Genomic DNA, 71,124 nt, shown 5'->3' with positions numbered 1-71,124 from the left:
AAGCTGGAACTGGGTGCCATCATCATCTGACCCTGAGGTCTATACCGACTGACCCTCTATGGCAGGAAGTGTCGCTGAAGCGATCTGGGTCTGAGCTGGGGCTGGTGCTACCTATGAAGCTGCTAGTACGTCTGTCGTAGGATCTGAAGAGGCGACAGACGAGGGGAGCCTCTGAGTAGTCACTGCGACTAGAGCTACTATGGAAGGACCGGCGGTATGCATATCAGGCGGTGTAGGCATGCCGGTCAGCTCACTGAAAGATGCTCCAAGACTCCTAGAGATTGACGTGTCAGGCACAAAAAGCGAGGGTGACTGCTCCGGTGAGAAGCCCATGTGATATGGAGTGAACTGCGGGGCAACCACCGGTGAGGACAACCACTGGGACACCTGAACTATAGGTGAGGCAAACTGTGCTGGAGGCTGTCCCTAACTCTCAAGCCCACTGGGCTATATAGCTAGAGTCGTCGAAGTGGTGGCAGGCTGAGCAAGCTGGGGCGAAGGCTGTGGCAGTGGGGCCCCAAGTGCTGTCACTACATGCTGCATAAAGCCCATAAGCTGCTGCTACATGAGTATCTGCTGCTGATGCATCTGCTGCTGGAGAAGCTGCTGCTGCCTCTAGAACTTGTCCTAACGAGCCTAGAACTATGCAAAGTTGGCAGCGGTCTCCTGTGCCTGTCGTGCCTGATCCTGCTGCATCCGCTCAAGAATGGCAATCAATGCGGGGTCCATCTACGGTGCTGGTGGAGCTAAGCTGGAACTGCCGGCCTCTGCATCATGTCTGCGTGGAGGCATCTGAGGAATTGGCAGATAGTCATCATCCGAACTATCACTAGACACGGTCCTCCCCTGCTAGGCCTCAAGCTGCTCCTCCTCTGTAGTGGCTATGCCTCTAATGATCTCATCCTGCTGAGCTGCTGACTCTGGAATATCTGGACGACGACTGGGATGAGCTGGTGCCTGTGGAGTGCTGTGCCTGATCCTCTATGCCATGTTATATGCGGGAAACTCTGTGGTGGCACCCTTGTACTCAGCAACCAACTCAGGGGTCCTGACGTGCACACACTGGAGCATCAAGAATGTGACCCAATGTGCATAAGGAAGCTATCTACGACCCTTGAAGCCCTCAGCAATAGTATCCTCTATCTCTAATAGAAGGAGGTCCCAAATGTCGAACACGGTCTGCTGCATCAGGGCATTAAGGAGCCAGAGCTGTAGGCGAGTCAGACCCTCTCTGTATCCCAACCTAGGAAGTAGTGTCCTCCTGATGATGGCCTCTAGCACACGAGCTGTAGGAGTTAGGTCACTGGGGTTCCTGCTCGACCCCTCACCAAAGGGCTCCTTGAAGCAATGTCGCACCAAATCTATAGGGGGCACCAACCCTCCATGAGGACGCCTAGGAGGCTCTTGCTGTCCATAACATACCTCATGCAATTTGACAGGCTGATCCTGTAGTCTCAGTATCTCTTGGGCCCTGAAACTCATCACCCTATAGTCTCTGCCATTGAATGCAAAGTGAATGAAGTTGTGATGCGGATCAACGTAGAGTGAAGCATAAAACTGTCGGACCCAAGATGGTACATATACTCCTGTCCGGCCAATCAGATCTACGAGCCCCAGCAAATATGACAAGTAGGGATGGATGTGCTCTCCAGCTGCTGCCACAATAGACTCTAAACTGCAGACTCTCTGAGATCTAAACATTGCCCCACTGTTGAGATAGGCATTATAGAAATCCTCCTGGAGCGGCGTGTAGAACCCCTCTGCTGCTCTCTCATCCCTCCTTGGAGGAAACCACACATCGAACTCAACAAACCTCAACTGGCGAACCTGTTTGGCTGTGGCAGCCCTCAAGTCTAGGTGTACCACTAGAGGCGGACCATATGGTCTGGGCGGTGGGCGTGAACCCCTATGTTGTGTAGCTGGCCTCGCTAGAACTGCAGCACTGGTACGACCAGAGCGGCGTAGCTGGGGTGCCGGTGTGGTCTCCTCGGCCAGCTAGCCCTCCTGAGTCTCCTGAGCTGGCTGAGGCTCTGCTGGTGGGGGCTGCTGTTGTGCCTCCTGCTGGGACTCCCCCTGAGGTCGAGCCTCCTCAATAGCCAGTCGACGTCCTGCCATCATGACAGTCCTAGGTGGACCACCATGATGACGTTCAGCCTCCTCAACTGCTACCCTCTGTGCTGGTGTGAGCTGTGGATCTGCTATGACAACACCACTGCGAGCGCCTCCTCTCTCGGCACACTCTGCGGCCTCTGTAACAGCTGCTGCTCTTGCTGTCTCTGCATCGGGGTACTTGCGCTTCTTGGATGTCACCTGCTTCGTTGCCTTACCTTTCGATCCTGCAGGCTGGCAAGGCGGGGGCCTCCGATCGTCATCTCCCAAACCACCACCAACGTTCTTGGTGCGAGCCATCTGATCTGATAAGAGGATGAACTGTCACTGATGAAGATCAACTATCAAACTGACACAAGAACCTCAACGACATCGACTCGCTGCATGATAGAATAGATGGATATACGAATAAATACAATATGTCTAATAGATGCGAAAGACCTAGGAAGCAAGTAATGTAGGTGCGAAATTGAGACGATGGGCAAGCTACTTGACAATCAATGATCCAGAGAAAGGGAAAGATGTCGTGCGGGGAACCTCGGAATTGACTAGGGTTAGGGATCGTGAACCACTTCGAAGAATTTGGCGGCCCTGGATGATTTAGGTCAATGCATTGAGATTTGAACTAGGTCATATGCGAAGCAATTTGAGAAAACGGATTTGCCCTTACCAGCAAGGAGGGAGAGCTAGGGCAAGGCAGCTTCTCTCGGTGGCAGAGAAGCCGATGGCGGCGCTGAGTCGCTGGAGGCACTTGGGTTAGGCGAGCGCGCGAGGAGGCTCGCTTGGCAGACTGGATGCGCGGAGAGGCTCGGCTGCGGGCTCCTCTGTGGTGGCGTGGTGGCGAGCGAGGCAGGGGTGAGCATAGGCAGGGGAGGCATGGTGGCGTGCGTGGCTGGCGCAAGGTGCTCGGCTGTGGCAGCGCGGTGGCTTGGGTGCGGGAGAGCAGCGGCGGCGGCGATGGCTCGAGTAGGGGCTAGGTCATGGCGGAATAGGTATGGCCGATTGAAATAAATAGGTCCCCCAACGCAACAGGAAAGGAAACAAAAAAGAGTCCTGATACCGCGCGAAATCCACTGTCTGGACGCTCCGGTGGTAGCGATCGGACGCTACCACCCAGCGTCTGGTCGATTCTAGAGAGGTCCAATTCCTCTGGAATCGGGACCAAACGTGTCTGGTGGTCCATGACCGGATGTAGGCTGGGTCCGGTCAGTATAGCATGTTCCTTCTCCAAACGACCGGACGCTGGATCCCTTCCTGACCGGATGCACAAACACAGCGTCCGGTCACTCCTTCACCAGCAGTTCACCTCCTGTGAACTGACCAGACGCTGGACAACAACGTCCGGTGCAGTGTCCGGTGCACCTTTTCCAGCAAATCTTCAAAGTCCCTTCGCGCTGCCTGTTCCCAATCAAGTCCCAACTTGAATAAGATCCAAATAAACACCTATTGGGACTGATGTGAGTGACCTCTCTCAAACCCTCATATTTTTCAAAATATTTTGCCTTAGGCTATAATTCTTTTTAAGAAAATAGGCAATAAGAGGGCAAATGGAACAAAATGACAAAACAACATTCATGCATATGCAATACTTGTAAGTAAATCTAGTTGCTTGTCAAGTTTGATCCAAAGTTAAGCTTCTTCACATGCTTTTCGGCGATTATCTTAACCAGGTTAGACAAGCCCTATATGCATTACCAAACATTAAACATGTTGTATATTACAATGAATGCAAGGGATAACACAAGCTCAATTTTTAGTGAAGTTACTAAAATCAAGCACATTGAGCTCATTTCGCAATCTACAAAATGTAGCCTCATCTAGCGGTTTAGTGAAGATATCCGCTAATTGATCTTTGGTTCTTACACCTTCTAGTGATATATCATTTTTAGCAATATGATCTCTTAGAAAGTGATGGCGGATATCTATGTGCTTGGTGCGAGAGTGTTGAACCGGATTATTTGCAAGTTTTACCGCACTTTCATTGTCGCACAAAAGAGGTACTTTTTCTAGAACTACACCATAGTCTAGCAAAGTTTGTTTCATGTATAAAATTTGTGCACAACAAGCACCCGCGGCAATGTATTCCGCTTCGGTGGTGGACAAAATCACACTATTTTGTTTCTTGGAGGACCAAGACACAAGTGATCTACCAAGCAAATGGCACCCTCCGGATGTGCTTTTTCTATCAACTTTGCATCCGGCGTAATCAAAATCGAAATAGCCAATTAATTCAAATATAGCTCCTTTGGGATACCAAAGACCAATGCTTGGTGTGTGCTTAAGATACCTAAGGATTCTTTTTACGGCAATTAAATGTGTTTCCTTAGGACTAGCTTGAAATCTAGCACACATACACATACTAAACATGATATCGGGCCTAGATGCGGTTAAATACAACAAGCTACCAATCATAGAACGGTAGAGAGTTTGATCAACCGGGTTACCTCCCTCATCTAGGTCGAGATGTCCATTGGTAGGCATTGGTGTCTTGATTGGCTTACATTCATCCATCTTGAATCTCTTGAGAAGATCTTTTGTGTATTTTTCTTGAGAGATGAAGATGCCTTCTTTCATTTGCTTGACTTGAAAACCAAGAAAGAATGTAAGCTCACCAATCATGGACATCTCGAACTCCTTCAACATCAATTCACCAAATTCTTTGCATGAGTCTTCATTTGATGATCCAAAGATGATATCATCAACATATACTTGACAAATGAAGATATGCCCATCAAGCTTCTTGGTGAATAATGTGGTGTTGACCTTCCCAATGGTGAAGCCCTTCTCAATGAGGAAGTCCCGAAGGCGCTCATACCAAGCTCTTGGGGCTTGCTTAAGCCCATATAGTGCCTTGGACAACCTATAAACATGATTAGGATATCTAGGGTCTTCAAACCTAGGAGGTTGATCAACATAGACTAGTTCATTAATAAAGCCATTTAAAAATGCACTTTTCACATCCATTTGATATAGTTTCATTTCATGATGTGATGCATATGCAAGAAGGATACGGATGGCTTCTAATCTTGCAACCGGTGCAAAGGTCTCTCTAAAATCCAAACCTTCAACTTGAGAGAATCCCTTTGCAACTAGTCTTGCCTTGTTCCTCACAACAATACCTTAATCATCTTGCTTGTTGCGGAACACCCACTTTGTTCCAATGACTCTTGCACCTTTTGGTCGCTCTTCAAGAGTCCAAACTTCATTGCGAGTGAAGTTGTTCAACTCTTCATGCATGGCATTGATCCAATCTAGATCTTTAAGAGCTTCTTCTAGCTTGGTAGGCTCATAGCAAGAGATAAAAGAGTGATGAGCAATAAATAAAGTAAGTTTTTGAGATCGAGTCATTACTCCCTTTGATGGACTCCCTATGATGAGATCTTGTGGATGATCTTGTAGGAGAGGTGTATTTCTTCTATTGACCACTTGGGGAGGAGGTTGTGGAGCATCAACATCTTGTGCTTGTACCACCATTTGGTCATGGGAGATATGAGTATCTTCATTTTCTACTCTCCCATCTTTTTCACCGTCTTGTGGCACACTTGATGAAGAGGGTTGATCAATGACTTGTACATCATCTTCATCATCTTTTGGCTTAATGTCTCCCACTGGAATATTCTTCATAGCCTCCCTCAATGGTTCATCACCTACATCATCAAGATTCTCATGTGCTCCTTGGGAGCCGTTAGATTCATCAAATTCCACATCATATGTTTCTTCAACCAAGCCAGTTGCATGATTAAATACTCTATATACTTTGGACTTCGATAAGTAACCAATAAGAAAACTAATATCACAACGTCTTTGGAACTTTTCTAGGTGTTGCCGCTTCTTGTAGATGTAGCATTTGCAACCAAACATACTAAAGAAGGAGACATCCGGCTTCTTTCCATTGAGCAACTCATAAGGTGTCTTGCCAAGGAACTTTTGAAAGAATAGGCGGTTTGATGCATAGCATGCGGTGTTGATTGCTTCCGCCCATAAAGCTTCAGGGGTGTTGTACTCATCTAGCATTGTCCTTGCAAGAGTGATCAAAGTCCGGTTCTTCCTCTCAACTACACTATTTTGTTGAGGAGTATAGGTTGCAGATACTTCATGCTTGATCCCAACTTCATCACAATAGGCTTCAATGTTTGTGTTGTCAAATTCTTTCCCATTATCACTTCTAATCTTCTTGAGCTTCACTTCAAATTCATTTTGAGCTCTCTTGGCAAACTTCTTGAAGCAAGATGCAACTTTGGATTTGTCATGAAGGAAGAACACCTATGTATACCTTGAATAGTCATCCACAATCACAAGACAATAAAGATTCCCTCCTAAACTCTTGTATGTTATTGGTCCAAATACATCCATGTGTAGAAGCTCTAGCACTCTTGTGGTTGACATGAAAGCATTGGTTGGATGAGTGTTTGCAACTTGCTTGCTGGCTTGACATGCACTACAAAGCTTGTCCTTCTCAAACTTCACATCCTTCAACCCTCTCACCAAATCATTCTTCATAAGCTTCTTGAGTGAGCTCATCCCAACATGAGCAAGTCTTCTATGCCATAGCCACCCAAGTGTTGTTTTGATAAATAGGCAAGTCTTCAAATTAGCATCTTCGGAGGTGAAGTCAACTAGATATAAGTTGTTGTATCTAAATCCATTGAATATCACTTGATTGTCACTCTTGTTTAGCTTCTTTAGTATCTTGGCGGTCTTCTTCACCATGAGAGCAAGAGTTTCTTCATCATCTTCATCACTTGAGCTCTCATACTCAAGTCTTGCTTTGCCCTTATCTTGGCTAGCTTTGAATGCTAAGTCCTTCTCTTTCTTCTTTGTAGAGGATGAGCCATCTTGTGGCGTGATGTGCATGTACATCTCATGAGCATTGACCTTTCCTAAGATTTGTGTCGGTGTAGCGGCGGAAAGATCACTTTGATGTAGCACGGTCACAATGTGCCCATATTTGTCAATGGGGAGGACACTCAAGATCTTTCTCATAACGTCGGATGGTGACATTTGAGTAAGTCCAAGCCCATTGACTTCCTCTACAAGAACGTTTAAACGAGAATACATCTCATTAGCACTTTCTTTGGGAAGCATCTCAAAAGAATTTAGCTTTTTAATCATAAGATAATAGCGTTCCTCACGCTCACTCTTGGTTCCCTCATGGAGCGCACAAACGTCCGACCATAGTGCATGGGCGTCTTTGTGGTTCCTTACACGGTTAAACACATCTTTGCAAATGCCTCTAAAGATGGTGTTTCGAGCCTTTGCATTCCATTTTTCATAGTTAACCTCATCGCCTTGTAGGTTAGTAGCATCCCGAGGTTTTGGGAAGCCTTGAGAGGCGGCTCTAAGAATACCAACATCTAGAGCTTCTAAGTACGTCTCCATGCGGATTTTCCAATATGGAAAGTCATCTCCCTCAAAGATAGGAGGAGGTCCATCCCCGTGAGACATCTTGCTCTAAGCGGTTAAGCTTAAAAACGTGAGCACGAGGCTCCGATACCAATTGAAAGGATCAAGATGCCCAAGAGGGGGGTGAATTGGGCTAATTCTAAATTTTCTTGCAATAATCAAATCCTACGGATAGCCCAATTAACCCCTTGTGCCTAGAAAAGTGTTTCTATCAAACTAACGCACAAAGGACTTGCAACCTATGTTCTAAACTTACTCTAGCATGGCAATTCTATGAATGTAAAGACAAGTATTGAATTGCTCAAAGTAAATACTCAAAGTAAATGCTTAAAGTAAATGCTCAAAGTAAGGAGAGAGAGGAACGCGGCGATGTTTTGCTGAGGTATCAGAGAGTCGCCACTCCCCACTAGTCCTCGTTAGAGCACCCACGCAAGGGTGTAGCTCCCCCTTGATCCGCGCAAGGATCAAGTGCTCTCTATGGGTTGATTCTTCGACACTCCGTTACAGCTAATCACCCAAAGCCGCTCACAACTTGAGTTGGGTCACCCACAAGCTCCGCTGGGTGATCACCAAGCTCCCAACCACCACCAAGCCATCTAGATGATGGCGATCACCAAGAGTAACAAGCATGAACTCTCACTTGACCACGCGAAGCCTAATGAGAAGATGGATGCACACTTGACTACTCTTGATTCACTAATGAGGCTACTCTCTTGGATTCTCAAATCTCAATTACCTCACTAGGACCTTGCTCTTCTTAGCACTCACAAACATGTTTCTAAGCTGTTGGAATGAGCAAAAGTAACTCCACACACAAGTGGAGCTTCTATTTATAAGGCAGCCTGAAAAACGAACCATTATGAGCTTCTGTGGGGTGACCGAACGCTCCGGTCGTGTTGACCGGATGCTCCGGTCAGTTCAACCCACGAACCAGTAAAAATGTGTTGACCGGACGCTGGCAGGGTCCGGTCACCACTGACCGGACATGTCCGATCGCATTAAACCCTTACTGGAACCTTACTGGACTTGACCGGACGCTGAACCCTCAGGGTCCGGTCAGTACTGACTAGATGCGTCTGGTCGTAGATTCCCTTCTCTAGAACCTTACTGGAGTCGATCGGATGCTGCCTTTCAGCGTCCGGTCACTTGACCTCTCCAGCGTCCGGTCGCACCGAACGCAGACTGCTGATCAAATGAACTGACCGGACCCTGCGGCCAGCGTTCGGTCGCACCGGGGCCAGCGTCCGATCAGCATTTGACCCTCCATTCACTCCCAACTCTCGAACATATGTGAATGAAGTTTGCTCCAAAGGATCTTAGGCATTTATAGGAGCTACCTAGAGCTAGTTTTAACAAGTGTGCACCACAACTCACTAGACTCAACTAGGTCAAGCTACCTGTCCATACCCCCCTTAATAGTACGGCTAAAGGAAAAACAAAGTCCTAAACTACTCTAAGTATCACTCCAACTCCAATCGACACTTAGAACTAGTCATCCTTAACCTTGTCGTCCATCCTTTGAAAACCGAAATGATTTCCATCGTAGGAGCATGACAACTTTGATTACCCAATCGATCTCCATTACCATGACCTAACTTAATTGCCTCTGCAAAACACACGTTAGTCATAGTAATCTTGTATTGTCATTAATCACCGAAACCCAACTAGGGGCCTAGATGCTTTCAGCCCTGAGGTCCGAGCTTCACCCATGGCGGACGGGGCGGACGGCAGGCGATGCGCCGATTGCATCGGACGGTATCGCGGGCATGGGTAGTTGGCGCAGGGGTTGCGTGGGCACAGCGCCAAGGGAATAGGGCCAGGTGATTCGCGTGACCCCGGGCCTGTGCCTGTCGCTTTGGTCGGAACTCGGTCGGGAGGAGATGTCGGCGTGGGGAGGAAGAAGGCACTGTGCCGGGAGTGGCTGACGCGTGGGGTCCAGGTGGCAGCGGCAGCAGGTGGGGCAGATAGGCGCGTGGGCATGAGCGCGTGCTGGGCCGGCTTGCTGGGCCGATCGTTTGGTCGTGCGAGTTGGGTCGGCCTGCGCGCGATGCAGGGCTAGTTTGCGGGCCGAGCCGGCTGCGAGGCCTTCTTCTTTTTTTCTGTTTTATTTTTCTTCTTCTTTGTTTGAATTCAATTTTGATTTGAGGTTTGAATTCAAATCTGGTGTACCTTATTCATTGGATTTTTAGATATGAGGCCCACAACACTCTTTTATATATATTAGGAACTTTATTTAGCTATTTTGTCTAACAAAAATAGTGGTAGTTTTATTATACAACAATAGAAATGGTTTTCATTTTAAGCATTTATTCTTTGGTTTGATTAATAATTACTTTGTGGTTTATTACTTTAAAGAAGTTGTAAAGCAATTGGAAATCCAAATCACTATTTGAGTTGACAATGTATGCATTACTTTATTTGTTAGAATTTAAATAAACATGATTAACAAATGATATGCTATGCTCATGAAATTGTCTAGTTGGGTTGCAACTAATGAAAAACCTAGGGTTGGCTCCTTCAGTTGTCACTCAACATTGCATGGGGAAGAAACAAAAAATTTTGTAGTTGTGATTTTTGGTGTGTGGATTTTTGGGTTGTTACAGGACTCACCCATAAACTTAACTTTTACATTTTCTACTACTGCAAATACTACTGCGACCGCCAGGGATCCGCGTTCAGCTCCCTCTGCTTCGGCAAGCGCAACGGGTACCTCAAGGACGTCGCACCCATAGATGCTTAGTAGAAGAACATAGAGCTCCTTACCTTCTCATACAGTCGAGGCAGCTACCAAGGTAGGAAGCGAAGGGACGCCCCATGTAGGCCATGCCGACTTCGTCACGAACAACGAGCATGGGTCCCGGTCGGACATTTTTCGACTGAAGCTCTCCGAGCCCCGTCACTCCAGTCGTCAAGGGAAACACTATCAAACCCCCTCTATTTCATTATAAATCATTTCATACATTCATACACGCATTCATTCCATACGCTCGCGCCTCCTGAACGATTCAGGCCTTAAACCGCCCGGGGGCTCGGGAACTAAGCATCGCACGTGCAGCGAAATGCATCAGAACGCTCCGTGTTGCATCATGAAGCGACGGTTGCCTCATTCGACATGAGCAACCAATAGAGCCAGGGGAGAAAACTGCAGATGAGCACCATGCGGCCCTTGCCCAGTCCAATAGACCGAGTCATCTCAACCTTCTCGTTTGATCCTGAACCTCTCGCTAGGCCCACAGAATCTCCATCGAGGGGAGGCCGTTAGGCCACCTGGGTCGGTCTCTGGAACAACCTAGGCATTTGCCGAGTTGTAGGTAAAGGAGTAGTGGAATGTCACAAGAGGGCTATGCCGACCCCGTCATGAACGACGGACCCAGATTCCGCTCGATCACACCCGTTAGCGAACTCATCGAGCTAGTCTTCGAGCCCGAGCGATCGGGAGAAGCGACGAAACTTAGCCCCTCCGATTGTGAGGAATCAAGGATGGGGTAACACACACAACTCATATCGACCCCCATGAAGGCCCGACATGGCTCGAGGGCTCAAGACAAACGCCAAGGACAGCGACCTCAAACTCTCCAGATCCACGACTCCGACTAGCCCGGTCCCGTGGCACGCACCGACGCCAGGATTCACGAGCACCGCCTCGTCCGATCTTTAACTAACTAACTACGCTTCGGCTCCATATGGCTTCACTTCCGACTGCGTTCCAAAAATCCAAGGACCGCGACTCCAAACTCGCGTAACGGCTTCACTTCCGACTGCGCTCCAAAAATCCAGGGACCGTGACTCCGAACTCACGTGAAAACTAACTGAACTAACTACCTCGGCTGTCCAGGCTGCGCCGAGGCCAAGGATCCACGACTCTGACCCACCCGGTCCCACAGTGCGCACCGACACCAAGACCCACGGGCTCGGTCTCGTTCGTCCCCTGAACTAACCATTACAAAACCACGGCGCGCACCGACACCAGGGTCTGTCCGAACTAACTCCCTCACCTGATCCCACGGCGCGCATCGACGCCAGGATCAGTGAGCTCTCTCACGACCGAACTAACTTCCTCACCCGATCCCACGACGCGCATTGATGCCAGGATCAGTGAGCTCTCTCGCGTCCGAACTAACTTCCTCGCCCGATCCACGGCGCGCATCGACGCCGAGATCAGTAAGTTCTGTCTCAATCCAATCTTCGCGCCTAAAAACGCCTCGGCTGCACAACGACGCCTTGGTTGACAAAATTCCGTCTCAGACAAAAAACACGCACACATGCCCGCTAAAACAACACCCCCCAGACGGTTCTGCCCGAACCGCCCGGGGGCTACACCCGCGGGTGCGCTCGCGCGCACCCACCGACAAAATAGAAAATTTCCCCAGATGACACAAAAAAAACCACCAGCCGGTTCTGCCCGAACCACCCGGGGGCTCGAGGGCTACACCAGCGGGTGTGCTCGCACGCATCCACCGGCAAGACAAAAATCCCCTGGACGATTCTACCCGAATCGCCCAGGGGCTCGGGGGTTCCTGTCGGGTTCATAAACCCGGGGTCCCTCGGGGACCGACTTCCATGCCAAGGCTCGACCCGAGAGTCTAAAAAACAACAGTGCAAAGGGCGCGGTCCAGCAACCGACCGGAAGGCCTGGCCCAAGAAGAGCAACGCCTGCTCGTCAGCTACTTCGGCCCACCTCTCCGATCGGAGCGCTCGATTTGGGCTCCAGCCACCTCTGAACGGCCTCTCCGATCGGAAGGCCTGCCCCGAGCCCTACTTCCGACTCTGACCCGCGTCTCTCCGACCAGGGTACGTAAGAACCCTGCTCGTCGCTCTTCTCCGACCGGCGCAACCAAAGCCGACTGAGGCCATCCGACCAGGGACGCCCGCTCAGAAAGGACCAGGGACGAACGGAGAAAGCAGCACGTGAGTCAAACCACGGTACAGGGACCATACCCTGTACACCTGCGGGAACAGTGTTTCACAACCACCCTGACACAAACAGTATTGTAGACGCCGACATTTATCCCTACAGTATTGTAAGCGCCGCTGGACTCCCGTACGGCAAAAAGCCCATCACATGCCTCTGGGCATCAATAGTGTTGTAGGCGTCGGGATTCACCATACCCGGTAAACATGGTGAGACTCCTCACATGCCTCTAGGCATCCAGCAGTATTTTACAGGTACCGACGTCAACCCTTCCTGAAGAAGACAACGCAACCTCCCACGTACACCTGACATTCTACAGTGACATCAACAGTGTTGTGGGTGCCTACCATTATCCAATCCTCATCGGTGTGGGCAACAAGGCTTAAAAACATTCGTACCCTCTCCCTCACCTGTAAAGCCATCCCCTTCATCTATAAAAGGGGATGCACTCCCTCCAACAGGGAGGACCGATTCATTCAAGCTAAGTTCCTTTAGATTCATTAGTCCAATAGCTCACAACCACAGAACCACCAGGTTCGGACCTCAAGCACACGCTTAGCTCATAGCGAAGTTCCCGTCGCTCTCGGCCCTTCCGATCGGAGCTGACCGGGCCTCTGGTACCCCCATCTTTCTCCTTCTCGTTTGTAACCCCACTGTAGACTTCAAGCACTTGGGCTCAGAAATAAAGTCACCAACCGATCCAAACTGAACGTAGAGCACGTTGCCTGAACCAGTATAAATCATATGTCATTGAGCACTAGGCCACTTCGGATCACAACGTACAACAAAAATACAAATATTCTCTAGTTGATCACTTTCAGTCAGTTTCTAAAACAATAATTTTTTAGGATAATTGTATTGTCGTGGGTACTACTGAATATCACAAAAGCTAAGTACAAAGCACCGTGATTGTACTTGTTCGCTTGTCTTGTCATCTGTACTTTTCAACTTGTTTTTTCAGCCAAAACAGTATTTCTCTCTCGTAACAAATCAGCCGAAATCAGCCGAACCGAACAGGGCCTCTTCAGATATACACATGGCACAGATGGGGTAAGCAGAACATCGTGCTGGATCTCCGGTACAAACCAAACTGGTTATGAACTTCCAGCTTTGCTAAAAACGCAATTTCACCTAATCTAGCTTGTTTGCTAATACTTTACATATTAACTTTCTCTAGTTACTTTGATATCCATAACTTTACAGATTAAGGTCACACAGTGATGCCAGAAGGACCAAATCCTGTTGATGTTTCTGGGATCCTGTTGATATTTCTGGGATCCTCTTGGCGTCATACATCATGGCCATTTTGCCAGTGTTTTCATCACACCTTTTAAGATCTTCATGAACCACATTGTGTTCATTACAAAGAGCACTGATGGCACAACAAATGTCAAGTAGTACCCAAAGGCATGCATCTGCATTATCTGTAGTTAAGTGTCAGATCACAAAGAGAGAAAGATGTTTATACTTGAGTATAATTGTATAAAACAGATGGTATACATTTGGAATGAAGATCTTAGTACCTGACTGTAGTGCAAATAGATGTGGTAAAATATATACATGAACAAAAATATCCTTGCCACCTGAAGGAAATATGAACAAATGCTATGATCAGCCAGCAGCACCAACATCAGGGAAAATGAATATGTCTACGAAATGGTTAGCCAGGTAAATGATGTTAAAAAAAACATCCTAGTACAACAATTGCTGAGACAATTCAAAATTCATGTCTCATATAAAAAGAAGGCATTTTCAAATAAAAATGTGATTATATGGCTGCAGTGACTCACAAGCTCATATATTCCCCTTTCCCCCGTACTTTATTTAATAGATATGACTACATTTCATGTGTTTTTTTCTTATATCTCCGGCAATTTTTGGTTTTGCATATCGAAGCTTCACACAGACAATAGCATTATGTTTCCAACAAACAATCGTTAACTGTGAAAAAAAGGAAAGAAAAGCTCTTTTCAATTCAAGAAATACTATACTAAATGGTGCATACCAGCCATGCAACAAACATCAGAATTCCATTAAACAAATAAGCATTTGATTTCTTCAGTCCAGCAGTGTCAAGAAACCTTAAAAGAAAAGAACAACATTATAATCAAATAATGTTGATGATTAAGAATTAACTTTAAGAAAAAAAACTATTCAATTTCTTACCATCTCAAGTTGATCTCAGGGGTGGTTGTCTCTGAAATGAGAACCATGTATGTGTAAAACTGTCCTTCCCCAGACAACATCGTGTAAGCTATCGCAACCAGGGAAAGAGTATGGTGGAGGACCTGAAATGGCAAACACATAACCATAAGATAATGCTAGCCCACCTCAGAATATTCTAACATATTGGGAAACTGGTGGCATGTGAACTTATTCTGAAGAAAATGTTATGTTAAATCAGGCTAATTTATGAATATTGGTTGTTGTGCACATAGTTTAATGCTTAAGTTGGCACCTACATATTCCATTCCACCAAGGGAAGGATACAGCCAGAAGATCATTGCAAGATCAGTGATGAAGTAGCCAACAGAAACCTGTCAAGCAATACATCCAGGACACAACTACGTTAACTCAAACATGAAATGTAAGTACATCATATAAAGAATAAAAGAAATGCGGATGTATCATAATTAATGATATTCAATACCCCTAATGCAGAAGTGGATATTATTGAATTACGGAATGTAATAGGTCCCTTGACGCGGTCGGAGAAAAGATCAGTCGACATGACAAGATATAATGATACAGCCGTGATAAAAATTGCATGTGCGCTGGACATACCCCTAAAACAAGTATAATTGGTCATCAGCATGAAGTTTCTGAAATGAAAGATGGGATATGAGTAATAGGTGTACTAGCTCTGACACGATACTGACCTATTGTTCCATTCGATGCGCTGTATTTTTGTCAATGAAGTATAGCCCTTGAAATAAAAGGAGCTCAGTATTCGAGTGAAATCATAAGCCTGAAGGAGAAAGCATGTCATTTGTCAAAACAACAAACTAGAAGCATGGCTATAAATAATTAAGAACTTATTATGTGGCACACAAGGTCCAGAAGTCCGCAGCCATATATTCTGTCACATACTGAAATTACTCTAGAAGGTTGTTTTGTTGTTACCAAAGGATGGCGGGAGTTGGATAATGGTTATAACTGACGCCACATGTTTTCTTTGTCCTCTATAACATGAAATGGATGATATAGTGGACTCAGCATTGCTCAACTTTGGGCAAACTGATTTAAACCACTTGTTTAAAACTTGTTCGAGTATATCTTTATGTCAAAAATCAAAGTGCTCAGTCAACATTGCTGGTTAGGAAATTACAGTTAGCATTAATTCATCAACAGTACAACAACTTAAGTGAGAGTGCGAGGTCTGAAGGTTGTCAACAACGTTGGCGATGAAGTTACATTAGAATCAATGGTCAATGGTTTAAAAGAAGGAACCATTAATTGTGGTTGAAAGAAGGAACCATTAATTGTGGTTGCATTTCATTTCCTCTCTATTGATAAGCCTTGCAAGGGAGAAAGTCAACATGTTCAGTCAACATTGCTGGTTAGGGAATTACAGTTAGCAGCAAAACTATTGATAGTACAATAACTGAACCGAGAATATGGGAGACAAAAACTACATTTAGAATGTTGTAAGCTCAGTTCGTCTCCTTTCAATTAATAAGCCAGCAACTAGTCACTCGTATCCATGGTAGTTAGCCTTTCACACCATTGGGTACAAGCTGATGTTACTCATTTGGGTTAGTAGAAAAAGTCTTCCATTTGGTGTAAATAATCTCTAAGAAGGTATCATCCTGGGCAAACGAGTAAGCTACAAGCATGGATCAGCATTCACATCAAGTTCGATTACCCAATGCAATCGTGAACCATAAGTCAATCACTTGGGCATCGGAACAGTAAATCAACCTACCATCTTGCAGAGGACAATGCCAATGAGCACAGAGGTGTACGGAACGAGTGGATCAGCTAGCAAGTAGTCCCTCATCAACGCCTGAGCTTGATACATGTAAGCAGTCACCGCCGCCATCTTCACGGCTCAAACAGCACCTGCACCACCACAAGACATGTACTAAGATCAACCGACATCGAAAGAACAATTGCTAAAACTGGATCTTGCGGAGCTCTCAAACACCTACCAAAATCGCCCTAGGAACACAGTTTTTAATGCTGATTGATCAGCAGCATTTCGTAACAGGTATTAGCAACTTGGTCCAACATTTACATCCCCCATAAAACTCGATGGATATCAAAAGGACAAAGCACATGCCATTGCCCAAGCAAACCGTGTCAATGATCACACCAGCAAACTCTAAAGCAAGTCGTCATGGCACAAATACTACAAGAAATCTCAGGTCGGCTCGGTGTCGGTGACACAAGTAGATCTCCATGCACAGGCACAGCAACACCAAACCGAAGCGCCACATGGTACGCAAAGGCAATGTACCTAACCTGTAACCTGCCACCAAATGGTGACAGCACAGAGACTCGATACATCAAGAAACGCCCACCGACGACAAGAACCCGAGAACAAGAAATCCCCCAAATCGCAGGAAAGCGGTAAAGCCTAAAGCCTAAGATCCGTCAGAGAGGGTCAACTCAAGTACTCAACCCAACCCCACCAGGAAAGAATGGAGGGAAAACAGAACAAACCAGACGGCTCAAGAAACAAACGCCAACAAACGATCCGCGCCGGGGGCCAGCAGAGCAGGGGCTATTACCTCGCGCGGGGAGTGGAGTCCGCGGGCGTGTTTAGGACTGGGAGGTGCGGTGCGGCTACGCGCGCGGAGCAGGAGCTTGGGAGGCGGCGAGGAGGAGGGGGAAGCTCAGCTCCATTTCTTGGGTGGTGCGCGCTCGTTGGGCTGTTGGCCTTGGTGGCGAGGGGGAGGGGAGAGGTAGCTGCGGCGTGCCACTGCCACCATCCGTCCGAGCCTTTTGCTGTCCGGTTGCCTCATTTGCAATTGCAACCACCCTCTGGATTTTTATTAACGTTTGCGCCTTGGTTAACACACCAGCATTAAGTGCTTAATCTGCTGGTTGAGAAATCATTTTGTGCGAAGACACACAGCTTGTTGTTTTTTTCCATCCTCAGACCAAGAAGACAGAGCTATTATTCGGCGAGAGGAAGCTAATCGTTGAGCAAACCGAAAAGGCTGGTGAGGGAGGGAGGGACAGAGATGTCATTTGACATGGCAATTTCAGCTTCAATTTTTTGGGCATCCAGTTCAACCGGATTGTCAACGTTGCTGTCAGCTGGTAGTAGAGCTTAGTCACTATGATAGGCTGGATCCGGATAAGCTGCATTCGGTGAGCAGCTGCACATAGATGACATGTTACCATTCAACAACCAAGATTCTATATTGACAAAACCGACAAGGTAGGTATTAATTTCCCCTATCACATCTTCAAGTAATAATCCTCTAGTGCATGCATTTGAGTTTTATAGCAATTTAGTGACTCTGGTCATCTACCAAAAAATCTATATTTGAAATCGCTAGAGCTCCTATAAGACAAATGGGTTGTCTCACGTAGCAACAAGTCTATATTTGAAATCGTTACTGTGAAACACAAAGATCTGTCACTGTTTCTATAATTCTATGTGCCCTTTAAACTCATGTCTTTATCAGGAAAGAAAAACCCGTATGCAATTTCTTTGTTTCAAATCCCTATTTTCATTTACTCGTTGATCAAATTTTAACAGTAGAGCTGCTAAAGTGTCTAATTACGTGCCTTGAAAGAGGCGTAGATTTATAACTGAAAATAATTTGCTACAAAAAACAATATAGCTCGTGGATTCTACGGCACTTAAAACTCAACAGTTACACTTTAAACATACACGTCTAAGTCAACTAGGTCAAGCAAATGGAGATAGAGACTCATTTTGTGTGAAGGGTAGACTATTCTATGCATCTTGAAGGGCTAACCTAAACATATATAGGTAAATCACTAACACCCCTACACTACTACTAATATAGTACAACCTCTGCCTCGAAAAGATGTAATTTTGGATTTAGACTGAGTCAAGCTTTCTTAATTATAATTATAATTATATAAAATATTATCAATATTTATAGCTCAAAATAGATATACTACAAAAATATATTTCATAATTAATTTAATGATATTTATTTGATATTATATATGTTATTATTTTTATAGATGTAAATTTAAAACTATTTAACTCTTTGAAAATGATAATTGTATTTTTTTTAACCGAGAAGTACATCTTCCAAAATGAGAATGACATTTTCTTTCTTGAACAGAGTACATTCTTAGGCTCCGTTGGCGCTCCTAAAATTCCTGTCATATCGAATATTTAGACACATGCATGGAGTATTAAATATAGACTAATTACGAAACTAATTACACAACTTATGACTAATTTGCGAGACGGATCTTTTAAGCCTAATTAGTCCATAATTTGACAACTTGGTGCTACAGTAAACGTATGCTAATGTCAGATTAATTATGCTTAAAAAATCGTCTCGCAAATCAACCTCTATCTATGTAATAGATTTTGTAATTAATCTATATTTAATGCTCTTTATTAGTATCTAAACATTCGATGTGACATGAATTTTAGAAACGACTAAAGAATCAAACACCCCCTTACATAGTCACATGGCTAGCTCATCACTTGACGAGACAGGCTCATCAGGGTTGTAACTTGTAAGGGCAACCTCATTGAGCTTATTTACAAATATTTTTTAGTTATAAAATAATATTTTTCTCACGTAATATTTTAGCATAAGCTAAATTCCAACATCAACCAACAGGGTAATGTGTACAGTCGAGTGAGTACAATCCAGGACGACTGTTTTGACTTCACGGGTGAGCGTGAGCGGCCACTTTTGCCACGAAAAGTGCTATTCTGCGGTTATACCTACTCGGTCGGAGGCGACGATATAATTGATTGAACACGGTCGGGTGGGCATCACATGCACCCTACTGGTCTGGTGCACGCGTTACAAAGCTTGTTCCTGTCGCAGATTTTGCTCGTACGTCTGCGACGCGCTACCACTACCAGCCGCCTCTCGTTTTCGTTCTCCCCGGCTTGCGGCCTGCGGCTTGCATGCACTTCCGTTGGTTGTGCGGTGCAGGTCGCACGGGTCACTGGTCACACAAGCCAAATCCTCCGAGGTCCGGTGGATCGGGATCAGGGGGTTGGTTACGTTGCGTGGACTCGACGGCAGCACGTCACGTTGCTTCCTCCCCTTCTTTCGCCCAGCGATGCTGACCTGCTTTATTTTATTTATTTTTTCCTTGATCAGAATAATAATAATAATAATAATAATAATCGTGGACCGAATCAGCTGCAAAAGCTGGAGAGCATACACACAGGTCTCAGCAGAAAACTCAAACATCCCGTCTCCCGTGCCACGTGACGTCGGTGTCGGTGGAGGAGCTTTCCTTTCTCTGCTGTTTGACTATGGAGTAGTTATTATTATTTCATTTCCCATCTCAGTTCCTTTTTTGTGTTGTTTTCTTTAAAAACGTAGGTTGTTTTAGTTTCACTTTAACTGGAATTTGCATTACTTTGATCAAATTTATGAAAACGTCATTGAACATCTACAATAACGAATCAGTTTCACTAAATTCAGGATGAAATGTCATGATTTGTACGCATGTGCATACGAATCTCTGTTTCTATACTGTGTTTAAAAAAAACAAATACTACACTTATTTATTTATTTGTCATCGTCGAGTAATATTTTTCTATAAAGTTATTAAAGTTAGATAAATTTGTGTTAGAACAACCTGAAACGACTTATATTTTAGAACAGAAGGAGTATTCCGCTATCAGAATGTCAGAATAGAGTGTAGCGTTTGGTGCAACAGGCACGGGTGCTCTGTCATTGTATTTTTCTAGATTTAATTCAACAAAAAACAAAGCTATTCATTTTGTGGTGGGCACCATGACTGCTGACACTGCGGTGCTTGTGGTAATTTTATCAATCTCAAGGTCTACCAATTTACTCAGTATATTGAATGTGATTATCTGGATAGTATGTGTATAGTATAGGTGCATTTACAGTGACATATGTGTATGTATACGCAAGTGTTGTTCGGTGAAGCAGAAAAGAGTGCCCAAGTCTTACTTGAAGCTCTGCTTACGCAGCGAAAGCAAAGCCTTAACGCTTACTCGCGCTAAATAAAAGGACCTGAGGCCTACTAATAGGTGCGCCGTGTTCCTTCATTTATGACTTCATCTTTTTGAGCGAACAAATAAAGTTCCTTCTCTGCATCAAACGCATATTATTTCGTCGAAATGTGGCATACATACTTGCATTATACTCCACTTTGCTGAAAATTTGATACAAACGAAGGTTCACACGTTCTATACCACAAAGTTGTAATTCTTGACAAGATTTAAAACTTTAAAGTTGAAAGTTTTTTTAGAAATCATCTAGTGCATGAAATATTCAATATAAGATTATGAAATATTAATACAAAAAATAGCTATCTATATATACTCATAAAAGAATGTGTGGTGTATAGGTAGGGATATGTTATTGCTTAGGGTTTGTTTGGATGCATCAGCTAAACTTTAGCTGGCTAAATTTAGCTGGGTTTAACTATTTTAATCCAGCTAAAGTCAGCTAAAAATTAGCTAAGTCTATTAGCTGGAGCATCAAACACCCCAGCTAAAGTTTAGCTGGGGAACTTTTAGCTAGCTAAAGTACTTTAAAATTTTAGTTAGTTAAACTTTAGTTGGGTGCATCAAACAAACCCTTAATAGTAGGTCATAGGCTCAAGTGTCTCCGAAAATGCTTTTGTGTGTAGTGAGTAATCGATTTATAGTACGCAATAACTCGTACCTAGAATTTTGGATCTTAGTGGTCCAACTTAGGCCATGTTTGACAGTTTTTTATTTATTTTGCAAATGGCTTTACTTAACAAGCCAAAGAAATGTCATGTTTAGATGACTTGCCCTTCTAGTAAGAAAACAGCTTCACCCCTCTACACTTTTTTTTATAGTAGAGTCATTTTATAAACTAGTGTTTAGTAGAATTTTAACAAAGAGTAAGAACATTCAGAGTTGAAGACTTACCAAAGAGAGCCTTATTATAAATTTCTTAATAGCCAGATATAGTATTACCAGTATTCAATGTTTGTATATGTAATCTAATATGGTCATACAAATATCTTAAGATTAACAGTTAAGTCTAAACTTTGCCTTAAAAAGCTTGCCTAGCCCTTGGACTTAGCCCGTGTTTAGTTGCCAGGTCAAATTCCAAAAAAGTGCTACAGTACCCATCACATCGAATCTTGCGATACGTGCATGGAGCATTAAATGTAGGCGAAAAAAAAACTAATTGCACAGTTTGGTTGAAAATCGCGAGACGAACGTTTTGAGCCTAATTAGACCATGATTGAACACTAATTACTAAATAAAAACGAAAGTGCTACGGTAGCTAGGCTTTTTGGTGGGCCGTGGACCCGGTTCACCCTTCTGATCCGCCGGTAGGAAGTTGACCCTACAAACATATAAAGAAACTGAGCTACAAAGGCTATGACATTGCCACACTTGTGGACGTTAATCATAATCTACATACTTGCTTAAACTTGTGGCCAGTTTTTTTTTAAAAAAATATTTTATCTAGAGTCCGGTGAGAATTGAGCTCGTTTCTGTGGATCTTCAATAGGTTCCGTATAAAATTCTTGCAAAGGGTAAAGCTATTTGCTCCTATGTATAATTTAGCCGATATAATCTAATTTAGCCGGTTGTTTGAGAAGGGTGATCGCTAATTATCTTAGCCCGGTAGTTAGAATACTGTGTCAAACAGTCCACAACCATTCCTTCCCCACCACACCATCCCTATTCTGAACTCATGTGTGCTGAACATGATGCATGGTTTCATACATACCTCCTCCGGCCGAAAAAAATGTAATTATTAGAACTGTGCCGGTCAAACTATCTCAAGTTTAACTAAGTTTATAATAAATAGTATTAGTATTTATATGTTTTAAATAAATTTATAATGAAAATTCATTCTATAACTAATCTAATGATACTTATTTTGTCTCATGAATGCTAGTCTTTTTTTCATATAATTTTAATGAAAGTTTAAACCGTTTAACTCCTCGAAACGTGAGAATTATACTCTTTTGTGAATGGAGGTAGTATATTGGAGAAGAGTGAAAATAAAGTCATATATTTTCAGATGATAAAAACGTCACGTCTATTCTATCACAGATTACGTATACTCTCTTCGTCCCTGAATAACTATTGGCCGGCTGTTGATGCAAAAGTGGATCTGCAAACACAAAGGGCTAATACCCGAATCGATATCCAAGGCGTGCCAGTCGATTTGACCTGTTAATCGACAAGGATAAAGATACGAGCACTTTGGTCCTGACAACAGCGATACGCCCGGAAGTCACGGCCAAGAGGTACTCACGCGGAACTCGAGGATCGCCGAAGGTCGCACTGAAGCGATGCAGCTCGCCGAATCAATGAGAACTCGTGAAAAAAAAATGCAAATTGACGAAGTCGTCGAAAAGTAAGTAGATGCAAATAGGAGTAAAAATTGGTTTTGATATTGATTGATATATTAATTACATTGCCCCTCACTCCATATTTATACCCTGATCTAAAGAGACACAACCAAACACAACTAGGACACCAAGCCCATATCTAAGGAAACACGTGACTCTTACATGAATCATACTCTAACAAATATAGAAAAGGAAATCAACTCCTATCTATTTCCCTGTCCGCCTCAATTACGATGGAAATCTCACCGTCCTCCTTCCCATCGGCATACTCCCTGTTTCATCGGCAGTAGTCTTCAAGTCTTCCTTCATCGGCATACTCCCTGTTTCATCGGCAGTAGTCTTCAATTCTTCCTTCATCGGCATACTCCCGAGTCCAAATCAACCTTTCCATCGACCACCACCAGCTATCGGCAACTATCTTTACAAGCTGGCTTTCATCGGCTATCAGAGTATACAGTAACTTTCCCCTTGCCGATTAGCCCACTCCGATCATTTTGACACGTGCAAAAAACGGTGTCAACACATGCCCCCCAATTTCGGAGTATAAAACCATTAATGCTCCGAAATTTACTCCAGATAACGTTTGCCTTCGCCTGATTACCGTAACTCATTCTCCAAGCCAAAACTTGATCTGTTATCAAATCCAATCAAATCTAATCCTGATTCACGCACTTCAGTAAATATCGTACAATCGCCAACCACTCTTGCCTTGATTATGGTTAAGATACCGAAACAATAACTCATCGGTAAGATCTTAACATGATAATGCTGTCATTTTCAGAATTAAAATATCCTGTACCGATATCTCTTCCAAGTCATGATTACTTGCCATCAACTCATCTGTACAATCCCCTGATTATCGTGCGAACAGTTACCATATCCACCTGAACCACCTCGACCTACATGCGCGCGGTATAGAGATAAGTCCAAAATACCCCTACTCCAAGCGGCTTATAAATAGATTCCTCCAGAACACTCGTCTTCTACCCTCAGACTCCAATCTTTGACATTTTCTCTTTTCGGCGGCGACTCCGACGAACAACTGCGCGACTTCAACCAACAAGAACTCTTCTCCAGCGCTAACCTCAAGTCTCCGGCTCGTGCCCCCATCTTCCTCAAGATAATGGCAATCAACTTCGACGTCCCTGCGGTTCGCTCCACTTCCATTACCTTTTACTTTGATTCCCCTAGTTTTTTGCAAATCCATACAGTTGGTGATTTTTCCTTTCTTTTGTTCTCCGGATCCTTTAAACTTAGGAACTGCGCAACAAATTAGTTATTTCAACCGATCAGCCGCATGTCCAATGCCTAGGACCAATGGGCAACCCAGATCCAACTGATCTGATTAATGCAGAGGTTAACAGAATCCCCTTTAGAGCCTAAAATTTCTCTCTGAATTTATGGAAAGACACATTCCGATCTTGGCCCAAAACCACCAAAGGGTGGAAAGATTGGTACTTGAGGGTTAATAGATCGATGCAAGTATACTGGGCAGAACGGAAGTTAGACCAATGCATTAGGCTATCTATTGCCGATATGCAGAAGAATGAATCAATGATGATTGCAGCCGCTTACTTCTGGTCAGACACAACAAACACTTTTATGTTTGGACATGGCCCAGCTACTCCCACACTTGCCGATGTCCACATGCTCACTGGCTTGGATATTTCAACTGCCGATGAAGGCTCCATCTATGGTAGAAAATCTGAATATAGGGTGAATACCCGCAACATCGGCGGTTGGACGGGATACATTCAAGAATACCAGAAGACCGGGACACTTAACCAGAGGGAACATGCCACATTCTTGAATATGTGGTTAGAAAAATTTATCTTCTGTGGTCGATCAGTAGGACCAACCAACGCCTTCCTTCCCGCAGCTGAACTTTTGGCTAATGGTGTAAGGTTTCCTCTTGGCCGATACCTTCTGAGCTCCACTTATCATCTTCTTCATCAAGTGTCTCAGAAACTTTTGCTTGGCGAACCCATCGGCAACCTAGGAGGCCCGTGGTGGTTTATCAACATGTGGCTGAATGCCCATATGCACAAACGTTTGCAATGGGACTTTTTTGCCCAACAATTCCCACGAGAAATTGCTGAAGACCATGTGCTCGGGGACGATGAATCGGCAACACGCTCACCCCTCAATTTTGGTGAAGCCATAATTGTCCTTCCTGGAACAGAGGCCAATGAAGACCAGATCGATAGATTCTTCCAAAGCTTCTACAATGGTCTTTCTCATGATCATAGGGCCTGGGTACCTTATATTGACGAGAAAAATAGATTCCCCCTTCTTTTCAACTTTGCCGATGACACCCTGAATCATGATAAGGAACTCATGATGGCCATCATTACCCCCAGGGCAATTCCAGTAAATACATTTGGTAGCGGGAAAAACACCAACATTACGTATGAATTTTACAACCCATCGGCAGTATCTCGTCAATTGGCTTTTGGGCAACTGCCAATCAAACTTTGCTTTGCCGATGTGATCAAACCCAGGGAAACAATCACCTGTGGAACAGATTGGAACAAGGTAGTACAACTCTCCCCCGATGCCGATACTACAGATGTTGATATATCCACCTGGACGCTAGTATCCTTCATCACCGAGTCATATAAGCAATGGTGGAGAGAGTGAAAGGAACAACTGTTTACAACTTCTGCTCACACATATCGGCACATGATCGACCCTGAATATGCCATCCCTGACGACGCAGTAAGTTTCTTTTAACTCCCTTTTGCTTTTCCCTTCATATATCAGTAACTGACTCTCTTATGACAGGTTAACAACCTAGCACCATCTATGAGCAAAAGTGGGAAACCCTTCGATCTTCAGCCTGTTTCCCCGATATCACCGATCGGCTACAACGCCCCCACCTTAACTGCTTTGACTCACTAGAAGATCCGTACCAAGACCATCACCTCTAAGTCCAAATTGGCTACAGCCAGGGCCACTCCATCGGCTGCTGCTACAACCTTGGTCAAGGCATTCAAGGTAACAACCTTGTTTATTTCTACTTATGCCGATCACAAACTGTATTAACATTAATCATCAGGGGGTAAGAGCTGCTGCTAGATCGTCATCGGCAATTCCTCCGATATCAAGCACCACTTCTTTTGACAAACCTTCAGAGGTATCCTCTTGACTTCTCATTTTATCTGTTAAATATCATACCTTACACTTGTTTTGCAGCAACAATTGGGTACATCGGCAAGCGTACCAGATATCCAAGCTTCACAACCAACAAGTGCCGATGCCCCCCAGCCAATCGTTGCCGATGCCCAAGCAAAGCGCAAAGCTTTAACAGATGCTGAGGCACAGCCAAAACGACAAAGGTCCATGCCGATCCCTACATCCGCCCCAATGTCATCGGTCATCATACCTCAAGAGCCAACCACCGATGAAGTCACAGAGGATATCCCATCGGCAAGCTCCGCCGATCCCCCACATGGCATACTCCAGGTTGTTTCCTCCAGTCAAGCACAGGAAATTGCCTTGAAACAGGTAAACTGATTAACCTAGCTGATTTACAATACTCATACTTATCCTTAACTGACCTCCTTTTCTTTTCCTTAGGAACAAGACTCCCCAAACAGCCTATTCTCCTTTGCTATTGACGTCTCTGACGATGATGGAGAGGAAACAAGTTCTTCCCTTGCACTGGGAACAATATCGGTAGAAACTAAGTCTAAGTTGGAAGCTCTCCTGAACTTGCTACAGCAGGATACCGCCCAACTGGTAGATGACTCGGACCCCGCAAAGGCAATTTTCAAAACAATCCGTGGCCAGGTCCCTACCGATATTGAAGAAGTACTCTTCCCAGCAACCCATTTAGAAAGCCGCCAACTACAATATCAACGGGCTGCTCAACGTATTGCCGATAGAGCAGCTCAGGCTCAACTCAAAGAAGAAATGCTACAACTGAAACAAATTGCTGATGAGAAGCACAAGGGCATCGGCAACTTGCAGACTTCGGGTGCTGAACTTAAGCAGAAAATCTTGGATTTATCGGCAAGGAAGATGGCTCTACTGGCTGAATTGAAAGAAGTCGATGCAGCCTTAACTCATGCTCGACAAGAAGAAAGCCAGCTACCCAATGCCATCAAAGCCCTTCAGCAAGAAAGAGATATCCAGGCTCGCAAAGCTTTGGCCATGAAGAAAAAACTCAAGCCTGTGGAGGGTGCTGCCGATGACGATATCAAAGAAATGGAGGAAGCCGACCAGATTCGCCTGCGTGCAATATTAGCTATCCAATCCTTGTTGAACTTGTAATCTTGTTTATTGTATCGGCACTTTATGAGACACTGACATCCTTGCATAATTCTAGCCGATAGGACTGTTATCGGCACTTATACTTTTATGCATCCATCCATATACTAGGGTAATATTTCTTTAAATATTTTCCATTTAATGCTCTGGGAAACACAACCCCTTCGAGAGTTTCTAGAATATATGCGTTACCAGGAACAGACTGATTTATCCGATATGGACCTTCCCAATTAGGAGACCACTTTCCAAACTTTGAACTTTTAGTCTCAATCGGTAAAATCAATTTTCAGACCAGATCTCCATCGGCAAACTCCTTTACCTTCACCTTCTTGTCATACCATCTGGCTACTCTTTTCTTATTTTCTTCGATGCTAACTAAAGCCCTTAACCGATGACCCGCCACATCTTCCAACTCATCCTTCATAAGAGTATTATAATCATCGGCTGTCAGCTGATTTTGAGAACGTATTCGCCTAGAGCCAACTTTAATTTCCCAAGGCAATACTGCATCGTGTCCATATACTAACTGATAAGGCGTTACTTTGGTTGCACCATGACATGACATCCGATATGACCACAAGGCTTTATTTAATACTGTATGCCACCTCCTAGGATTTTCTTCAATTTTGCGCTTAATGAGTTTGATGATCCCTTTGTTAGAAGCCTCAACTTGACCATTAGCTTGAGCATAATATGGAGAAGAATTTAAAACTTTAATTCCCATACCTACAGCAAACTCATCAAATTCTCCTGATGTAAACATAGTGCCCTGATCGGTAGTGATAGTCTGAGGAATACCAAATCGGTAAACAATATGCTCTTTCACAAAATCAATCATATTAACCGATGTCACCTTTTTTAAAGGAATTGCCTCAACCCATTTTGTGAAATAATCGGTAGCAACCAGAATAAATTTATGTCCTTTACTCGATGGCGGATAAATCTGACCAATGAGATCAATAGCCCATCCCCGGAACGGCCACGATTTGATTATAGGGTTCATAGCCGATGCAGGCGCTCTTTGAATATTACCAAACTTTTGACACCCCTGACATCCTTTAAAATATTTAAAACAATCTTCAAGAATAGTCGGCCAATAGTACCCATTCCTTCTGATCATCCACTTCATCTTGAAAGCCGATTGATGCGCCCCACACACTCCTTCATAAATTTCACCCATCAAGCTTTTCGATTCATCACTGCTAACACATCTAAGTAAAACTCCATCTATAGTTTGATAATATAATTCATCATCGAGGAGCACATACTTGGTAGCTTGGAACCTTATACGTCTCTCAACCTTTCTATATGGATCCTTTAAATAATCGACAATCTCCTTCCTCCAGTCATCGGTATCAACTGCCGATGTTAGCACTTCCTGAATAGGCTGATACCCTAAAGCATGCTGAGCTAGTCGATTAGCTTCCTCATTATGCAATCGAGAGATATGTTCAAGACGAAAATCTCGAAATCCTTTCAACAATTGCAAACATCTTTCATAATACGAAATCAAAGCTTCACTTCGGCATTCATAAATTCTAGCCAATTGATTTATAACTAGCATAGAATCACCAAAGATTTCAATAGCATCGGCACGTATCTCCTTTAGTAATTCTAACCCTTTTATCAAGGCTTGGTATTCAGCCTGATTGTTTGTCGATGTAGCAACAATTGGCAATGAAAACTCATACTTCCTTCCTTGAGGTGAAATCAACACAATGCCGATACCTGCTCCTTCACCGCATGTGGACCCATCGAAGAAAAGTGTCCAAGGGGCAATCTCCAGAGAGTCCACTGTATTACAATGCTGAGTGACGAAATCAGCCATAACTTACCCCTTAACTGCCTTGGTCGATTCGTAACGTAGTTCAAATTCTGATAATGCTAAAATCCACTTGCCGATTCTACCACTTAATATCGGCATTGACAGCATGTATTTGACTACGTCGTCTTTGCATATGACCGTACATTCGGCAGATAACAAGTAATGCCTTAATTTGATACAAGAAAAGTATAAACACAGACATAATTTTTCGATGGCCAAATACCTCGTCTCAGCATCCACTAATCTTCTGCTCAAATAATAAATAACACGTTCTTTCCCTTTAAATTCTTGAATAAGAGTTGAACCGATAACTGTATCATCAGTTGACAAATATAACCTGAAAGGCTTCCCGTATTGAGGTGGAACTAGCACTGGAGGATTTGTTAAATATTTCTTAATTTCATCGAGAGCTAACTGCTGCTCAGCTCCCCATACAAATTCCTGATCGGCTTTCAATTTAAGTAATGGACTGAAAGCCTTGATCTTACCAGACAGATTAGATATGAATCTTCTAATGAAATTAATCTTACCGATCAAAGATTGTAATTCAGTCTTATTGGTAGGAGCAATCACCTTATTAATTACATCAATAGACTTCCTACTGATTTCGATGCCCCGCTGATGCACCATAAAACCCAAGAATTGACCTGCCGATACACCAAATGCACATTTATTAGGATTCATCTTCAACCCATGCTTCCTTGTGCACTCTAGTATCTTTCATAGATCGGCTAGATGTTTTGTGATATCTCCAGACTTAATCACCACATCATCAATGTAGATCTCCACTAATGTGCCGATGTATTCATGAAAAATAAAGTTCATAGCTCTTTGATAAGTAGCACCGGCATTTTTCAAGCCAAACGTCATGACTACCCACTCAAACAACCCTACATGACCTGGACATCTGAAAGCAGTCTTGGGAATATCTTCTTCAGCCATGAATATTTGATTGTAACCTGCATTACCATCCATGAAGCTGATAATTTGATGTCCGGCTGCAGCATCAATCAACAAATCAGCAATCGGCATTGGATAGCCATCCATCGGTGTGGCTTTGTTGAGATTCCTGAAATCAATACAAACACGAAGTTTTCCATTCTTCTTATAAACAGGAACCACATTAGAGATCCATTCTGCATATCGACACTGCCGAATAAACTTCGCCTCAATTAATTTAGTTATTTCGGCCTTAATGTCAGGAAGTATATTAGGGTTGCATCGGCGCGCTGGCTGCTGATGTGGCCGAAATCTAGATTTGATAGGTAATCGATGTTCAACTATCGATCGGTCTAATCCAGGCATCTCAGTATAGTCCCAAGCAAAACAATCTTTATACTCTTTTAACAAATTAGTTATTTGCTGCTTACACTTGGAATCTAACTTAGCACTAATAAAAGTAGGTCTTGGCCTATCGCCATTACCAATATCTACTTCTACTAAATCATCTGCCGATGTGAACCCTTGACCTAATTTCCCATCATCGGCAAATCTATCCATTAAAACTCTTCTTCAGAACCGACTGCTTGGATCGGTGGAATTTCATAATCAGCAACTCTAAGGAACTCTTTTTCCCAAACTTCTCCTGATATACATTTAGTTCGCTCATAAGTATCTGATTCTGCTGATGCAATGATATAAGAAGAATCACCAGGGACAACCTCAATCTTATCCCCAATCCACTGTACGAGGCATTGATGCATTGTAGAAGGAACACAGCAATTAGCATGAATCCAATCCCTCCCTAGAAGCAGATTATATGCACCCTTGCCATTAATAACAAAGAATGTTGTCGGCAAGGTTTTGCTGCCGATGGTCAATTCAACGCATACTGCCCCTTTAGCCGGTGACACATTGCCTTCAAAATCCTTCAGCATCATATCGGTTTTGGGCAAGTCTTGATCTCCCTTACCAAGTTTCCGATACATCACATAAGGCATAATATTAATCGCAGCCCCTCCGTCGATAAGTATTTTAGATACAGGCTGCCCATCAACTCTGTCTTTCACAAACAAAGCCCTTAAGATGCTGTCTCTCGTCATCGGTAGGTTTCTCAAAAACAGCCATCATTGGATCTAGTGTCAACTGAGCTATTTGATCAGAGAGAACAACTTCTTCCTCATTATCAGATAACGCCAAAAACTCCATCGGCAACATGAATACCATATTAACATCTGCCGATGGACCCTTATTTTTGTGTTTTACCTGCCACTACTGATGACCGGACCTCTCATTGGAGGAACTTTTCTCTTGGTATAAATCCTCCTGACGCTCACGTTGCATCCTCCTTCTCTGTGTCTTTGTTAGACCCTCCGGGCACCATCGAGGAAACTTGGTTTTCCAAACCGGCTGATAACAGGTCCTAGTCGATTCTACACGGCGTATATTAGGGTCCCTGTAGAATATTTTCTCATCGGGAACTCTTGCATTTGCCATTTCCTCAAGCTACTCTTGATTTCTTGGAAAATATCCAGTGCATTTACCAAGCCTTTCATGTACACTAAGTCTGCCCCCCAGCCGATCATGCACTGATGCTCTGCCTCTGATCGGCTCATTAATAAATAAACCCTGATTGCCAGGTTGAAACCTCCTTTCTGACCGATTGACCCCATAATAACCATTGCACTCAGGGCAATTTTCAACAGTTGGCAATTTAATACCTTCTTCCCAGCAATGGATGAAAAACGGGCACTTCCAATGATCTTTATGCCGATGCCATTCTTCCCGACATCTCTCTTCTTGCTGTTGTCGATATCGGTCATTTCGCTGACGCCAACCCTCCTGCTGCCTTCGATGAGTAATCACAATGCCAGGTCGAGGAGGGTTTTTGGAACTACTGCTTTCTCCCAGCAAACCCTTACTTTTTGCATCATCGGTAGTTATCCGATGTTAGGGATCCACTAATGCGTTTTTCTCAGCAGCCTCTGACGTCAATACCTTGGTCTTCCCTTTGGCCTCCAACGTATTTGCTGGAAAAGGGTGTTGATCAATTTTCATCGGCCTCTGGGCATTCGAAGTACCAAACTTAATTCTCCCAGATTCAATAGCCGATTGTAACTGTTGCCTGAACACCTTGCACTCATTTGTACTGTGTGAAGTTGTATTGTGCCATTTGCAGTACAAGATCTTCTTCAACTCTTCTGCCGATGGGATCACATGATTAGGTGACAGCTTAATTTGGCCCTCTTAAAGCAGAAGATCAAATATTTTGTCGGCCTTGGTGATATCAAAGGTTAACTTTTCTGGCTCTTTTTGACCAAAGGGACAAGATATCAGCTTTTCATTTTTAACCCACTCAGCTAAGCCGATAACTGGTTCTTGATCAGAATCGGAATCTCCTACTTCTTCAACAAATGATACTTTTTTACTCCAATTCTTTTTAGGTTCAAAGATCCTAGTATCTTGATCAGAGATCCTTTGCACAAGATGGCTGAGGCTTTCAAACTCCTGAGAAGCATATCTGTCTTTAAGATGTGGCAATAACCCTTGGAAAGCCAGATCGGCAAGCTGCCGATCATCCAGCACCAGACTGTAGCACTTATTTTTTACATCTCGTAGCCTTTGCACAAAGCTCTCTACCGATTCATCATTGCGCTGTCTCAATTTTACTAAATCGGTAAGCTTCTTTTCATGGATTCCAGCAAAGAAATACTTATAAAATTGTTTTTCTAGATCAGCCCAGGTAATAATAGAATTTGGTGGTAATGAAATGAACCATGTAAATGCCGATCCAGACAAAGATGATGAAAATAATCGAACTCTCAATTCATCTCTGCTAGCTGCCTCTCCACATTGAATAATGAAGCGATTGACGTGTTCCATTGTTGATGTGTCATCTTGCCCGGAGAATTTAGTGAAATCTGGTACCTTGTACCGATTTGGGAGAGTAATTAAATCATATGCAGGAGGATATGGAGTCCGATAAGAATAAGTATTGACCTTGGGCTTTATCCCAAACTTATCCTTCATAATTTCTGCTATCTTATCGGCCCAAAAAGCATCAGCCTCCTGCTGACGAACTGGCTGAATTTCTATAGGAGGTACCTGCTGATATCCTTCCACATATCTTTGTGGCCCACGATCTTCAGCAATCGGCATATTTGCCGTTACTTGTGGTCCATTAACCTGTTGGAAATGATTCATCGGCTGAGCTGCCGATGCCTGATTCTGAAAACCAGCTTGCATATGACCTTGTTGAATCCCTGCAACCTGCTGATTTTGCTGAACTGTATGCTGAACAGGTAACTGTCCTGACCAACCATTATTAGAACTCATTGGTACAAAACTTACCGATGGTTGGTAATTTGCTGACATTGTTGGATAATTATAACCAGCTTGAGGCATAAACTGAACCCCAGTTTGACTCATAACAGGGGCTTTCTGCTGCATCGGCAGTAAGCTTGCCGATAGATTTGAACTGGGCGTTTGAACCAAATGCATCTGGAAACCCCCTGGAGTTGGTTGCACAGCAGTTGCTGTGGCATATTGAGGCACTTGGGCCATCGGCGAAACAGCCGATGGTATAAGAGCTTTTCCTACTGCGTCAAACACTTGAGGTAATCCAGGATTGAAAGCAGATGACTCCGGAGGCATACCATATCCCCACCAATTAGTAGGAATCTGGCTATTCTGAGACACAGGGCCTGACATAGCTGATGCCGATAGATCTGTACTAAGCTGAATTCGTCCTCCTGATCGTATCGGTGTAGATTGAATATTAGGTAAACCTGCCGATACTGGAGAAGAAGTAACTTCTGTACCCACAACGGCCGAGGGAGCCGATGGAGTATTGACAGATGCCGGCTCTGGTTGGTGATAGGCAGGCCCAACATAATGCGGTGACGCTTGTCCTTCTTTGAGAGTTCGAACCACAGCATTATGAACAATATTGGACAGCACATTGGAATGATTAATCAAAGCATGATTTACTACAGAATTAACCATCTCTTGAAGTTTATCAGGATTGGAGTCAAAGGTAACCTGCCGAGGCAACGGCAAATCTTGCTTCTGGATGACTTGTCCACTCTTGTTCAGGCTAAACGATTTCAGACAAAGCTGCCTGTATTCTTCTACAGCCTTTTCCATAGCCTGCCTCTGCTCTTCCTTAAGATCTTCTTCTGATACCGCGATAATGTTCCCCGCATCGATCTCGGAATTGAACATACTGATCGGATTGATTTGTCTCACCGGGCGTGCCAAAAGATGTGTTGATGCAAAAGTGGATCTGCAAACACAAAGGGCTAATACCCGAATCGATATCCAAGGCGTGCCAGTCGATTTGACCTGTTAATCGACAAGGATGAAGATACGAGCACTTTGGTCCTAACAACAGCGATACGCCCGGAAGTCACGGCCAAGAGGTACTCACGCGAAACTCGAGGATCGCCGAAGGTCGCACTGAAGCGATGCAGCTCGCCGAATCAATGAGAACTCGTGAAAAGAAAAAAATATGCAAATTGACGAAGTCGCCGAAAAGTAAGTAGATGCAAATAGGAGTAAAAATTGGTTTTGATATTGATTGATATATTAATTACATTGCCCCTCACTCCATATTTATACCCTGATCTAAAGAGACACAACCAAACACAACTAGGACACCAAGCCCATATCTAAGGAAACACGTGACTCTTACATGAATCATACTCTAACAAATATAGAAAAGGAAATCAACTCCTATCTATTTTCCTGTCCGCCTCAATTACGATGGAAATCTCACCGTCCTCCTTCCCATCGGCATACTCCCTGTTTCATCGACAGTAGTCTTCAAGTCTTCCTTCATCGGCATACTCCCTGTTTCATCGGCAGTAGTCTTCAATTCTTCCTTCATCGGTATACTCCCGAGTCCAAATCAACCTTTCCATCGACCACCACCAGCTATCGGCAACCATCTTTACAAGCTGGCTTTCATCGGCTATCAGAGTATACAGTAACTTTCCCCTTGACGATTAGCCCACTCCGATCATTTTGACACGTGCAAAAAACGGTGTCAACACCGGCTTATCCAATCTGCAATAGCATTAAAAAAATGGCAGAGATCAAGCACGTTTCCTGCATGCAAGATGCAACACGTGGTAGTATGGGATGTTCTTGCAAGCGGAATCGATCGAAGAGGCCCGAAATGCTGTGTCGTCCATGGCTTTGCCTAACTCCACATCACAGATCGGCATAAACCCCCGGCATCGCACCATTACGCGCGTCTCACGGTAGGCCGCCGCACGCCTAACACGCGCGCGCAGTTCGCGCCCGCGCGACGCGCGTGCGTTTGGAACGTGCGCTAGCTGCAATGGCCACGCGGTGTCTGGAGCTTCCATTCCGGCACTCGATCGTCGCCGCAACCTGAAAGCCTATATATATTCATTCGAACACTGATCATTGGCAAGGAGCGAGCTCGCCAAGGACTCTCAAAGTCTCAAACCTCATCCCATACGGCACTTGCTCTGCTGCTGCGGCCTGACGCCTGAGAGGAGACAGTCAGACAGAGAAACACATGGCAGCGGCAGTGAAGTCATCGGCCGGGACGGCGGGGAAGAAGTCCCGGAAGCCGTACGTGATGACCAGGCCGCGGGAGAGGTGGACCGCCGACGAGCACGACCGCTTCCTCCACGCCCTGCTGCTGTACGGCCGCGACTGGAAGAGGGTGCAGGCGTTCGTCGCCACCAAGACGGCCACGCAGATACGCAGCCACGCCCAGAAGCACTTCCTCAGAGCGGAGAAGAAGCTGGGCCTCCTGGCGGCGCCGCACCCTCGCAGCAGTTCTGCCGGCTGCCCGCCGGCCTGGTGCGCTGCTGCTGATGGTGCCTCGGCGCCGGACGTCGCGACGGTTCAGCTCCCGTTGTCTCCGGACGACCTGCACTTCGCTCAGGTGTACAGGTTCGTCGGCGACGTCTTCGGCTCTGTCGCGTCGGGGTCGGTCGAGGCGCAGCTGCAGAGGCTGCTGGGCGCGGACCCTGTCATCGTGGACACCATCCTACGGGTGCTGGCCAACCTCCAAGACAACTTATCTCTATAGCTTGTTGGATTAGCGTCCTTGTGCTCGATGACATTTTGTAACTAGTTAATGTACAAGTACAATACAATAGCCCATTGCATTTATTCTTGAGCATTACACTCCTCTCTGCATTTGTTCTTGAGTATTACACTCCTCTCTGCATTTGTTCTTGAGTATTGGAATAGATCTTCATCTTCTAGTCGTTCTCGAAACAATCACACAGCTTACGCTGATACACATATCGAGCATAGGACATCAGTCTTCACTGTCGCAATCAGATAGCCACCCACAGATAACCGGTGGAGTGTATTAACTAAACCGCATAATTATCCAGCATAACGGTTTACTAGTCGAGGAGCAGGTGATCGGAAACCAGGCCTTATATTTGTACTTCCCCTTTTCCTCGGACCACATCTACGTCCGGTTCGTTTACCTGATAAGCTACGACTGAAAGTTATGTCGGCTGATAAGCATCTACGCTGACCGGCGGCGACCTCGCCGGGGCGCGGACGCCCAGGTCTGGCGCGGAAATGCCCGCGGCGTCAACCTCGCTGGGGCGCGCGCGGATGCCTGCGGCGGCGACCTCGCTGAAGCGCGGATCGTACATCGGAGGCAAAGGTGGAGTCCCCACGTCCAACGGATGCCGACGAGGATGGCCTGGTGACGCGCAGACGCCAACGACGATGGCCTTGCGACGCGCGGACGCCGACGACGATGGCCTGGCAGCGCCGGGGTCGACTGAGCCGTTGGCGAGACCCGATGAGAACCGGAGGAACAGATAAAATGATTTTTTTTTTTTTTTTTTGTCCATCACAGTGTTTTTTTCTCTTACTTTTCACCTTGTTTTTTTAGTCGAAATAGTATTTTTCTCACCCAATAAATCGGTCAGAACAATATTTTAGCTTGTTTTTTCAGCGCAGCGAAGAAAGCCACTGTGACTATCTTTAACTATATACCAACCTGTTATAAAGCCTACAGTATTTCAGATAGCTGATACATAATATTATAATCCTATGGACTATTTTTTTTTTTGCTACCTTGCGGTTGCTCTAATGCAAAGAGCATATCTTGCCTACCATTTGTTCAGGAAATATCCTACTTTCTTTTAGAAAAGCAGGTTTCTCCTGTTTTATTATGAGAATAAAACGTAGTTTTCAGCATCCGAGTTCAACGTATTTGAGGCGCGCCCGTCAAAATCACCATGCGGATAGGAGTCCTCAGGGACTAAAGACCTCTGCATCCTAACAGCTAACACTACTTGGATAGCATTCCAAAGCTACTGCATTATGCATCACATGAGCACAGGCTCTGGGTTTCTGATGAACTGAATTGACTCCACTTGTCGTATTTGTCCAGTCCCACTAGCTTTGCCGTTACTTGTGGTCCATTAACCTGTTGGAAATGATTCATCGGCTGAGCTGCCGATGCCTGATTCTGAAAACCAGCTTGCATATGACCTTGTTGAATCCCTGCAACCTGCTGATTTTGCTGAACTGTATGCTGAACAGGTAACTGTCCTGACCAACCATTATTAGAACTCATTGGTACAAAACTTACCGATGGTTGGTAATTTGCTGACATTGTTGGATAATTATAACCAGCTTGAGGCATAAACTGAACCCCAGTTTGACTCATAACAGGGGCTTTCTGCTGCATCGGCAGTAAGCTTGCCGATAGATTTGAACTGGGCGTTTGAACCAAATGCATCTGGAAACCCCCTGGAGTTGGTTGCACAGCAGTTGCTGTGGCATATTGAGGCACTTGGGCCATCGGCGAAACAGCCGATGGTATAAGAGCTTTTCCTACTGCGTCAAACACTTGAGGTAATCCAGGATTGAAAGCAGATGACTCCGGAGGCATACCATATCCCCACCAATTAGTAGGAATCTGGCTATTCTGAGACACAGGGCCTGACATAGCTGATGCCGATAGATCTGTACTAAGCTGAATTCGTCCTCCTGATCGTATCGGTGTAGATTGAATATTAGGTAAACCTGCCGATACTGGAGAAGAAGTAACTTCTGTACCCACAACGGCCGAGGGAGCCGATGGAGTATTGACAGATGCCGGCTCTGGTTGGTGATAGGCAGGCCCAACATAATGCGGTGACGCTTGTCCTTCTTTGAGAGTTCGAACCACAGCATTATGAACAATATTGGACAGCACATTGGAATGATTAATCAAAGCATGATTTACTACAGAATTAACCATCTCTTGAAGTTTATCAGGATTGGAGTCAAAGGTAACCTGCCGAGGCAACGGCAAATCTTGCTTCTGGATGACTTGTCCACTCTTGTTCAGGCTAAACGATTTCAGACAAAGCTGCCTGTATTCTTCTACAGCCTTTTCCATAGCCTGCCTCTGCTCTTCCTTAAGATCTTCTTCTGATACCGCGATAATGTTCCCCGCATCGATCTCGGAATTGAACATACTGATCGGATTGATTTGTCTCACCGGGCGTGCCAAAAGATGTGTTGATGCAAAAGTGGATCTGCAAACACAAAGGGCTAATACCCGAATCGATATCCAAGGCGTGCCAGTCGATTTGACCTGTTAATCGACAAGGATGAAGATACGAGCACTTTGGTCCTAACAACAGCGATACGCCCGGAAGTCACGGCCAAGAGGTACTCACGCGAAACTCGAGGATCGCCGAAGGTCGCACTGAAGCGATGCAGCTCGCCGAATCAATGAGAACTCGTGAAAAGAAAAAAATATGCAAATTGACGAAGTCGCCGAAAAGTAAGTAGATGCAAATAGGAGTAAAAATTGGTTTTGATATTGATTGATATATTAATTACATTGCCCCTCACTCCATATTTATACCCTGATCTAAAGAGACACAACCAAACACAACTAGGACACCAAGCCCATATCTAAGGAAACACGTGACTCTTACATGAATCATACTCTAACAAATATAGAAAAGGAAATCAACTCCTATCTATTTTCCTGTCCGCCTCAATTACGATGGAAATCTCACCGTCCTCCTTCCCATCGGCATACTCCCTGTTTCATCGACAGTAGTCTTCAAGTCTTCCTTCATCGGCATACTCCCTGTTTCATCGGCAGTAGTCTTCAATTCTTCCTTCATCGGTATACTCCCGAGTCCAAATCAACCTTTCCATCGACCACCACCAGCTATCGGCAACCATCTTTACAAGCTGGCTTTCATCGGCTATCAGAGTATACAGTAACTTTCCCCTTGACGATTAGCCCACTCCGATCATTTTGACACGTGCAAAAAACGGTGTCAACACCGGCTTATCCAATCTGCAATAGCATTAAAAAAATGGCAGAGATCAAGCACGTTTCCTGCATGCAAGATGCAACACGTGGTAGTATGGGATGTTCTTGCAAGCGGAATCGATCGAAGAGGCCCGAAATGCTGTGTCGTCCATGGCTTTGCCTAACTCCACATCACAGATCGGCATAAACCCCCGGCATCGCACCATTACGCGCGTCTCACGGTAGGCCGCCGCACGCCTAACACGCGCGCGCAGTTCGCGCCCGCGCGACGCGCGTGCGTTTGGAACGTGCGCTAGCTGCAATGGCCACGCGGTGTCTGGAGCTTCCATTCCGGCACTCGATCGTCGCCGCAACCTGAAAGCCTATATATATTCATTCGAACACTGATCATTGGCAAGGAGCGAGCTCGCCAAGGACTCTCAAAGTCTCAAACCTCATCCCATACGGCACTTGCTCTGCTGCTGCGGCCTGACGCCTGAGAGGAGACAGTCAGACAGAGAAACACATGGCAGCGGCAGTGAAGTCATCGGCCGGGACGGCGGGGAAGAAGTCCCGGAAGCCGTACGTGATGACCAGGCCGCGGGAGAGGTGGACCGCCGACGAGCACGACCGCTTCCTCCACGCCCTGCTGCTGTACGGCCGCGACTGGAAGAGGGTGCAGGCGTTCGTCGCCACCAAGACGGCCACGCAGATACGCAGCCACGCCCAGAAGCACTTCCTCAGAGCGGAGAAGAAGCTGGGCCTCCTGGCGGCGCCGCACCCTCGCAGCAGTTCTGCCGGCTGCCCGCCGGCCTGGTGCGCTGCTGCTGATGGTGCCTCGGCGCCGGACGTCGCGACGGTTCAGCTCCCGTTGTCTCCGGACGACCTGCACTTCGCTCAGGTGTACAGGTTCGTCGGCGACGTCTTCGGCTCTGTCGCGTCGGGGTCGGTCGAGGCGCAGCTGCAGAGGCTGCTGGGCGCGGACCCTGTCATCGTGGACACCATCCTACGGGTGCTGGCCAACCTCCAAGACAACTTATCTCTATAGCTTGTTGGATTAGCGTCCTTGTGCTCGATGACATTTTGTAACTAGTTAATGTACAAGTACAATACAATAGCCCATTGCATTTATTCTTGAGCATTACACTCCTCTCTGCATTTGTTCTTGAGTATTACACTCCTCTCTGCATTTGTTCTTGAGTATTGGAATAGATCTTCATCTTCTAGTCGTTCTCGAAACAATCACACAGCTTACGCTGATACACATATCGAGCATAGGACATCAGTCTTCACTGTCGCAATCAGATAGCCACCCACAGATAACCGGTGGAGTGTATTAACTAAACCGCATAATTATCCAGCATAACGGTTTACTAGTCGAGGAGCAGGTGATCGGAAACCAGGCCTTATATTTGTACTTCCCCTTTTCCTCGGACCACATCTACGTCCGGTTCGTTTACCTGATAAGCTACGACTGAAAGTTATGTCGGCTGATAAGCATCTACGCTGACCGGCGGCGACCTCGCCGGGGCGCGGACGCCCAGGTCTGGCGCGGAAATGCCCGCGGCGTCAACCTCGCTGGGGCGCGCGCGGATGCCTGCGGCGGCGACCTCGCTGAAGCGCGGATCGTACATCGGAGGCAAAGGTGGAGTCCCCACGTCCAACGGATGCCGACGAGGATGGCCTGGTGACGCGCAGACGCCAACGACGATGGCCTTGCGACGCGCGGACGCCGACGACGATGGCCTGGCAGCGCCGGGGTCGACTGAGCCGTTGGCGAGACCCGATGAGAACCGGAGGAACAGATAAAATGATTTTTTTTTTTTTTTTTTGTCCATCACAGTGTTTTTTTCTCTTACTTTTCACCTTGTTTTTTTAGTCGAAATAGTATTTTTCTCACCCAATAAATCGGTCAGAACAATATTTTAGCTTGTTTTTTCAGCGCAGCGAAGAAAGCCACTGTGACTATCTTTAACTATATACCAACCTGTTATAAAGCCTACAGTATTTCAGATAGCTGATACATAATATTATAATCCTATGGACTATTTTTTTTTTTGCTACCTTGCGGTTGCTCTAATGCAAAGAGCATATCTTGCCTACCATTTGTTCAGGAAATATCCTACTTTCTTTTAGAAAAGCAGGTTTCTCCTGTTTTATTATGAGAATAAAACGTAGTTTTCAGCATCCGAGTTCAACGTATTTGAGGCGCGCCCGTCAAAATCACCATGCGGATAGGAGTCCTCAGGGACTAAAGACCTCTGCATCCTAACAGCTAACACTACTTGGATAGCATTCCAAAGCTACTGCATTATGCATCACATGAGCACAGGCTCTGGGTTTCTGATGAACTGAATTGACTCCACTTGTCGTATTTGTCCAGTCCCACTAGCCACTGCAACCGCACCACTTGTTTTGACTTCTCCTCGAGTTTTCCGGCTTAGCTCTCTAGTTGTCTTTTTTTTTAAAAAAAAAGGTTGTTGTCTTTTTTCTCCCTCTAACGGTGCCATCCACCTTCTTAGTTAGAACATCCCCTGAACGACCGAAAAGGCGACTAGAGGGGGGTGAACGGGAGCCAAAAACTTAAACAACCGTCCCAAACACAACCCCAAAATCGAAACAGAGGAAGCTGCTGCAAAGTTGCTGAAAGTTGCAGCAAAAGTTGCAGCTCAGAGTTTCCTCGAAGGTTGCTGCTGAAAGTTTCCTAGGAAAGTTTTCTGGAAATTTGCAACTTAAAAGATTTCAGCTGGAGAGTTGCGGCGGAAGGTTTCTGGAAAAGTTCCTGAAGGTTTCTAAAAGTTTACCGAATGTTTGCCAGAAAGGTTGCCGTGAAAGTTTTCGAAAAGTTTGCAGTGAAGGTTTTTGGAAAGTTTTCTAGAAAAGTTTCCCAAAAGTTTTCTGAGAAGGTTACCAGAAAGTTTTTTCTGAAAAAGTTTTTTAGGGAAGGTTTTCGGAAAGTTTTCTGAAAAAGTTTCCCGAAAGTTTTCTAGGAAAGTTTTCTAGGAAGGTTTCCAAAAAGTTTCCTTGTAGGTTTTCGGGGAAGGTTGCAAGAGCTAGTGCTTGAGGCTTAGCACTTAGTGCACGCACGCAAGAACAGCAAGAGGAAGCGATCAGAAAAATCGACGGAACTCGATCAAAACTCCACGAAATGAAGTCCAATTTGGCACAGGCAATCGCAACGGAGGAGAGAAGCTATCCCCCAGAAATCATAGCCCAATTTGAACTCCACCTCCGTGATTTTTAGATCGCGTGCAAGAACACAGTTTTTCCCCAAAAACGAAAATTGGTTCGATTCGTCGTGCTCGAGTTGATTCAATCAAATTCATGGAGTAGCATCAACTCAGGTCCCCGCACGAATCAAATAAAAAAGAACGAACCAAAACGCCCTCGGACGAATCGAAGCAAGGAAGGGGAAGGGAAAACAGGCTGAAAAAGCACGCGAACATCACAGACATAAGTGATGAAACCCGGAGGACAAGACGAGGCCTCCATTCTCACACAAGAGTCTCAGTTTACACAAATTTGTAATTTGTGGACCTCAAAAACAAACCCGAGGGGAGGGAGAACTAGAATGAGAAAATGAAAAAAATGCTCATGATGTGAGGTTGGTTGGAGCAACCCCTCAAGGGCTTAGCTATTACACATGACCAACTTGTCCCTAGATATTTTGAGCCGAACCACTCGATCCGAGGGCGTAGTGGTCCAACTCTTTTTCTGTAGATCGGACGATCACACTTCCTTCATAGATTTGCTTCGTCTTGACGCAACCTCTATGATTCCGCCACGTGCCGCCCCGTTCATCCTCGGAACCTCCGCCCGGGTTTTGAGGCCCAAACCACCAAACCATTCGCGAGTAGCATACTCCATACGCGCCCCCACTACTCGACGCTAGGGATGAAAACGGTACGGATATTTTCCGACCGTATTCGAAACCGAATCCGTTTAGAGGGGTTGAGATCTGTCCGTATCCGAGTCCGGATATCCAACATCCGATACCGTATCCGTATTCGAATACTCAAATTGCATATTTATGATGTCGATATCCAATCGTATCCTATCCGACATAGTTGACACCTCGTCCTTGACCGTCCGGCCGCCAAGTCTTCCAGAGCCTCCGCTCGACTTGCACGTCCGTCGTCTTGACTCGGTCACACGGTCACTCCTCCATGTACACTTGCGCTTGTCGATGTCCCCAAGTGTCAGCCACCGCTGCTGGTCACCTGGCCTCCTGCTCCCTCAGTCCAAGACTCACGTCCATCCTTCACCGCTCCTAGTCCATCGGCACGGCACGTCTCTATTTGACCTTCACCTCACCGTCGACCACCGCCTCCGAGCTCCACACCTGCGCACCGCAAGCCAAGAGACATGTTGCACAACCCAACTCACGCCATGTTTAGTTCACAAACTCAACCAAAGACGCGAATCACGCTGACAATCACTCATCACAACTCCGAACCATAAGGGCACATATGTGTTCGCACCTCCATAGCTCCCCTGACAACAAAGTGCATTTCTTACTTTCCAGATAGACCATAAAGTAGCAGAAGTACACAAATTCATAATGTCAATTTTTTTTCTTACTAAGGGCGCGTTTGGCCGGGCTCCCGCCGGCTCTGGCTCCCACACTGTAGCGTAACTGTAGTGCGCAGGAGCTGGAGCCGGAGGAGCAAAAAAAACGAGCTTCTCCGGCTCCGGCGCTGTCAGTGAGAGAGGAAAGGAGGAGAGAGAAAAACGGCTCCGGTGAACAGTGTCGCTACAGGAGATGAACATGGGAGGAGTCAGAGGAGCCGGAGCCGCTCGGAGCCCGACCAAACGGGCTCTAATCCACCATCTAGCAGTACTTTCAAAATTTCCTCCTAAATGGAGATCAACTATTTCTGAGACCTCTTTCCAGACCACTCTGCTAACACAACACTAAAAAAAAGATGAATAATGGATTCAGGTTCAAAACAGAACAAACATGTGACATCTTTAACATGTTTTCTTTTGCCCAGATTGTCTCTGGTCATCAACTTATTATTAGCCAAAAGCCACAAGAAAATATGAACTCTTGGAGGTATCTATCCTACTTTCAGTGAATGTCTCTCCAGAGTTCGCACAAATTGATAACAGGACGATTTTCAGTTGTAGTCCTTTATAAAGAACCATGTAGTGCAACCAACTTTCTTCCAGCTGGGATAACTGCTTTAATGAGAAGGTTCAAGGTAGACAGTTGACAGTAGACTGCACCACCATTTTGCCTCAAAAACACTAGTATAAGACTGAATAATTCTATCAAGTTCAACCACTGAAACACACGGTTGCCAAATTCCTCTATTTGACTGCAATAATAAATCTTCTGGTTTCTATCAAAGTCGTTCTATAAGGACGTATGTACCTTTTACATATCGACAGGCATACAACTATTTTCTACGAGAGGATCCAGATACATTAGCACAATAGCACTAATGTTCTATTTCCCACCCCAAAAGCAGTTTTAACATGCAAGACAAGTAGAGTGGCTGCAAAGCTGACAATCAGCACGTGGAAATTATCTACTGAAACAGTGTTACATGTCAAAACACAACAGCTACAGGGAATTCTCGTCAAGCTGGGCCCAATTGCTTCACTGTGCTACACGTCGTCAAAACAACATACAACAAAGCCGTCCTTCGCCACCGTCCTCAAAGTCACATGTGTCCTGAACAGTTTGCTCCTCAACTGCTGATATCACCGTGATGGCCTCAATTTCCTATTGGATCTACCCCTCCCTTCACACCTCGGAGATGAAGACGAGGATGCTGAGGAAGCTATGGCTGCGACGGCTGCCTTATCTTTTGTGAATGCCGTGCGCACGTCCTCTTTGAGTTCAGAAAAGCGCATTCTCTTGACTCGCTGATCCTCTGGAGTCCCAGTTTCAAGAAAGATCAGATCAGTGGATTCTTCGTTGAGGAACTTGTCAAGAACATCTGAACAATGTGGGAAGTATCGTCTCCCTAGCTCAACTGCAGAAATGGGAAACAGAACATTAAAAATGATAGCATACACTGACCAAATGCCATGAAAGATTCAGTACTAGGAAACAACTAGTATAAGTGTGCTTGCGTTTTGGCAAAAAAGAAAAGAATACCACGAAATATTCAGTACTGAGAAATTTTAGTATGCATGCACGATTTTGTATTACAAACAAGGCATAGATAGCTATTGCTGGCACCTGTCTTTGTTAAGGCATCAAGGCGTTCACGCAACCTCCTATTCTGCATTGTAGGGGTTTCATTTAGATCAACCTCCTTTAGTTTGCTGAAATTGGTGATGCCGGCAAACTCTTCGGTTGAATCAGCTTGTGCAATGCGCATGACAAGCTTGGCTTCCGAAGGGAAGAATATTCGTGCAAACGCAACTGCATAGATATTAACATATAGACTTCAGCGATGATTCTCAGAATAATATGCTTTAGTTTCAATCAGAAATAGGCAAACCAGCAGCACATACCCAGAAATACATCTATATCATGTCAAGTATAACAGCATACTCGACTTTTTTATCCAGCTAAAGGAAATAGTTATTCAGTAACTAATCTTTGACGTATACGTTATTCAAACATAGAAGCAATGTAATTAATGCAAAAAAAATCCTAGTGTGAATGTTGCAAACTAAGCCAGTCAGACCATATACTTCTCAACCTAAGTGGAGGAAAAACGAGAGATCCTCAAAGCACCGTCTATCTAAGCTAGGCTTCAGTGGCACAAATTGAGCTAAAATCATTATGCATGAGTACAAATCTTAGACTAGTTCCTGCAGATATGACTAACACCAAGATGGTAAAATCAAGATAAATACCCCTGCAGTCTAAGATAAATAGTAACATTTTAAGAAGATGATTTTGATTCCCTATAGAAGTAGTTTTGATTTACAATGCGCTATTTTCCACCAAGTACCCCTACTAATTGCCTTTTAGTGGTCTTAGAGAGCCGGATGGGGAAAACTATAAAGGCAAAGTATTAATCAACAAATAATTAAGACTAGAGGGATTATAAGCAAACCTCTGTTTTCCAAGTTAATGAGCCTCATGTGAAAATTATCAACTAACAAAGGCGTGGCAATCGACTCCTCTATAGAGATTAGATCCAACATGAAGGATTTCCTCTTAAGTTCTTGCTCCAATATGTCGATACACAAGTAAGCCTTACTTTTCTCCTCGTACTTCTCCAACTTCCTATTGCAGTCTTTCTCTCTTGTTAGTCTCTTGCAGATAGTAAGAGCATTACGCCCATCTAGGGTCCTCTCCAGCACAGAGGCTCCCCTCTCCACGAGCGAAAGAATGATGTCCGGTTCTCTCCTCGTGCAAGCTATGTGCAGTGGTGTATATCCGCTGTTGTTCTTCAGATTCACGTTAGCAGAATCCAGTTTCAGCAATTCCGCAAACACTTTGGGCTCACAGTAGGCTGCAGCATAGTGTATTGCGAATGCATCATCCAAGGTCACCGTCGATTCCTTCAACAGCAAGCTGACAAGATCAATGTCGTCAGAATCCAAGGCCTTGAGGATGTTTCTAACCCTCTTCTCATGCTCAGGGTCCAGAATGGCATTCTCTGATGCTTCGTCATGAAACGCGCTCCGGCGGATTTCCTTGATCTTGCAGTATATGTCATCTGGAAGCTCCTTCTCGAGGTACCGGCTATCGAGAGTGGAGACTGCAACCCTCTGGATACACTGATTGAGCAGGTCCTGAAGGTCGCAGGTGGAAGCAACATGAATAATCGGCACCACATCCTCGTCCAGCGCTTCGCTAACGAAGTCAGAGAGACAGCGCTGCAGCAAGAGAATTCGTGGTGGTCAGAATTGCAAATTTTCGTCACAGCATGGATGGAAGGACAAACAATTTGCAAGCACCAGTGGGTTAATGGAGTGTCCCGTTACACATTTTGCAGCTAAATTATATGTTTGGTCAGCGGTGAGTGTACCTGGAAGAGGGAGATAAGCTCGGAGATCTGGAAGCCAGACGCGGCGTACATGGACTCGACGACGAAGTCTATCGCGGGGCGGCAGGTCCCGTGGCAGCACGCGTCGTCCATGCAGACGGTGGCCTCCTGCGGCGGCGACCTGAGGCGGCCGGTGTAGAGGTAGCCGAGGACGGGCACGAGGGCGTCGTGGCCGATGTGGTGCCCGCCGGGGACGAGGTCGGCGAGCTCGAGGCGGGGCCTCTCGCCGCCGGCGGCCGGGGCCGGGAGGGAGGCGAAGTGGTCGAGGAAGAAGGCGCTCCTGGCGGCGAGGATGCAGCGGTGGACGCCGACGGCGGCGCCGCCCTTGGCCGGTGCGAGCGCGATCTCGGCGTCGGCGCAGTTGAGGAAGGCCGGGTCCAGCAGGCGCTGCAGGTTGTCGCTGAGGCGGCGGAGGCCCACGGCCTCGAGGTCCGCCGGCGTGGCCCGCGGCGGCTGCTGCTGCGGCGGCGGCGGGGAAGGGGACAGGGACGGGGGCGACGGGGACGAGAAGCTGATGGTGGAGACCTCCATGGAGGGTTAGGATGAGGACAGCCCACAGCCCGCGGCGGCGGCGGCGACTACAACGTTGTGGAACTCTCCGTGTGGTCCATGATTCAAGCTACCGAGCTTTGGGAGGGCCTGAGAGATGGAAAGCCTCCCTCTTGCTCCAAAGATTCAAAGCCTTTTGCACGGGGATTTTGCGGCTGCTAGTTGAGGCATCCGAGCGTAAACACCGCGAATTCGCCAAGCGCGAGGACGGACGCTGCTAAACCCAGCAGGAATTTCAGATTCAAAAGGGAATGCCCAGCAAACAGAAAATTTTTTTTGGGGGGAAGATTCGGTACTGAGACCAAGCTCAAATCAGTAGAACTAGAATCCCCGTGACAGAGCACAGCAGAGGGGAAGGAAGCAGAAGCCCAAGCTCACGCGGTAGCCCGGCAGAGGGAAGCAAAGCAAGCCAAGCGATGGCAGAAGCGTGTTCCCCTTTCCCTTATCGAGAAATTTCGCGTTTTTTTTTTATCAATCTAGTATCCCACCCCTTTCTTGGCCGTTTCCGGGAGGAGAAGAACGTGCGCCTTTCCAGTGTAGTGTAGCGGCGGCGGGCGTGGGCGGAGAGGGACGGTGAAGTAATCAAGCCGGGCCGTGACCAGGCGCGCGACGTCACGCCGTCGGGTCCGGGCCGGGTCGGGAGAGAAAAGTCGCCCAGCCCCTGACTGTAGGAAGTCTAGTGTGGAGCTCAGCTGCCGAATGGCGAATGCCGACACGGGGAGCACCAGGCAGTGGGAGGGAGGTGTGAACGCATCTGTGTCCGGGTACGGGCGGTGGTGGTGGTTTGGTCTGGTCGAATCAGCGCTCAGCGGGCCGACGACTTTGACGCGTCTCGTAGACTGAGCTGACTGATAAGCCGATTGAAGGTAAAGCTGTCGACAGTGTGGCGAAATACAAACAAACGTAAGGAGTAGCTAAATGAAGAAAACGATCGCTGATTTTCGATTGGAAAACGTTGATAACTCTTAATGGTCGTATATACCGGTTGTGCCTGCGTTGTGGCATTTCATACTCTGCTGCCGCTTGATCTACGTGGATCTTTCTTTTACTTGAGACCACTAGCTAGTGTTCGCTTGCATTGCTGCTGCCCGAACTAAGCATTTCGGATCTCTCAGGCTTCCTTTGGGAGCAAGGGAAGGCATGCCCAAGGTAGGACGGCCCCGAGCAGGGATTTTGGTGGACTAATCAATCCCTGCTATTTCCCTCCCCTATCTCCTGTTGCTCTTTGGCTTCTCCTCCCCGTCTTGATCCTTCCTAGCATGGAGTGCTGCGAGAGGAAAGGCCGATAGCAGCGAAGGTGCTCGGCCACGTGACGTGAGTTGTTGAGTAGCGAGTGCGGCGCTCGCTCGCACGAGGAGGCTGGGGAGCGACGCCCGGACGTCCAAGGCCAGGGAGCCACGCCTGGGGTTGGGGCAGCGCCGGCGCCTCGCGTGCGCTTCCAAACGTTGGGTAGATTTAACCCGTGCCTGATTTCCGCGTGGGAGGCACGCCCAAGGGAAAAGGCCGGGTTGCCCCGTGGTTTGGGCTTCCCAAACGAGGCCTGATTTGGAAGGCGGCAAGGCGTGCTGAATTGCCGGTAACATAACTATGCTGGGAACGGAATCATGGCCGTCTGAGCCGCCAAGACAACAGCAAGAGACAAAGCCAACTCGTTTCAACTTTTGATTTTTGGTGATACATGCAGCAGGCATAAATACCCACCCCTTTCTCTTTCTGGGTTGAATTGAATTGATTGATATATATCCACCTTTTTACGGCGGCCGGCCGTGTCCCTCCTGGTCCAGTGAATCAGCATTGATGCATGCGGTTGCGATGTGACACTACTAGATGGGCAATTGGGAATTGCATCACGTGCTAGATGAACAGGGGGACCCAAATCCAAATCCTTGATTGCTTACCTTGCCTTTTTTTGGTGGTTGTTTCCTCTCGCTCTCGGTCGTGCGCTGCGGGGCCTCGCGGGGCTGACTGCTGGCTGAGCTCTTGGCTCTATCTCCGTGCCGTGCCACTACTGCTCTTCTAGGCGTGCGGGGGGGGGGGGGGGGGGGGGGGGGGGGGGGGTGTGGCGTCGACTGGCTGAGCCTGGCCATGTACTACGCGTCAGCCTCCTTGGTCATTGCGTTGCGCTTGCGCACCCTGAGCGGCTGGGCGGCGCTGGCGGACTGGCGGAGCCCATCCGCCGTCTCACCCTCTCACGTGGGCGGCGGACCTTTTTATTTTTGATTGACACGGTGGGCGGCGCCGCGCCGGACCAATGCATGGGCCAGGCTTTCGCGATCGCCGGACTGACAAATCTACCACTCGTTCCTTCCTGGTCGCCTGGTCGGCTACACCATCAGGATTCAGGTCCGTTACAAAGATGGCAAGCCCAGCTGCCTGGAATTTGCTACACTGACGGATAAGGCTCGTTCATGCGCGCTAACCCACGTTGTTTGGTTGCAGCAGCATTGCAGCCCGTCGGTTTGTACATATCTTTTCACCTATTGTTCAGAGCACACAGGTCTACATATTATACAAGTAACTCACTTTCTAATGATTGTTCACAATTCAAATGTATATTACCGGTTACGTTTACCAGCGCGCTAACCAGAGCAACACAAGCAATCAGCAGAGATAACACCATCTGCACGGGTACACGACCAAAGGAGCAAGGATATGTCCCTGAAAACTGATTTGTTGTGAGAGAAAAACACTGTTCTGGCAGAAAAAACAAGCTGAAAAAGACGGATTATAAGAGAAGCGAACATGGCCTACTGTCTGGTAAACATCAGCTGATCAATAATCTGGTCGGCCGCTCTAGATGTATCAGCAAACCAAGTTTTCAGCTGCTCCATCACCACCATCAATCGTTCGCGGTCAGACGTAGAGACTTATCCATTTCTGCATAAGAAACAAGATGATCACCAAGAGATGCTAACGGGCTAACAGCCTCTTTCATAAGTACAAGTCCAGACAAAACGTGCTAAATTAAAGAAACATTCAAATAAAATATGGTTTAGTTGCCTCTGATAGTTTACCTCAAGGAAAATGTTTGTGATATGGCCTTTAGAGACAGAGTTAACCAAAAAACTCCAATTACTAAAAAAAAGACTTCTAATGTTCACAACTCAAATACTACTAAGCCGCTCCCCTCTCCTCTCCTAGCCGAAGAGGCAAGAACTACCCATTCTGAGTGTCTTCTCGTCGTGAGGTGATTTTTTCCTCATCTCCACCGCTTCCTCCCGAGGATTAGCCTAGTTTTTTTTTAATTTTTGATTCATTTTTAAATGAAAATTTAAAACTAATCCCATCTACTTTTTATTTTCAAAACCAACCCATTTCGCCGCGCCAAACTCCCTGGCACGACAAATGCTCACTACCGCGCCAAGCGGGATAGCGCGGCAGCCCTGCCGCCATGGCTGTCAGCCACACACTGACCTGCTGACATGCCCCCCCTATCACACACCGTGTCGGGCGAGGCAGCTACCATGATAACCTACCTGACACGCTAGGATGGGATAGAGAATCCGCACGCAGGCTCTCCTTCCCTCTCCTTGCTCCTTTCTTCTTCCTCGGGCAGGGGATAGAGAAGGCAAATGTATGATTTGTAGGGCATTTCATTTCACAAGCGTAAGGTGTTTACATAAGATCTTTGATCGGGTTTAGGATAAATAGACGTACTATCAAGAATGACAAATGCGTTTGCCAATCAGTTATCTAGTGCCACTAAGTGAGATCTAATTTGAGAGGGCATTTAGATCGAGTGCCATGGAAAGGAAGCAAGTGAAAACCTTTGTGAAAATGGTTTTGAACATTTTAACTCAGTACTAAAGGTGTTGTTGTCTTGTGGGACAAGGATTGAGAGTTAGAACATTTGAAAAGGTTTTTTGAGAGAGGGCTATTGGAGGTTTCAGCAACCAGGAAATTCTGACGCTCCCATGGGGGGGTGGGGGGTTGAGCACCGGAGAATAGGGTGCCCAGGAGGTGTATCGTGCTTGTATGATAAGGAAGGAGGAAGCACGAAAAAAGTCCAATGGGTGGTCTATGCATTTTTCTGGTGGTGGCGAAACCTTCTGCAGAAGGTTTGGATAGTCACAAGACTTTTTCGGTGGCTGATCACCGAAGAGAGAGAGAGAGAGAGAGAGAGAGAGAGAGAGAGAGAGAGAGAGAGAGATGAAGGGGACCGTGACGCCTAAGAGGGGGGGGGGTGAATTAGGCAACTTAAAACTTTAACTCGTAACTATGGCCTCTTTTTCTACCCCTAGCAAAACCTATGCAAAAGATAAACTATCTCAATGTATAGCTACGGTTTTGCTAGTGTGTTGCTATCTCTACCGCAAGAGGAGTAATATAATCAATGTAAATGCGGAAGCTAAAGAGCAAGGTAGAGATATGCAAACTCCCGTCGACGACTCCGGTATTTTTACTGAGGTATCGAGAAGCGCGCAAGATTCCCCCTAGTCCTCGTTGGAGCCCCTCGCAAGGGCCAAGCTCCCGGTCGGGTAACTCCGTGGATAGCCTCGGGCCTTCCCCACGCGCAAGTGGGTCTCCGACGTGCCTTCCGGCAAGCCTCTCCCGGATGCTCCCCGCCGTCTTCACTATCAAGCTTCCGGCCGAAACGCTGCGGGCCTTGTTCCCACCGGTACACGGTGGCGGCCACACCACAACCGCAGTTGGTGTGATCTCGTAAGACTATAAGCCCCTCCGATGTACAACAATGGTGCGCGCAAGCACCGAGTGGTAAGAGGTATACAAACCTCACTAAACACTAGGCCTAAACCTAGAGCAAGCGCATAAGCGGTAGTCTAACCAATCTAAGCACTTCGCAAAGCACCTACGTTAATCACCTAATGAATCACTAAGCACTATACAAGTGGAGATCACTAAAATGGTGTATCAACACCCTTGATATGTTTCCTCAGCTCCACCCCCCTCATTTGGCCGGTTGGGGGTTGTATTTATAAGCCCCACTGAGAAAGTAGCCATTGGAGACGAAATCCCGCTTTTCTGCTACTGACCGGACGTTGATCACGTTCTGACCGGACGCGTCTGGTCGTCCCGATCGTTGGAGCCACGGTCCACTGATCGGCCGCTGCCAGTGTCCGGTCACATGCCACCGGACGCGTCCGGTCGCATTTTCGCTGCTCTAGAACCTCTCTGTACTCAACCGGACTCTGCTGTCCTGCGTCCAGTCGATCTGCCGCCAGCGTCCGGTCACGCCTGTTGCCGAGCCTCTTGATTGGAGCGTCCGGTCACTTTCCTCTAGCATCCGGTCACCTCTGTGAGCTCGTTTCTTCGCGATCTTGTGTACGGCTTGGTTCCTATCTTCGTGCTTGGACTTTGCTTGATATCTTGGGTCTTCTCTTGCGCTTCTAGGGTCTTGCTTATGGTGTTGATTATCGGATCATCACGTTGCCTTCGTCCAAGTCACGTCTTGCATCCTATTGAACTACAAAACAATCACTTGCAACTTCATTAGTCCAATTTGGTTGTGTTGATCATCAAACACCAAAATCCAAAGTGAATGGGCCAAGGGTCCATTTTCCTTACGGGAGAGAGAGAGAGAGAGAGAGAGAGAGAGAGAGAGAGAGAGAGCACTAGAGGAAAGGTTCTGACAACGGTTAGTTCTGACACAGTGTTAGTGACCGTTGAACTTTTCCGATGGGTGCACAGAAAATAGCTGTTGGTTGTAACAGCTAGTTTGTTGGGTGGCTCTATATAGAGGGTTGAGCTAGGCATGGCTAAGCTCTTGGACCCCCTATGCTGATATGCTAACATATTAGATACCAAGAAACACAAACACCTCCACTCGCATATGCTTAGTTGATATCTCATATGTAGTGAGATTGGAGTGATCTAGTGCATTTCTTTGAAAGAGATAGCATCTAGTGGCTCTAGTGATCAGTTTCCAAGAGTGTGAGCTTGTTACTCTTGGACATTGCTACTTCCTAGATGGCTTGGTGGCTATAACTCCGTGGACACATCGCATGAAGATTGTGCGATAGCTCCAGAGAAGGCTTTTGTGAGGGGTTGTTGTGCTCGTCCTTGTAGGAGTAAGGTAAATAACAACTCTAGTTGGTAGGAGGCTTGAAGACTGCCTTGGTGATCGACCAGCTCAAGTCTAGCACTCACGTCGGAGCCTACCTTGCGGTGTAGTCCAATCCAAGCTTGAGGGCTTGTTAAGCTAGCAAGAGGAGTGGCAATCCTAGGATGCGTTTCAACATGGAATAGGTGGTTGTCAAGCCACTGAACATCGAGAGAAAAAGTGTCTCCTCTCCATTGTGGTTTGCATCCCCTACACTAGCTCTTTACTTGTTGTATCTCTTGCTAGTGTAGTTGCTTGTACTAGCACTGGCGGAGCTATGTGTAGGCCATCCTGGGCGATGGCCCTGCTTGCTCCAAGCAAATTTCTAGAGACTCAGCCACTAGTCCACGTGCTTAGTAAAAATCTAGTTGATCTGCTACTCTACTATACGTCTATACATCTCTCAATTCAACTCTGCTCTCACTGACCGTCATAAGGTTAGCTGCTTGTTCGTTGGTCATCTACGAAATGGCCCCCTCTTGGTTTTGATGCAAGCTCCGCCACTGTGTACTAGTGTAGCTTGTTGCTTTTCTTTTGATCACTAATACGGGTAGGAGCTCTCTGGTTTGCTTGTTGCTCTAGTTGCTAGGTTGCTTGACCTTACATACTAGACTTGTGTAGGAACTCATGCTAGTCTCCCTAGTGGCCACTTTGCTTATCTTGTGCCTAGGGTGCTAGTATTGTAATAGAAGGGGTGAATTCGTTATCTGGCCGTTAGTTTAATTATCATTTGTTTCCTGCTAAGATTTAAGATTTGTTTTAGAAATGACTATTTACCCTCGGTCTGATCGGCCACCTTGATCCTACACCTGGAGAGATAAATATGTTGCCAAAAGAACGAAGAGGATCGAAAGCTGTCACGTATAGTTAACCGACAACGGACTTTTCTCTGACATGACATTCAAGCTAGTACTCCTTGGTCTTGAATTTTTGTCGACCCGTGCCACGAGGCACATATTTCGTTAAGACGAAGCAGATAGTTCATACAAACGGTAATAGGAGATTACCTCAAACCAAAACGAGCCACACCTAGGCAGTCGTCCTAGAACAAGCAGGCTATAGCGGAGGAACAAGGAGAGGCCCAGCCCAACGGCACTCCAGCGACAGGGCTAACTAAGCAAACCAAGGATAACAGAAGTACAAACCAACTAGGGGAGAGAAATTTCTGAATGGCAGCACCGTGCCAAGCCAACAAGGCATAAAGTCGATAACAAAAGTACAAACCAACTAGAACAAAGTACATTATTACAAAAGTTCTTGACAAAGCAAATAGAGTTGAGTGTGCAACTTCCCATCCAGCATCTCAGCCATGGAGTATGTCACAATTGTTGAAACAAAAGTTTAGTGCACCCAATCTTAATTTTTCAAAGTGGACTGGTTAAGGCCTTTGGTTGCCTGTCTAGACTGACAAATTTTTAGGTGGCGATGCAAGTGTTTGGTCCCATTTTTCGAGCATGCTTTAAGTCGTTGCTGACACCACATGCATATAGCAAACCAATCATCCCCTGTTTTAACTCTTTTAAATTCATCCCATACTGGAGACTTCAGTTTTCTTTTAGACCCAACACCAACATTATCATCTACTGCAACATCAATACTTTGTGATTCTAGTTGCCTTGAGGCTGTACTGGTACTGGAAGCTTGGATAGAGAGGCCAGAGGGCGGTGCATGTGCATTAGAAGAATCAGCTGCACCTTCAGCCTGTGACGGGTTAGTACCCAAATTCAACATTCCCCTGAAAAATGGACAGGTTCATTATCACTAATGCGTATCAGTAGCTGACGGCAGACAGTGAAACAAGAATCAGATTATAGGACATATACTCAAGGAGAAAAAAGAATTTGATAACCACTTGAAAAGTAGAAGCTACAGCTCAAGTAATCCACATATTTCATTCAAGTCAACAGCGAATCATGCATAACATCAATTTGTAGTCCTACTAATTGATTGTAACAACTAACAGTGACACAACTAACATCAGTTTCTCACTTTTCATAAGACTACATTCCTAGCGAATCGGTGCATACTGCATAGCAACACAAATCTCTATCAACTACATAGAAGGAAGATAGAGCAGTGTAGGGTGGGCAAGGGCTATTGGGCTATGAATTGTGACACTGAGCCAGAACATGTGCTTAGGAAGACTCGTGGTACTGCAGGAAGAAATAATAATAATCAGGTTCTGACTCACCGCCCCTGTGGACCAAAAAAACAGATCCACACCTGAGGCCATCTGGTTTGGTACCCATGGGTTCTGACCCTAGGATACAATTGACGTCCTTAGCAATAGGGTGCAAGAAAAACACAAACTTGAAGAGAGAGGTTGATAAAAAAGTTTTTCATGAGGTTGAACCGAGTAGTAACTAGTAAACATATCAAGAAAAAATTACAGAAACCCCAGTAAGGCTGGTTGCTGACCAAATTTCTTTTTACCTGCTGAACCACATGTTGGAATTGCTCCAAAGTTTTTACAGAGCAAGCTGTAGGATTTGTTGTTGCTCAGTCCTTTGTTCCAAAATACCAAAAGGCATCAAAAGGAAAATTTCTCAAAGAAATCCTTTGATATTCTTTTTTTTTTTTGGTTTCAAACAAGGCCTTAGCTTACTGCGCACAAACATGTAAGACAGGTAGGATGACTACAAAACCACTGGTGGCAGAGCTTCATTTTGGTTATAGAGCTTAATTAGGCAGCCGAATAGTTTATGGTGATTGCCACCAGTGGCATCGTGTGGCAGAGTTCAAACACCACCCTCCCCAGCTTCTTTGCAAGTCATGTGTGCTAAGCAGATCGCAGTTAAACTACAGAAGTTTATGGTGATTGCTTCCTTTTTCCCATGCATAGGTTTGTTGTCATCTACTCCTTCATACCTTGGTAGTGAAAATGAAGATGCTGTTGAAGTTGGATTTTGCTACAGTACTTCAAAAATAATTGTGGACCTAATTGTGGACCATAGACTAGATAGCTATTATTACATATTATTACCTCCTGGAGGTATTGCCAAAAAAATATATTGTTTTTAGAAATAGAAAAAATAAGCAAAATATTAGGCAAAATATCTATCTATGAGATCTAACATGCATACCATATGGATATGTACGTATGGTTTTCAATGTGCCATGCAACATTTTTTTAATTGATGGATCTCCATGGAGTAATAATTTATCCCAACATTAGTGTTACATCAACATGAGTTGTAATTCTTTCGAATGTGATATACAGGTATAGGTCTAATGAGAGTTGCAACATTTTTATAATGCGACATATGTATTTTTATAATGCGACATATGTACAAGCATGCAGAGTGGATGTGAAAAAGAAGGGAATACAAAATAAATCTCTAAGAGGTTTCCATAGATGACTATCCATAGAGCCACTGACCGATCCGGTCCTACTATCGCCTATGATCGTGGCTGTGATCATAGATTGGTTCACGCTCAACATTAATAGCGGCCACGGGCATGGAGTACTCCAGGCTCATGACGATTCGTGTGTAACGCAGGATAAGAAAGGTGGCATCTCCTTCACAAGGAAGGAAGCCTACCGTGTCATTGTCAGATTTTTTCTTTTTTCTTTTCTAAATATTTTAACTATTTATTAATTACTTAATGTTTGCTTGCATTATAAAAATCAATGGCTGACATTTGTTTAAGATCTTACCTCTTATAAAGTAATCGGAGTACTGTAGCAAGCACCGTTGAATTTATGACTTCACTGGCGGTATCTTTGTCGAAGGCCTTCCGTACCTCGTTTCTGAGTTCATAGAAGTGCATCCTCACTTGGTCCTCCTCTGGCGTGCTATTCCCCAGCAAGGCCAGAGCTGATTCTTCGGTGAGGAACTTATCAAGAACGTCAGAACAACTTGGGAAGTACCGTCTCCCTAGCTCCACTGCATAACACAAATATGAAACAGACTGCAGCTAGCGTAACTGTTGTAGAATTTTAGTACAAAATGCATGATTATGTCAAAGTGGCGTGATAGGAATTGACAAACCTGTCCTTGATAAGGCATCAAAACGTTCGCGAAACCTCCAGTCCAAGGACTCATTTAAACCAACATCCTTCAGTTTAGACCCAGCAAACTCAGCTCCTGCTATGCGCATGAAAAGCTGGGCTACTGAAGGGAAGAATAGTTTTGCAAACGTAACTGCATAAACATGCAATATAAACTTGAGAACAAATGTCCTAATTTAGTTTCAAGCTGGAAGGGGACAGAAGCAGACAAGAGAAATATTTAAATCAATGATTCTTTATATATGCTTCTGATGCTCGAAGAATATAGCCAATAAGATCTACATAGCATATTGAGAACATTACGACAAACTAAGCCAGTTACGCATTACATTTCGATTCATCAAGATGGAATAATTCAGTCAGGATATTAAACTCAAAGGAGTGGTGACTCAAGAATTGTGACTTTACTAGTCAATGGCATGTATGATGCAATGCAAGGGTCACATGTTAGGGACTAATAAAGTTATAATGTTCTGAATTTTCATTCTACTGAGCTAAACATACTAAATTCAACTATTCAAGAATCAAGATAAGTCAAAAGCACCAATTTTGTCAGGGAGAAAACACCAGCTTGCAAAATTTAAGTCATATACAGTATAATAAAGTTAAATCACTATAGTTAATGTATCGGTGTACTTCTTACTCCGTCGGACCTTAAAAACGAAGTATAAAAAATTAGCTAGGGGCAAACATGTCTAGCAAAGAAAAAATTGAAGGAAGACTACCTGAACAATATTGTCATATGTTAGCTGATCCAATCAGAACAAAAAAGAAACCCACTAAAGTTTACGCTAGAATTAACTTAGCTTTGACCTTTATCTAGAGTAACTAAAACTTTTTTCTCCTGGACCAAAAACAGATGCCATTTTTTAGCTTTCAAGGCATTATTCTCAACCAAATGTCCCTACAGATTACTTACTGGTATATCAAAATGGGTGAGTAATTAACTACAACAAACTATAGCAAAATGACATGATATGTAACTCAAAATCGGACAGAGTATAAGCTAACCTCTACATTCCAAATCTAGAAGCCTCATGAGAAAATTATCAGGACGCAAAGGTGTGACCCTGACAATTGCCTCCTCTAAAGAGACCTGGTCCAAGGTGAAGGTCCTCTTGGTTTCCTCCAATATGTTGATACACAAATAAGGCTTGCTTATTTCCTTACCCTTCTTCAACTCTCTGTTAACATCTTTCTGATGTCTTGTTAATCTCTTGCAGATAGTAAGAGCATCACGTCCATCTTGTGTCCATTCCAGTACAGAGGCTCCCTTCTCCAAGAGTGAAACGATGATGTCTGGTTCTAGCCTCATGCAAGCCATATGTAGTGGTGTATATCCACCACTATTCTTCATATTCACATAGGCGTGGTCCAGTTTTAGCAATTCTTGCAACACTTTGGGCTCACAGTAGGTCGCAGCATAGTGTATGGCTAATGCCTCATCCAAGGTGACTCCATACTGTTTTAAGAGCATGGAAACAAGGTCAACATTACCAGAATCCAGGGCCTTGTGAATGTCTGTAACCCTCTTCTCATGCTCAGCATCCACAATGGAAGCATCTAATTCATCTATAGTCAAGGATCGGCGAAATTTCTTGATGTCATTGTAAATATCACCTGCAAGCTCCTTCTCAAGGAAATTGTCATCCAGAGTCGAGTACGCAACCGTTCGAATACACTGACCGAGCAAGTGTGAAAGCTGACATTTGGAAGCAACACGAATAATCGGCATTATATCCTCATAGAAAGCTATGTCAACGATGCCAGACAGTCGTCGCTGCAACATGAGAACCGCAAAGTTAGAATTGAACTATTTTCGATGGAGGAATTTTGTAATATCATTGTACCAAGGTAGTGTCTCTAGACAAGAAGTATTAACGCACAACCACTTTTATATCTGATTCTGATTTCAGATGATCATATAGATGACATGTAAGAAGCCACTTTTGGACCTTGCCATATGCCATGGCTAATAACACTTTTTCCTATGTACAAGTAAGGAAATGGACACTATGCTTTTTTCTCGAACACGCAGGAGAGTTGCATATACTCCTATATCATTATACTAAGAAGGAAGATAATAGTGTTAATATTAAAATTTCAGAACAAATGTCAATGAAGCCATAAAACCTTGAACTATTGAAAACTCATCAATTCTTCTGACTATCAATCGGAACAGGAAAACTTCATTAGAGTTCGTGCCTTGTTGGTTTATCTTTTTGTTTGGGTGGCTAAGTGTAGTGTTATCCTAGACACTAGAGACACTGCCACCCCATGACTAGCAAGTAATCTTGATTAATCGTTGACTAGATTTTTTATGAATGAATGCCAATATCTAGTTCTTATTAATCACATAATTTGCAATATTTCATATCGTAGGACATAATCCCTCTGTCCTGCTTTGTGTGTCGCTGTGCCAGCCGGTACTTGTGTCCACGTTCACAGCTTGTGCAGTGTACCTAGACCCTCTCTCTGTCCCCATTTCATCTCTGCTGTAACTTGTCAGAAGCCAAAACGACTCTAATAAAGGGACAGAGGAGTATGAGGCTAAGATACAAATATATTTTGTAAGGTTTTACAATATTTTTACGTATTTCTGGTAGCGATTTGAATTGATTTCGTTATTTATATGGTATATTAGCGTAGGGCTAGTAAGATTTTTAGCGTATTATTATTTAGCCCGCTCTTGCCTCATTTCTTGATCTGCCACTATATGTTTCTAGACATAATGTATATTCAAGTACACATCAAAAGTTATATACTTAAAAAAGAATAATTTAGAACGATTGGAGTTACCTTATACAAAGTTTAAACGTGTTGTTTTTTTAAAGTAAATAGTTTTGTGCAGTAAAGATCACTCAAGCTAGCTCCAAAAGGTTCCTAGATTTGCCACTGCTGACGTGGAAAGCTATTTTTTTTTTTGAGAATACGTGGAAAGCTATTCCATTAGCTCATCTTGTTTAGATTTATGTTTGTTTATTTTTAGCATGCTACTATATATTAAGGATCCAAACCCTAGATATATGAGTTAAACTGTTTGATTACATAGGCCCCGTTCGCTTCGCTAAAAAAACAAGCTGAAACACTGTTCCGGCTGATTTGTTGTGAGAGAAAAACACTTTTCCGGCTGAAAAAACAAGCTAAAAAGTACGGATTATAAGAGAAGCGAACAGGGCCATAGACTCCAACCGTGCTCAAACGGTGGGATGGCATGTGGGCAGGTGACCATATGTGTAGAGAAATCGGACTCAATTTGGGTCCGATTGACACAGTTCTAGCTCTAGATCTTAGATCCATAGTTTGTACATTAAAATACAATAATTTAAATATTTGTATCTAGTTCCAACTATAAACAATTATCTAAACGCTCCTAACACATCTTGAGTTCTCCATACAAAAATTCTTGGAGTCATAAATACCAAGCTCCAGTAAATTTATGGAATTTGAGTCGTAGCTCTGTCAAAATGGAGCATTTTCTTATGCAAAATTTGTCTTAAAAGAATTGGTTATGTAATAAATTTATGGAATACGAGTCAGATCTCTATCAAATGGGACCCTACTCCACCTCTTGAATCTAGAGAGAGTTCGCGGATGAGTGAACCCCCCAAGAGCCCCCCCGAGCGCCCCTAGCCGGCGAAGCCACCTGCGCCCCAACGCCGGAGACACCTAGCTAGCCGGCGAAGCCACCTGCGCTCTCCCTGTCGCAGCCAGCCACCCCCTTACAGCTAAAACTAACCACAGAGCCCAAGGACACCGCCGCCGATGGCCATGTCAGCGTCGCGATTCCCAGCTTGAAGGAGCCTTGTCCTGAGCCACAGATGTACCGCCAGAGTGTCGCCGTCCACAACCTCCCCAGACCAGGTATAGCCTTCCAGGAGCGCCGCCTCCATGATTTCCACCTCGTCGCCTCCCCTACTTTCCTTGGAATCATTGTCCCTAAGCCGGGGACCATTTTCATCATTTTGTCCTACCACCTCACCGCCCCCCGGTCGTGCTCCGCGTGCGACCGATCATGGCAGGCATCTTCTCCGCCGCCGTTGGCTCCGCCTCGGTGGCCAAGTTCATCGTTCTCCAACGAGTCATCCACAGTGGTTTGCACGAGCTCACGCTTCACTTGACCGTTGATGCGGCCACTGTCGTGCGCGAGAGAGAGCGCCCGCCTTGACTCCACCTGCCAGCGCCGCTGCGCATTCACTCGGGAAATTACCAGAGAGGGAGTGCGCCTTCCTTACCATATATGGAGACACGCGCCTGCCTAAAAATCTATCGGGACTCGCGCGGCGTATCTGCTGCGCCTGCCGACCGTGACCGAGCCCTCTCTTCCCGGGGCGTAGACATTACCGATACCTGCCTCCTTCAACAGCGCCAGCGTTACTCCCCCTCGGCGGAAGACGTTCCTGGAAGCGGTGCTCTCGCCCTCTAAATGCCCGATGCCGGCTATGCCTGCTAGGCAGTTCAAGCCTCCACCCTCTGCCTGCTTCCGGTGCCTTGCCTCCGACCACCATATCGCAGCTCGCAGAGACCTGGTGCGCTGCAGCCGCTGCGGTGTCTCCGGCCACATGGAGCGCTGCTGTAGGATGCCCTCACGCTCCACCCAGTGGCCCAGCTGTCGACCCACCGTGCCTGTTTCGGCCTCACGCGTTCCGGTCCATGCCGTCCCTTACTCCCCTCGCCCAGACACAATGACTCCGCCACCCACCAGTCCTCGTCCACCATCACCATTGCCCACCCCGGAGCTCCCGAACCCTACCTATGACCCCGTGAACCTCATCGCCTCCTCTAGTTCCAGCGCCCCTGACTTCCAGCTGAACTCCACCCCCTTCAGCCCTCACCGCCACTGTGCTCTCCACCCCAAACTCCAGTCCTCACTACCTTCGAGACCGCGGCTGGGACCGTGAACGCCGCCAACTCCACCCCAGCCAGCCCCTCCCACCTCCCGCCCAACCCTAGCCTCTAATACCTGATGGTGGTCCACTGCAGTTCCTCCCCCACACGGCTTGCGCTTGTCCCAGATGTGGGCACTTCTGGTGGTGGCCGGTCGCCCCCCGCCTTCCCCGCCTCTGCCTATGCCTCTACCGGCGCCCGCTCCGGCGGCTTCAGCTCCTGGGCGTGTGGGCGTGGCATGGACGACATCGACGACGACATCCCGCCCAGGATGGTGAGCCGCGGGGTCCCCTAGCTCCAGCTCTGACGACAGTGAGGAGGTTGACTCCGATGACTCGCCCTTCCGCTCTGTTGCGTCCCCGCTCAGGCCGGCGGATTATGATGGGCGTGGCCTCCACCACGTCCTCTAGATGCCTCCCGGAGATATGGAACGGGCGGGGAAACTCGCCTACGCCACCCTAAGCGAGGACGCGCCCACGTCCAACCCTTCCCCGGCCCTTACATCCGAGCGGCGCTCATGGAGGCAGTGGAACGGGTCGACTACCTGATGTTCCCGTCCTCCAGGGGGCATATGCTGCTTCACTTTGACTCCAGGGCTGACCGTGACGAAGTGGTTGACCTGAGCCTGATCGAGCACGATGGGGGCCATGTCACTCTGGAGCGCCCGGAAGACACCTCCAACCGGTTCATCATCAGGCGCACTGGACCAAGGAGGGGATCCCTACAGCTTTCCACGACCTAGGCCAAGTCGTGGAAATCGACCCAGATTGTCTCCGTGGTGACCACTCCAGCCTCCGCGTTGTCATCGCCAGGGAGACATCGGATCTGCTCCTGGACCTCCAGTTCCTGGGCAATCCAGGCGAGGCCACATCCCTAGGCTCGGCGTTCCGCATCGAGATCATCAAGATCTGGCCCAGAGCTGAGCAACTCGATGAGATGGGGCGTTTGCGCCCTTTCTTCCTTCGGGCCCCGAGAGACGACTTCTGGGAGGCTCCGACCTAGCTCGAAGACCGTCAGCAACATCATCTGTATGGACATCCTCTGAATAGGGGGGAGGCGGAGGCCCAGCCCACGGCAACCCAAACATCATGCGCTTCCCGAGCTTCCTCCTCCGAATCTTGGAGCCCATCCACGCTTTCCCGCTCCCGCCGTTGCCGCGCTTCCCCATCGTGATCACCCGCTCTCGCGCAAGATGCTAAAGAGGAAGAACCCCCTGGGTGCCTTGGATCTTGGTCACCTTGCCAAGGCGGCCGGGCTCTCCTGCGCTGATCGCCACGCCGTGGCGGTGTCCGTCGCCCACACCAGTGCCCAATGAAGACCGGCAGCAGTCGGCTGCCCCAGCGTGCCGGCTCTCGGTGCGCCATAGTTGTCCGTGAAGCGCTTCTCCATCTCGTTGTCGTTTTAGGTAATCTTGTGCCTGTAATCTTAGGTAGTTTAGTGCATGTCAGTGTGCAGGACAATGTCCACGATATTCGCGTCTCCACGCTTGAGTGTGGCTACCCCCATGCAATGTCTCCGTTCCTAGTGCTAGCTGTGTGTCATGGCCTTGCCCTGCGTGGCTGCAGACGATCCGTTGTAATCAAGTTTCCATAAATCAAAAGCGCTTCGAGTTCAATGTTCTGTCCTGGAACGTTCGTGGGCTAGGACAATCTGATAAGTGTGATCTCGTCCGTGACTCCATTAGTGGTGCTTACCCCCACGTTGCCTGCCTCCAGGAAACCAAACTTGATAGGCTAGACCGGAACAAAACCAGGTCCTTCCTCCCCTCCAATCTCTCGGCCCACAACGACGTCCCGGCCAACGGATCAAGAGGGGGGATCATCACGGCCTGGAACCCCTCAACGCTCACGGCTGGCCCCCAGCCAAAGGCCTGTTCACACTCACCACGCCTTTCACGTCTACTTCCTCAGACCTCAAGTTCACGGTCACTAATGTCTACACCCCGGCTGACCACAAAGACACGAACATGTTCCTCGCTAAGCTCTCTAACATCACCCTGGATGACTCTGTCTCCTGATTGCTTGTTGGTGATTTCAATCTCACTCATTCCCCAGGCGATAAGAATACCCCCGGCTTTGACAGTGGTCTTGCGGATCGCTTCAACACCACCATCAACTCTCTAGCCCTTCTCGAACTCCCTCTGCTTGACCGTCGCTAAACCTAGAGCAACAAGAGGGAGCGCCCTACTCTGGCCCAGCTGGATAGAGCGTTCCTCAACAACTCTTTCAGCTCTAGCTTCCCGGATACCTCACTTACCTCTAGAATAGGTATCACCTTGGATCACATTCCGTTACTCATCCAGATCCCCACCACCATCCTAGAGCCCCACTGCTTCAGGTTTGAAAACACCTGGCTCAAACATAAAGACTTCCTGCCTGTGGTCACCGCGGCCTGGGCGAGCGCCTCCACCTCTACGGTGGACGCAATTGGCATCCTAGTGGCTCGGATCAAGGCTCTTCGGCACGCGGCGTCTGTCTGGTCACGTAAACGTCGATCCAAACCCACCACTTTCCATAATTGCACTTCTGTTATCCTATTACTTGATCTGTTCGAAGAGTTTCGGACACTGTCTGCAGGAGAACATCTACTCCGAACACTTTGCCGCGAACGGGCCGCCTTACTTATCCAAGAAGAGGCAACATGTTGGAAGCAAAGGGGAAAGTGCAAGGCGCTGCGGGAGGGGGATGCCAACACGTGCGCGTCCATGCGCCTACGGAACAACAGAATCCAACGGCTGGAGGTGGGCAGCGAATCGCTGTTCGCCTACGACGCAAGGTGACCGCGGTCACCGCGCACTACTCCGGCATCCTAGGCTGCAAGGATAATACTACGTGGGCGTTCAACCTCGACGCTATCTACGGCGGCAGGCAGAGGGCTGACGCCAAGGCCCTCACTACCGCGTTCATGGAAGAAGAAGCATGGCAGGTTGTCCGGCATATAAGCGCAGACAGCGCTCCAGGGCTAGACGGTGTTGGTCCAGGATTCTACAAGGCAGCCTGGAACAATGTCAAGCCGGCGATCATGGAATTTCTTGAAGCTTTCCACTCAGGCAGAGTTGACCTACAAAGAATCAACTGAGCTCACATAGTCTTGATTCCCAAATGTCTGAGCGCGGTGACTCCATCCTCCTTCCGCCCGTTCTCTCTCCAGAATTGCCCGGTCAAGGTACTCACGACAAGGCTGCAAGTGCAAATCCAGAAATTGATCGATGTCGATCAAACCGGGTTCATCAGAGGCCGGTCCATATCAGAAAATTTTATCTACGCCATAGAGCTTATTCAGTGCTGCTATCAGAGGAAGGCCCCTACTTTGGTCCTCAAACTGGACTTTGCAAAAGCCTTTGATTCAGTGGATTGGGATTGCCTTGAAGCGGTCCTGCAGTGCCGAGGCTTCCCCAACCGATGGTGTGAGTGGATTCAAGCACTCCTAAAGTCTTCACGCTTGGCGGTGCTGGTGAATGGCTGCCCAAGTCCATGGATCTCGTGCAAGAGAGGACTAAGGCAGGGAGACCCCCTCTCCCCCTACCTCTCCCTGATCGTGGCCAATGTACTGCAAACTCTGATCAAGGCAGAGGGAAACAGAATAAGACATCCGCTAACTAATCAAGCCTGCCCCGTGCTGCAATACGCAGATGACACACTGCTTGTCGTCCGCGTGGAGAGCAGCGATGTCAGTCACCTGAAGATGTGTCTGGACCATTGTGCTCAAGCGACCGGCCTGAAGATTAACTTCCACAAGAGTACAGTTGTGCCAATGCACATCCAGGCAACGCAAGCTCAAGATATGGTGCAGATTTTGCAGTGCCAGCAAGGTACCTTCCCGCAGACCTACCTTGGACTCCCGCTGTCGAACACCAAGCTACGAATCTCGGTGTTTGCTTCGCTGATTGCAAAGGTTGACAGATACTTGGCAGGATGGAAAGCGACTCTGCTGAGCCCGGCTGGAAGAGTGGTCCTCACCAACGCGGTCCTGGATGGTTTGCCGACCTATGCAATGGGAGCTCTTGCTTTGCAGGTAAGAGTGAAGGAGGCATTGGACGCCAAACGTCGAGCAGACAAAACATCAGGAGCCAAATGCCTAGTGACGTGGGAGAAGGTTTGCAGCATGAAAGAAGACGGGGGGCTCGGCATAAAGAGGCTAGATACACAGAACGCATGCCTGCTGCTCAAGCTTATTCACTGTCTATACCACCCAGGGGACTCTTCCTGGGCAACATGGGCCAGACAATAGATACGGCTAGTGGACCTCCAGGGCGAGATCGCCAGCGACCACTGGGAGGCGTTGAGAGACCTACTTCCAGCATACCGCAGCATCTCCTACATCAAACTTGGAGATGGTAAATCATATTCATTCTGGGTGGACCACTGGCTGCCGTTGGACTCAACCCTTGCTGCAACCTTCCCAACTCTTCATAGTCACTTCAAAGGTGGAGATATGTCGGTGCACGAAGTGATGAACCGTGGCTTCCTCGTCAATTCTGGGCTAGAATCGGGTGGAGAGCTGAAGACATCCGGATAGTGGAAAACCTATGGTTCACTAAGCCCCACGAAGGAACGCCAAAGAAGGCAGCATCGTCTTTGATCCTTCTCTGCTGCTGGGAACTGTGGAAACGCCATCATGATGTGGTGTTCCGAAGGCTCCCCCCAGCGTGGACCGACTCGTGATGGCTTGCAAGACCACTGCGCAACTATGGCAATGTCGTATTCATAGGAACTCTCCTCTACTCTCTAGTTTTTGGAACTCGATTTTTTGGATGTAATCCTTCCTTTTCTTCCTCCTGAATTTGTAATTGGCTCAAGCCGAAACTTGGGGCCATGGCCCTCCACCCACCAGATACATGGTGGGGACTCATCATCCCCCGTTGTTCTTGCTCAGAAAAAGATCTCTGTCAAATGGAGCATTTTGTTATGCTAAATTTGTCTTAAAAGAATTAGTTATGTAAATAAATTTATGGAATTTGAGTCGGATCTCTGTCAAATGGAGCATTTGTATATGCAAATTTTGTCTTAAAAGAATTGGTTATGTAAATTTACTGGATCCTATGACATTCGCATTCTAATTAATGAACAATATTTTTCTCTCACAACAAATCTGCATAAGCATAACATAAGCTTAATTTTAGCGAAACCAACAGGGCCAAGAAGGTAGTAGTAGCCCTCTTCGAACAAAACGAAGGTAGTAGCCACCTGTTCGGATTTTGAAATATATATGTATTTTTTTTAATTACACATAACAACGTAGCTGGCCATGTTGTGCTAGCCCGCGGGCTCAATAGTTAGCCCAGGCACAGTTCTTCTTATCTTAGCTATATAAAAAAGGTAGTATCGTTGATTACCAGGAGGAGCGAGACGAGCGCCGGGATGTCGAAGCCTGAGGCGGCGTACGTGGACTCGACGACGAAGTCTATGGCCGGCCGGCACGCCTCGTGTCTGCACGTGTCGTCCACACACTTCTGATCAGGCGGCACCTTGAGGCGCCCAGTGTACAGGTAGCCAAGAACAGCCACGAGGGCGTCCCGGCCGATGTGGCGGCCGCCGGGGACCATGTCGGCGAGGTTCAGCCGAGCCTTCTCACCGGCGGGGATGGAGGACAAATACTGAAGGAAGAAGGAGCTCCTAGCTGCTAGGATGCAGCTGTGCGCGCCGACGATGGCGGCGGCGCCGGGTTCGCCGCCCGAGCCGCCGGAGGCGAGAACGATCTCGGTGTCGGCGCGGTTGGGGAACGAAGGGTCTAGGAGACGCTCGAGGTTGGTGCTTAGGCGGTCAAGGCTGACGGCGTCGCCGCCGGTCGGCGCGGCCGCGGCAGCCTGCGGCGGCGAGGAAAAGAAGCTAGTGGTGGCGGCCTCCATTGGTGGCGGCCGGATGTTGGAGCTATTCATCCAACAATGATTGCGATTGTGGGAACTACCTCCTCCTCCTACTACTAGTATAGAAGCAAAAGGATGGGATCTCGAATCTTTGCCGTGTGCGTTTGCGAGGCTGCGACTGCGGCCGTGTTTAATTCGTGAATTTTGGGAATTTCGCTACAATAGTATTTTCGTTTTTATTTGATAATCAGTGTTCAATTATGAACTAATTAGACTTAAAACGTTTGTCTCGTAATTTTCAACCAAATTGTGTAATTAGTTTTTTTTCTATCTACATTTAATGCTTTATACACATATCTTAAGATTCGATACGAACTTTTTGAGAATTTTTCTTGAAAACTAGACAAGCACCTAAGCAAAGAGCCAAAGAAAACCCTGCCTTGGCATGGCAGGGGCGTCGTCGGGTCTCGATCGATTGTTGCAATTGTGGACCTGCCTGTCGGGCATCGGGCTCGGGCTCTCCTGGACGGGACCTGAATCCTGAATCCTGATGACGTTTTTGTCTTCGTGGCCTGTGCCCTGTGGGGTCGACGAGACGACTTTGACGACAGACTAGAACGAGGAAAACTTTCGTCGATGTGCCGCTGCTTTTTATGCTCGTGTGAATGAGCTGCAGCCGGCCAATTTGCGACGACGCGCGAGCGCTACCATCCTTTGGTTCCAGAGGACGGCGGAAAAGCGATCAGATTCCACCGACCACTAAACCAAGGGGTTCTTTTATCACTGCTCAAGACGACCCTCAATGCAAGTTAAGTGTGCCACAAGCGGTGGCGGTGAGTTCATCTCAAAATTGTGCACTCATCCACCATCCTCCTTATGCTATCTCCAACAACAACATCCAAAATATAAGACTCATTCGTTCTTTAAGTAGCGCTACATGCAAAAGGTTCCATACCTATTCGACATCTTCGTCCTGTTCGTTTGGGCTAATTTGGCTTATAAGCCATGGCTGAAAGTACTGTTGTTTGGTTTGGTTCGATGTAAGGATCAGTGAACCAACAGTGTTTTTCTCTCGCAACAATTCAACACCAGCTGAACTTATCAGCTTAGAAACCAACCGATCAGCAGGCGGAAGGTTTGCGATCGCGGAAGCTACTACAGTACGTACTTATTTAAGCAAAAGGACGGGATCTTAATGCCTGCGACTGCCATAGTTATCTTGGCTAAGCAAAGAGCCAATTGTGGGCCTCTCTCTGTCGGGCATCGGGCTCGGGCTCGGGCTCGGGCTCTCCAGGATGGGGGAGTGATTGAGTGAATCCTGATGACGTTGATCTTCTTTGGCCTGTGGCCTGTGGGGTCGACGAGACGACTTTTGACGGCCGACGGGAACGGGAAAACTTTCGCCGATGTGCTGCTGCTTTTACGCTCGTGTGTTGTGAATGAGCTGCAGCCGTGCTTACTACTGCCGCACAATTTGCTACGACGCTCGTTCCACCATCCTTTGGTTCTAGAGGACGGCGGAAAAACGATCAGATTCCACCGACCACTAAACCCCGCCTTCTTTGAGACCAAGAAAAGGCGTTCTCAAGACGATACTCATGTTAAGTATGCCGGTGCCACAAGCGTTCATCTCAAAATTGTGCATCCATCCACCATCCTCCTTGCACAGGTGACCGGTGTGCTATTCCTTGGATTTGTTTCGCTGAAATTTGGCTTATGTTAATGCTTATACTGATTTATTGTGTTCGTTCGCTGAAAGGTACTGTTGAAGTAGTTCAAGCGAAAAGATCTCAAGTTTTCAATCCAATACCGAAGTTTGTGTTAAGTTCGAACGCACGAGAGCCAACACCTCATGTCTCAAATCTGAAATTCCTAATTGATGCGGCGCAAAATCTAGGGATGGATCAGTCTGAGCGTTCGGTTAACCGAAACCGATTGGTTCGGTTCTTCGGTTCTTCAGTTAATTCGGTTACCTAAAAAGAAGGGACCGATCGGTTACTTTGAAAATGCGGAACCGAGAAATTTCGATTTCGGATAATTCGGTTCGGTTTCGGTTCTAACCGATGTAACCGAATTTTTCAGGAAGAAGGAACAACCCATTCAATTGCGAATTTCGGTAGCATTTTGCCTGATTTTCATGCAGTCAAAAGGGATAATTTAAACAACAATACAGCATAAAACAACAGTACAACACATATATGTTATTGTTCTCTCAAAATATTCAAACATAGAGCAATATTCAAGTCTGCATTCTAGGGGCATTTACTTAGTTCGGTTATTTCAGGTCAATTCGGTTAACCAAGTGCTGGAACCGAATTAACCGTAATAATTTCGGTTCCTGAGAACCTGGAACCAAACCTAGGACCGAATATTTCAGTTTCGGTTCCGGTTAGTCGGTTCGGTTCTCGATTTTTTTTTTTGCCTAGATTGAGGGACGGAGTACGCTGCCAAACCATCCCCTCCGCCGCTCCGCCACATGCATCAGCTGATGCGTTGATGCACATTCTTTTTCGTCGGGCGCGTTTTACTTTTTTGGGAGGGGGTGGGGGGGATTTGCTTACGTCATCATTTGCATGATTTTTTTAAAAAATAATTTTCT

The 71,124-nt window shown here is 46.3% G+C and overlaps 5 protein-coding genes across 6 annotated transcripts; 2 read left to right on the top strand and 3 right to left on the bottom strand.

Moving 5' to 3' along the window:
* Positions 1–13,421: 13,421 nt before the first annotated feature.
* Positions 13,422–17,405, bottom strand: LOC136546834 (uncharacterized). Its single transcript, XM_066538834.1, has 9 exons — positions 17,158–17,405; positions 16,350–16,486; positions 15,304–15,392; positions 15,075–15,210; positions 14,887–14,961; positions 14,591–14,712; positions 14,430–14,505; positions 13,948–14,007; positions 13,422–13,848 (listed from the first exon to the last, which is right to left on the bottom strand). The coding sequence occupies exons 2-9, from the start codon at positions 16,464–16,466 to the stop codon at positions 13,720–13,722; spliced, it is 804 nt and encodes a 267-aa protein (XP_066394931.1). The 5' UTR covers positions 16,467–16,486; positions 17,158–17,405; the 3' UTR covers positions 13,422–13,719.
* An 18,021-nt stretch (positions 17,406–35,426) lies between these two features.
* Positions 35,427–36,125, top strand: LOC136473546 (protein REVEILLE 6-like). The gene has a single exon (XM_066471191.1). The coding sequence runs from the start codon at positions 35,521–35,523 to the stop codon at positions 36,040–36,042; it is 522 nt and encodes a 173-aa protein (XP_066327288.1). The 5' UTR covers positions 35,427–35,520; the 3' UTR covers positions 36,043–36,125.
* Positions 36,126–39,681: 3,556 nt separating this feature from the next.
* On the top strand, positions 39,682–40,380 carry LOC136473538 (protein REVEILLE 6-like). Its single transcript, XM_066471185.1, has one exon. The coding sequence runs from the start codon at positions 39,776–39,778 to the stop codon at positions 40,295–40,297; it is 522 nt and encodes a 173-aa protein (XP_066327282.1). The 5' UTR covers positions 39,682–39,775; the 3' UTR covers positions 40,298–40,380.
* Positions 40,381–44,549: 4,169 nt separating this feature from the next.
* LOC136473532 (BTB/POZ domain and ankyrin repeat-containing protein NPR3-like) lies at positions 44,550–48,292 on the bottom strand. Its single transcript, XM_066471173.1, has 4 exons — positions 47,193–48,292; positions 46,272–47,040; positions 45,443–45,628; positions 44,550–45,233 (listed from the first exon to the last, which is right to left on the bottom strand). The coding sequence occupies exons 1-4, from the start codon at positions 47,739–47,741 to the stop codon at positions 44,959–44,961; spliced, it is 1,779 nt and encodes a 592-aa protein (XP_066327270.1). The 5' UTR covers positions 47,742–48,292; the 3' UTR covers positions 44,550–44,958.
* A 6,444-nt stretch (positions 48,293–54,736) lies between these two features.
* Positions 54,737–68,665, bottom strand: LOC136473515 (BTB/POZ domain and ankyrin repeat-containing protein NPR3-like). Of its 2 annotated transcripts, none has more exons than XM_066471160.1 (5): positions 68,055–68,665; positions 58,844–59,612; positions 57,813–57,965; positions 57,479–57,707; positions 54,737–55,555 (listed from the first exon to the last, which is right to left on the bottom strand). In XM_066471160.1, the coding sequence occupies exons 1-5, from the start codon at positions 68,595–68,597 to the stop codon at positions 55,177–55,179; spliced, it is 2,073 nt and encodes a 690-aa protein (XP_066327257.1). In that variant the 5' UTR covers positions 68,598–68,665; the 3' UTR covers positions 54,737–55,176. The 2 variants fall into 2 exon arrangements, with proteins under 2 accessions (XP_066327257.1, XP_066327263.1); XM_066471166.1 differs by having other exon boundaries at positions 57,813–57,908.
* Between the last annotated feature and the right edge of the window lie 2,459 nt (positions 68,666–71,124).

The sequence above is a fragment of the Miscanthus floridulus genome, chromosome 1 (assembly GCF_019320115.1).
Source record: "Miscanthus floridulus cultivar M001 chromosome 1, ASM1932011v1, whole genome shotgun sequence".
Taxonomy (NCBI): Eukaryota; Viridiplantae; Streptophyta; class Magnoliopsida; order Poales; family Poaceae; genus Miscanthus; species Miscanthus floridulus.
Note: the sequence above shows the minus strand (reverse complement) of the source record. Positions and strands in the feature narration are given on the sequence as shown.

Bases quoted from the DNA above. Each gene is read 5' to 3' on its own strand.
- LOC136473515 (XM_066471160.1), bottom strand. From the start codon at position 68,597: ATGAATAGCTCCAACATCCGGCCGCCACCAATGGAGGCCGCCACCACT. The intron at 57,708-57,812 runs GTTTGTCAATTC...TGTGTTATGCAG, and splicing joins TGATGCCTTATCAAGGACAG to TGGAGCTAGGGAGACGGTAC. The intron at 55,556-57,478 runs GTAAGATCTTAA...TCCATTTTTCAG, and splicing joins CTCCGATTACTTTATAAGAG to GGGAATGTTGAATTTGGGTA.
- LOC136546834 (XM_066538834.1), bottom strand. From the start codon at position 16,466: ATGGCGGCGGTGACTGCTTACATGTATCAAGCTCAGGCGTTGATGAGG. The intron at 14,008-14,429 runs GTATGCACCATT...TATTTCCTTCAG, and splicing joins TGATGTTTGTTGCATGGCTG to GTGGCAAGGATATTTTTGTT. The intron at 13,849-13,947 runs GTACTAAGATCT...ACTTAACTACAG, and splicing joins TCTATTTGCACTACAGTCAG to ATAATGCAGATGCATGCCTT.
- LOC136473532 (XM_066471173.1), bottom strand. From the start codon at position 47,741: ATGGAGGTCTCCACCATCAGCTTCTCGTCCCCGTCGCCCCCGTCCCTG. The intron at 47,041-47,192 runs GTACACTCACCG...CTCTTGCTGCAG, and splicing joins AGCTTATCTCCCTCTTCCAG to CGCTGTCTCTCTGACTTCGT. The intron at 45,629-46,271 runs GTTTGCTTATAA...ATATCTATGCAG, and splicing joins CATTAACTTGGAAAACAGAG to TTGCGTTTGCACGAATATTC.
- LOC136473538 (XM_066471185.1), top strand. From the start codon at position 39,776: ATGGCAGCGGCAGTGAAGTCATCGGCCGGGACGGCGGGGAAGAAGTCC.
- LOC136473546 (XM_066471191.1), top strand. From the start codon at position 35,521: ATGGCAGCGGCAGTGAAGTCATCGGCCGGGACGGCGGGGAAGAAGTCC.